Raw genomic sequence first — 72089 nt, 5'->3', positions numbered from 1 at the left:
TTCATGATCCTGGTGAGCTTCAATACCCTTAAACATGCTCAGTTAAGTAAATAAGCGTGTACATTTAAGTAACACATGGTACCCCCCACTCACAGAACATTGGTGGCTTTGTCTTCACCTATATGGCAAAATGCCTCTTTGCTGTGTCTCCTCTACTTCATTCAGTGATATCAAAACTAGAAACAAGAAGAGAACATCTTTTTTTTTTTAAATCAGAATAAAGGTCGTTGATTTTCTTTAACCCTTGTCTTTTCTTCATCTTATGTGTTTTCTTGCTTCAACAATCTTGATATATGTACTTCCATTGCAATTGCTTCTTAACATTACATGGCATGTGGGTCACTTATCATATATATATATATATATATATATATATATATACATATATACATATATATACACATATATATATGTTTTAATCATAGTTTTAATAATTGAAGAAAACATAAATTGGACAGAAACTTCCAAGTAGAAAACTATGAGTACTTGAATTCAATTTCATCTAGAACAATTTCAACTTAGTGTCTGTCAGATCGTAATGAACTCTTGTCTCTAGAAATTATAAGAATATACTCACAGTAGCAGAAAATGATCACATATATTCTGCATTGAGTTTACCTCAGAAGACAGGAAATTATCATTTTCCTATTTCAAGCCACACTTTTTCTAGGCATGTGTGGTAGTTTCACAGGAATCAATAGGGAGTGGTGCAATTAGGAGGTGTAGCCTTGTTGGAGGACGTATGCTGTTGAAAGGATGGACTTCGAGGTGCCCCTTGATTAAGATATGCTCAATGTGGCATATATCCAACTACTTTTGAGACAAGATGTAGACCTCTCATCTCCTCAAGCACCATGTCTGCCTGCATGCAGCCATGTTTCCCACCATGATGATAATGGACTAACCCCCTGAAACTGTAAGCCAGCCCCAGTTAAATATTTTTCCTTATAAGAGTTGCCATGCTCGTGGTGTCTTTTAAGAGCAAAAGAAGAAACCTAAGATGGCATGCTTAATGATAATCTTAATTTTGATGTTAAAACAAAATAAAATTATTATCTGTTTTTGTCTCCTTCTAGCACAGGAAGACTGCATACTTGATTTGAATTATTAGCCATGTAGATATTATGTGTAATTAACTTTTATGTAAAAATATAATTTTCATAGATAATTTCTCTTCATAAATTTCTGTTTTAGAATACACCCTCAAAGTGACACAATTTACCAGGTTTTACTTTATCTTGTTTTACTAATTGTCGGTAACTTTCTTGGTTTTTTTTTTTCTTTTTCTTTTTCTTTTTTTTTTGCAAGGGGCATACAGTAGGTTTATTCTCAGCTTCTTGAAGATTCTTTATAGTGTTCAAAGTAGCTGTACCACTTTGTATTCCTACCAGGCTTGTCTTTTTGTTTTTACCCTCCTTCTATCTTTTTTTTTATTAACTTGAGTATTTCTTATATACATTTCAAGTGTTATTCCCTTTCCCGGTTTCTGGGCAAACATCCCCCTCCCCCCTCCCCTTCCTTATGGGTGTTCCCCTCCCAACCCTCCCCCCATTGCCGCCCTCCCCCTAACAGTCTAGTTCACTGGGGGTTCAGTCTTAGCAGGACCCAGGGCTTCCCCTTCCACTGGTGCTCTTACTAGGATATTCATTGCTACCTATGAGGTCAGAGTCCAGGGTCAGTCCATGTATAGTCTTTAGGTAGTGGCTTAGTCCCTGGAAGCTCTGGTTGCTTGGCATTGTTGTACATATGGGGTCACGAGCCCCTTCAAGCTCTTCCAGTTCTTTCTCTGATTCCTTCAACGGGGGTCTTATTCTCAGTTCAGTGGTTTGCTGCTGGCATTCGCCTCTGTATTTGCTGTATTCTGGCTGTGTCTCTCAGGAGCGATCTACATCCGGCTCCTGTCGGTCTGCACTTCTTTGCTTCATCCATCTTGTCTAATTGGGTGGCTGTATATGTATGGGCCACATGTGGGGCAGGCTCTGAATGGGTGTTCCTTCAGTCTCTGTTTTAATCTTTGCCTCTCTCTTCCCTGCCAAGGGTATTCTTGTTCCCCTTTTAAAGAAGGAGTGAAGCATTCACATTTTGATCATCCGTCTTGAGTTTCATTTGTTCTAGGCATCTAGGGTAATTCAAGCATTTGGGCTAATAGCCACTTATCAATGAGTGCATACCATGTTTGTCTTTCTGTGATTGGGTTAGCTCACTCAGGATGATATTTTCCAGTTCCAACCATTTGCCCACGAATTTCATAAACAACTTTAATTTATTTTTCTCCTTAGTTTCAAAGCATATCATTTTGATATACTCAACAAAGTATGTTTGCTCTGTATTTTTCTCATTTAATAAAAAATATTACTTTTTAGTATTTTTAGGAAAAGTTACTTAAAATTAACATACTGACTGATTACACACACACACACACACACGCACGCACACACACACACACGTGTAACTTATTTACAATCCAGTCATCATCCCCCTCTTTGTCCCCCCTCCCAGAGCTATTCTTCCTCTCTGTCTCTGAGATGATGGATGCTTCCCCACCACTAGGCCTCCCCCTTCCTGGGGTCTCAAGTATCTCAAGGATTAGGCAAATCTTCTCCCAGATTCTGTGCTTTGGTTGGGTGTAAGTATCTGCATCTGACTCTTTCAGCGGCTGGATGAGCTTCTCAGAGGCTAGCCATGCTAGGCTACTCTCTGCAAGCACACCATAGCCCCAGTAATAGTGTCAGACCTTGGTGTCTCCCCATGAAGTGGATCCCCCAAATTAGGCCAGTTACTAGACTTCCTTTTTCTTGGTCTCTTCTCCAATTTGTCCTTGCAGTTCTTTCGACAGGAACACTATTGGGTCAGAAATTTTGACTGTCAGTTGGTAACATCATCCCTCCTCTTGATGACCTGTCTACAGGAGTGGTCCCGTCAAGTTTTTTCCCTACTGGTGGGCATTTTATGTAAGTTACTCCCATTGAGTCTGAGAGTATCTCAGCTCCCAGATGTCTGGTACCTTCTAGAGGGTTTCTCCAGCTCCCACCTTCTGAGGCTGCATATTTCCATTCATTCTGCTGGCCCTCTCGGCTTCTCTCCTACACCCCCCCCAATACCTGATTCTGTTCTCTTCTTACTCCCTGCTTCCCTTTCCTATCCAAATCCTGCCCTCCTTCCCTCCCTCCCTCCCTCCCTCCCTCCCTCCCTCCCTCCCTCCCTTCCTCCCTCTGCCTCTCATGATGATTTTCTTTCCTTTGTTGTTAAGTGGGATTGAAGCACCCTCACTTGGCCTTTCTGCTTATTAAACTTCATAAATTCTGTGGGTTGTATCCAAGTTGTTCAGTACTTTTTGGCTAATATCTACATATTAGTGAGTACATACCATGTGTGTCCCTTTGGATTTGGGTTGCAAATCTTAGGATGATATAGTCTGGTTCCATTCATTTGCCTGCAAAACTCATGATGTCCTCATTCTTAACAGCTGAATAGTATTCCATTGTATAAATGAACCACATTTTCTGTATCCAATCTTCATCTAAGGGACATCTGAATTCTTTCCATCTTCTGGATATTGCAAATGAGACTGCTATAAACATTGTGGAGCACTTGCCTATGGTGGGGCATTTTGGAGTATATGGCTAAGAATGGTATTTCTGGATCTTCAATAGAACTATTTCCAATTTTCTGAGGAACCACCAGTTTTATTTTGAGAGTGGTTGTACCAGCTTGTACTTCTACCAGCAATGGAGGAATGTGCCTCTTTCTCCATATCCTAGCCAGTATATGCTGTCAGCTGAGGTCTTTAGTACAAGGTACACTCTCAACATTGTTTTGATTTGCATTTACCAATAACTAAGGACTTTGAACATTTCTATAAGTGCTTCTCAGCCATTCAAGATTCCTCTGTTGGGAATTCTCTTTTTAGCACTGTACCACATGTTGAAATTGGGCTATTGGTTTTTTTGGAAACTAGCTTCTTGAATTCTTCAGATATTATGTGTGTGTGTGTGTGTGTGTGTGTGTGTATATATATATATATATATATATATATATATATATATATATATGCGCCCTCTATTGGATGCGGGGTTAGTGAAGGTTTTTCCCATTGTATAGGTTGCTGATTTATGTTATTGACTGTGTCTTTTTGCTTACAAAAGCTCTGCCGTCTCAAAAGATCGCATTTATCAATTCTTGATCTTAGAGCCTGAGCCATTTGAGTGCTGTTTAGGAAATTTCTCCCTGTGCCAATAAGTTTGAGCCTCTTCCCCACTTTGACTTCTATTAGATTCAGAGTGTCTGATTTTATACTGAGTTCTTTTATCCTCTTGAACTTGAGCTATGTGCAAGGTGATAAATATGGATCTATTTTTAATTTTGTACACAGATACCTTTAGTTAGACTGGCACCATTTATTAAAGATATTTTCTGTTTTCCATTTTATATTTTTGGATTCATTGTCAAAGATCAAGTGTCCATAAGTGTCTGAGCATATTTCTGGGTCTTCAATTCTATTCCATTGATCAACCTGCCTGACTTTGTACCAATGCCATGCAGTTTTTCTCACTACTGCTCTGTAGTTGAGTTGAGGTCAGAGATGGTGATTCTCCCCAGAAGTTTTTGTTGTTAAAAAATATTTTTGCTATCCTGGGATTTTTGTTTTTCCACATGAAATTGAGAATTGTTCTTTTCATATCTGTTAAGATGTGTATTGGAATCTTAATGGTGATTCCATTGAATCTATAGATTGCTTTTGATCAAATGACCATTTTTACTATGTTAATCCTACCAATCCATGAGCAAAGATCTTTCCATCTAAGGTGTTCCTTAATTTCTTTTTTTAGGGATTTGTAGTTATTTTCATACAGATCTTTCAGTTACTTGCTAAGAGTTACACCAAGATATTTTACACTATTTGTGACTATTGTGGAAGATTTTGTTTCCCTAATTTCTTTGTCAGTTTATCATTTTGTAGAGGAAAACTACTTATTTGTTCGAGTTAATATTATATCCATCCACCTTGCTGAACTTGATTCTCAGCTGTAGAAACTCTATGGTAGATTTTTGGAGTCTCTTATGTATACTATCATATCATCCCCAAACAGTGATACCTTGGCTTCTTTTCCAATTTGTATGCCCTTGATCTTATTTTGCTGTCCTATTGCTGAGGCTAGAACTTTAAGTACTATATTGAATTGATACAGAGAGAGTGGGCACTTTTGCCTTGTTCCTGATTTTAGTGGAATTGATTCAAGTATCTTTCCATTTAGTTAACCTTACCTGCATTCCTGAGATGAAGCCTACTTGATTGTAATGAATGATGGTTTTGATATGTGGGCTAGAATTTAATTGAGGATTTTTGCATTGATATTTATAAACAAAATTAGCCTGAACTTCTCTTTCTTTGTTGGGTCTTTGAGTAATTAGGTATCAGAGCAACTTGCCGCATCATAGAATAAATTAGGTAGTGTTACTTCTGTTTCTGTGGTATGGAGTAGTTGAGGAGTGTTAGTGTTAGCTCTTCTTTGAAGTTCTGGGCTTCTTTTGGTTGGGAAATTTTTAGTGACTTCTAATATTTTAGGAAATATAGGACTGTTTAGATAGTTTACTTACTCCTGATTTAACTTTGGTACATGGTATCTATCTAAAAAGTCATACATTTCATCTAGACTTTCCACTTTTGTTGAGTAAAGGCTTTTGAACTATGATTTGATTATCTTTTTTAATTTCCTTAATTTCTTTTCTTATGTCTCCCTTTTCTGATTTTGTAAATTTTGGCACTGTCTCTATGTCCTTTAGTTAGATTGGCTAAGGGTTTATTAATCCTGTTGGTTTTCTCAAAGAACCAGCTTATAGTTTTGTTGATTCTCTGTATAATTTTCAATGGCTCTAATTGGTTGGTGTCAGGTCTGAATTTGATTATATCCTGCCTTGTAATCCTCTTGGGTGTAGTTGCTTCTTTTTGCTCTATGGCTTTCAAGTATGTTGTTAAGTTTCCAGTGTAGGATCTTTCCAATTTCTTTATGGAAGCACTTAGTGCTAAAAGTTTTCTTCTCAGCTCTGTTTTCATTGTGTCCTATAATTTTGGGTATGCTGTGTCTTCATTTTCATTGAATTCTAGAATGTCTTTATTTTCTTTATTTTTTCCCTGACCACAATACTAAGTAGAGAGTTGTTCAGTTTCCAAGTGTATGTGGGCTTTCTGTTTTTGTTGTTATGGAAGTCTAGCCTTAGTCCTTTGTGATCTGATAGGAGAAATGAATTTTTTTCAATCTTCCAGTATCTGTTGAGGCTTGTTTTGTCATCAATTATACGGTCAGTTTTGGAGACGGCACCATGAGGTATTGAGAAGAAGGTATATTGTTTTGTTTTAGGGTGAAATATTCTGTAGATTTCTGTTAAATACTTTGGATTCATAACTTTTATTAGTTTCAATGTGTCTCTGTTTACTTTCTGTTTCAATGGCCTGTCCATTGGTGAGAGTGGGGTGTTGAAGTTTTCCACTATTATTGTGTGAGAAGTTCAGTGTGCGTTTTGAGCTCTAGTAAAGTTTCTTTAATGAATGTGGGTGCCCTTGCTTTTGGAAAATAGGTATTCAGAATTGAGAGCTCATCTTGGTGGATGCTTCCTTTGATGTATATGAAGTGTCCTTCCCCATCTCATTTGATAACTTTTGTTTAAAAGTCTATTTTATTGGCTGGAAGAGCAGCAACCCCAGCTTCTTTCTTGGAACCAATTTTTCTGGAAAACATTTTTCCAGCCTTTACTCTGAGATAGTGTCTATCTTTTCATGGATGTGCGTTTCTTAAATACACCAAAATGTTGATTTCTGCTTGCATATCCAGTCCATCTACCTTTTTATTGAGGAGTTGAGTCTGCTGATGCTGAGAGATCCTAAAGACAGATGATTGTTAGTTCCTGTGTTTATTCTTGGAACTGGTTTTATTCATGTGTGATTTTCTCCTTTTTGTTTATTGTGAGATGATTTATTTACTCTTTTTTTTCTTTCTTGTAAATACTCTTATTGTATTGGAGTTTCCTTCTAGAATCCTCTGTAGGCCAGGATTACTAGACATATATATTGTTTAAATTTGTTTTTGTCAAGGAATATTTTGGTTTTGTTATGGTTGAGAGTTTTGTTGGGTATAAGTTTTGTTCTCTACATGACCTCTGTACAGTTTCTTATGACTTTTAGGGTCACTGTTAAGAAGTTTGATATTATTATGATAGGTTTCCTTTACATGTTACTTGGCCGTTTTCCTTTAAACTTTTAATATTCTTTTTCTGTTCTCTGCATTTAATGTTTTGAATATTATTTGACAGGAGGAATTTCTTTTCAGGTGCAATAGAGTTAGTGTTCTGTAGACTTTTTTAATACTTTTATAGACATCTGTTTCTTTAAGTTGTAGAAGTTTCCTCCTATGCTTTTGTTGAATATGTTTTCTGGCTGGAAATTTTTACTCTCTTCTTTTCCTATTATTCTTAGGTTTGGTCTTTTCTTCATGTGTTGACTTCCCTCGATGTTTTGAGTTAAGAGTTTATTATGCTTTGTATTTTCTTTGACCTGTGTATTAATATCTTCTATGCTATCTTCTATACCTAAGATTCTCTCTTCTATATTTTGTATTCTGTTGGTGATGCTTGCATTTGTAGCTCCTGACCTCTTTCCTAGGTTTTTCATTTCCAAGGTTACCTCTATTTGTGATTTCATCATTGTTTCTATTTCCATTTTTAGGTATATACCCGCTTTGTTAAATTCCTTCACCTATTATATTATGTTTTGTGGTATTTATGTGAGGGATTTATTTGTTTCCTCTTTAAGGGCTCCTACCTGTTTAACTGTATTTTCCTGCATTTCTTTGAGTTATTTCTATACCCCTTACAAGTCTCTATTATGTTCATGAGATGGGATTTTAGGTCAGCATCAAGCTTTTCAGGTGTTTTAGGTTATCCAGGGTTCACTGTGTTGGGAGAGCTGCTTCTGATGGTGTGAAAGGATATTGGCTTCTGTTCCTTATGATTTTATGCCTGCCTTTTGCCATCTGGTTATCTCTGGGGTTAGCTAGCCTGAGTGTCTCTGTCTGTTATCTTTGCCTTTATTATCTCTGGTTGAAGTAGATCTCCTGGGAGATTGGTGGCCCTGGCTACAGCCAATCTCCTGGGAGACCGGGAGACTGTGGGGTGTTGAGAGGAACAGATATGCAGATCTGTCCCGGTAGAGGTACAGATAGGCGTGGATATACAGTTTGAGAGGGGCAGTGTGGTCCTTCATCTGCTGGGCTCATCAGGGGTCCCAGGTACTGTGATTATTTAGGGAGATGTCTTACCTGCTTCCCTGGCTATAGTAGATCTCATGGGAGGCCCGCAGATTTGTGGTGTTGAGAGAGAGGGGAAGACATATGGATCAGCCCTGGTGCAGGTACTATGTTGGTAGTTTTAATGCATCTTTTAAGCCTATTTGTACTTTTTGAAGATTTTTGTATATTGATATATTTTTAAGATTAAAAAATCTAGTGCCCTATTACTTCCAAAATTTCAATATTTTACCAATTTAATAGTATTTATTCTAATGGACTCTTAGGAATGCTTCCTTGACCATCTGCCAGTAGTCCCATAGCATCTGTGTTCCTCTGTGGACATGTCTATCATAACATGTACCCTTTGTCTACCTGACTATCTCTTTCTAACCTCCACATCCAGATGACATTTCTGCCTGCAAACACGAAATATTTATTCATGCCAAACCACACCCATATCTAAATAAAATTTAATTGGATTTTTTATTTATTTACATTTCAAATGTTATCCCCTTTCCTGTTTTCCCATTCATAAACCCCCATTCCATCCTGCCTCCCCCTTCTTCTATGAAGGTGTTCCCCCACCCATCAACTTACCCCTTCCCACCCCACGCTGACATTCCCCTACACTGGGTTGTTCAGCCTTGGCAAGACAAAGGGATTCTCCTCTCATCAGTGCCCAACAAGGCCATCTTCTGCTAAATAAGCTGCTGGAGCCATGGCTCTGCCCATATGTACTCTTTGATGGTGTTTTAGTCTCTGGGAGCTCTGGATGGTTGGTTTTGTTCTTATGGAGATGCAAGCCCCTTTAGCTCCTTCAATCTTTTCTCTAACTCCTGCAATGGGAACCCCGTTCTTGGTTCATTGAAGTTTTTGTGATTGGGTTACCTCACTTATGATGATATTTTCTACTTCATTCCATTTGCCTATGTATTTCTTGAAGTCATTTTTTTCATAGCTGAGTAGTGCTCCATTGTGGAAATGTACATTTTCTGTATCCATTCCTCTGTTGAGGGACATCTGGGTTCTTTCCAGCTTCTAGCTATTATAAATAAGGCTGCTATGAGCATAGTGGAGCATGTGTCCTTGTTATATGTTGGAGCATCTTTTGGGTATATGATCAGGAGTGGTATATTTGGGTCCTCAGGTAGTACTATGTCCAATTTTCTGATGAACCTCCAAACTGATTTTCAGATTGGTTGTACCAGCCTGAAATCCCTCTAACAATGGAGGAGCATTCCTCTTTCTCCACATCCTCACCAGCATCTATTCTCACCTGAGTTTTTGATCTTAGCTATTCTGACTATTGTGTGGTGGAATCTCATGGTTGTTTTGATTTGCATTTCCCTGATGACTAAGGATGTGGAACATTTCTTTATGTGCTTCTCAGCCATTCAGTATTCCTCAGTTGAGAATTTTTTTTTAGCTCTGTGCCCCATTTTTAATAGGGTTACTTGATCCCTTGGAGTCTACCTTCTTGTGTTCTTTGTTTACATTGGATATTATCCTTCTGTTGGATGCAACATTGGTAAAGATCTCACTATCCCTATTCTAACAGTGCCAAATGCTTTTGTCAAGATCAGGTGAAATGGATGTCCTAGAACAGTATTTGTAATTCTAGAACTATTATTAGATGCCCTGCTGGGTACCTAGAACTATGAGATATATTTCTGTGAGTTAAACAAAAATAAACTATGGAATATGTGTAAGTTTACTGTAGAGATTTATCAAAGATCCTATAGCTAATACAGAACTATTTCATTATATTAACCTATAAAGATAAAAATGAAACCAAAATCTACATGAGCCTCAGCAATCCTGTCATTGTCATGAGACATTACTAAGTTGTTTTGGAAGAGTACAATTTTGATTTCTTTTTTTTTTTGAAAGAAATCTTTGAAAATAACTGGATAAACATAGAGGTCAGTGCTCAAGGTGAAATGTGAAATGTTTATCAATGAACAGAGAAACACTGAATGATTCTACTTGTAAACAATAACCATAGCAAGCAAGCAAACAGAATTTGACTGGTTCAAGTGGAGAACAGAATGTTGATCACATGATGAGAGATATGGACACATTAAGTTGTTCAGTGAGTAGAATTATGTATTAGTATTGAATGGATACCATGTAAAGATGATGATCTATGGTATAAATTGTATAATTAACAATGTGATATTTTTTACTCAAAACTTAAAGAAATAGTTCTCACAGTAAACATTTAGAATACAAAAAATAAGGCAAATAAACAGAAGACATGAATTTACATGGCTTTGGAATATGGTGGAAATATTATTCTGATTGTCATCATGATCTCATGATGGTTTGAATATAGAACAGATTATATCATAGAGACAGTATTTGCCACCCACTGCATATCTACTTTAACAGCTGTGTTAACAGATCAACAAAGAAAACTTTGTTCCATGAAATAATTTTGGCATTTCGCTAATGAACATTTCTTTCTAAGAGGTATCGGAGGTTAAGATACAGGAGAGAATTTTTGAAATTTCCTACATTGCCAAAGTCATGCAAATATGCAGGCAGTTTTCAGAAAAGAGTAAGCAGATGCCTCTAGAGAATATGCCAGAACTGACTTTAGACAAAAGCTGGTCACCAAAGTTTGATCGGAAATCCCCAACTGATGTCAAAGCCACAGACTCTGGACAAGATAATGGAGCTTCCGTGGTAGGATCAGCATTTATTGAGTCTCGTAAAAAGCAACAAAGAGAGAAAAGGCTAGACTTCTGTTTGCATTCATGACATTGTATCATTAAGAGTGATAGGGACTGGCTATCTTACATGGGATGTGTTTCAAGTTGAGTCACTGATTGGTTAGTCATTCCCTGTATCTCTGCTCCATCTTTATTCCTGGGCATATCGTAGGCAGGACAAGTGTTGGTTTGAAGGTTTTATGCATAGATTGATAGTCTGATACTATTACTGGTAGTTCCACCTGGCTACAGGAGGTAACTACTTCAGTCTCTATGTCTCCTACTAGTAGGAGTCTCCTGTAGGATTACCCCCGCAGACTCCACAAAACCCCTTCTGTTTCATGTCTACACTTACTGCCAGAGATATCGATTGCCATTCTCATTCCTAGACCTGTCCTATAATTCCTCTAGTTTCTTTGGGTCTGTGGACTATAGCATGGCTACCCTATATTTTATGACTAATGTTCACTTATAAATGAGTATATAACCTGTGTATCATGAATTTCAGTTGCCTCACTCAGGATGATGTTTTCTAGTTCCATCCATTTGACTACAACTTTCATGACATCCTTGTTTCTAGTAGCTGACTGGTATTCCATTGTGTAGATGTACCACATTTTCTTTATACATTCTTCAGTTGAAGGGCATCTGGGACGTTTACAGTTTCTGGCGATTACAAGTAAAGCTGCTATGAACATATTTGAGGGAGTGTCCTTGTGGTACAGTGGGACATCTTAGTATACCCAAGAATGGTATAGCTGGGTCTTGGTGTAGAAATATTCCCCCAAGTTGAGTTTTAAAATCAACTGCCAAATGGATTTCCAAAGTGGTTATACCAGTTTGCACATCTACCAGAAATTGAGGAATGTTCCCTTTGCTCTACATCCTCACCAGCATAAGTTGTCACTTGAGTTTTTGATCTTAGACATTTTGATGGGTATAAAGTGGAATTATAGAGTTGTTTTGCTTTAATTTCACTGCTGCTTGGCCATTAGAGATTCCTCTGTGGAGAATTCTATTTTGCTCTGGACCTCATTTTTCAATTGGTTTATTTGGTTTGTTGGTATCCAGTTTCTTGAGGTCATTACAAATTGTGAATATTAGTCCTCTGTCAGATGTATGGCTGGTGATCTTTTCCCATTCTGGATGCTAACACAACTGGGTACTGAGAGGCTTCACTGAGTAGCAGATGAAAACATATATAGGGACCCATAGCCAAACATCAAGCAGTGTTCTGGCAGTCTTGTGGAAGAATAAGAGATAAAACTGGGAGAACTGGTCTCACAAGACCTACAGAATCTACTAACCTGGACCCATGAGGCTCACAGAGTCAGAATTACCAATCAAAAAGCATGCAGGGGCTGGATGTAAGCCTCCTAATCATATACAACAGATACGCAGTTTGGTCTTCACATGGATGTCCTTACATTTGAATTTGAGGCTCGTCTGATTTAGTTGCTTGCCCTTGGGTCCCCTTACACTAACTGGACTACATGGTTGGACCTCAGTGGAAGAAGATGTTACAAAGACACTTCCTAAGCTTCTTCCATCTCTATGAAGCTGTTCCTGACATTTCCTGTACGTGTTGCCACACAATGTATGACCCTCTCTGGTTGCATCCTCTTGGCAGGCTTCAGGGCATTAGAAGCAATGATATATCACAGAACAGCAGGCTTCTTCCCTACAGAAAAACTCTCTATTCCACGGCTCAGTTACATCCTTCCTGTCCAGGTATCAGTCAGTGGATACTTGGATGGCTCAAAATGCTTGAATAGAAGCACTTGTGCAGTGTTTCTAGTCATTCATGCATTAACAAATCACACACAAATTTTCATGTATATGCATATTTTTAGATTGGAGGTAATTTTTTTTAGAATTGAGCCACAGGTTGAGTTGAACAATTTTATTTATAAGCTCTATGAACCTGTAATTAACTTCTAAATCCTAATAATCTCTGTACCAAAAAAAAGGACACTCTTTTTTCCTAATTTTTGTCACAATGTTATGTGTTGACTACAATGGCATGTGACCACTAGGTTGCAATCTGTAAGTCCTTTATTATTTCACCAGTCTTGGCAAATCTGTTTCTAGATTAAGTGCATAGCATGATCTTCATTGTAGCCATCTGTAGAAGTAAATCTTCAAATGTCTCTGGAAGCTCCTAGAGGGCACCCAGAATAACTCTGCACCTGCCCAAGTGCTCGATATACACACAGTGCATTATTTTTAATATTCCTTAACTAGCTAAATGGTTGGGCTACTCCTGAACCTCCACGTGGCTAACACACTCCCCTCCAATATTCCTTAATTAATATTTGCTAAATTTATTGTTCATCTCTTCTACCCCAGACCCAATCAGGGGAGTGAGCCCTGGGACCACTTCCCTATATCCTAGATGCCTAAGAGGACTCTTAAGTCTAATCTTTCTGCATCCATATCATGATGATTCTGCTCCTTTCTCTTCCTTTCATCCCTTGTCTCAGAAATTCAAAAGTCCTGCATCCATCTCCCTGACCAACCATTGGTTATTAGAACTTTACTGATTAATCGAAAACCAAATGGGAACAGGTACCTCAGTGTCTGGACATGCAGAATCCTGTGTAATTTTGGAAGCTTAGTTAAGACAAAGCATTAGAACCAATCCCTAGCATAATACTTCTAAGCAGAGTTAAACCCCTTCAAAGCCTTCTTTGTGGATCTGGAACATTCCTATTTTCAGGTGAGATTTATTCATCTTACCGAGGAAACATTTTTGGTTAGTATGATTTGATAGTTTCAATATTTTGGGTATCAAGCCTTTTAAAATTATGTGTATTGACAGACGTTTCTGAATGTGATCTCTAAACTAAATTACCTTAATAAAATGAGTATATCTAAAACATAGTCCCTGGTTCCTACTTGTAAGGAGATCTGTAATGCAGAAATAGAAACGTGAGGAACAGCTCCTCCCCGCAAAGAAGTGACACTGTGACCACACAAATTTCCCGCGATCTCACACGCTGAACACCACTCATCCATTTTCTAGAGGTTGTTTTGCTAACTGTTCTGCATCACGCTTCCCCATTTCAAAGAATGAATTTATTATTAGAAAACCAAGTTTTAGAATCTCGTATTCAGATGCTGCCTTCTTTGAACACTTCTGAGACAGAGTTTCACTGTGTAGTCCTGGCTGACCTGTAATGCAGTGTATGTAGAACAGGCTGGTATGAAGCTTGCAGTGATTTGCAGTCTCTTCATCTTGAGGACTGAGATTAAAGGTGTGTGCTCCACCACATCTGGATTTTTTTGCTTGTTTTGTTTATATTCTTGCTTTTTTCTGCACTAGCTTACAAATGCATTTGTGTGCATTAATCATTCATGCATAAACATGAAATCTGCAACAACTTTCTCACTGAAGGGAAGTAGCACATTGACTAGCCATCCTGAGAAAAATGTTTTATATTCAGGGACTAGAACTCTAATAGAATTTTTCCTTTCACAGTACTCAAGCATTAGCCTTGAAGCCTGTTCACTCCGCAGCTATCACTTCAGATAGCTCTCTTAACAGGCACAGGGAAGTGCTGTGTCCGTTATCCGCTTGCTTCAAATGTGTGATAAGACTAACGACTCATATTTGTATTTTGGGAATGAGATCTGGTTTAATTGACTTATTTTATTAGCTATAACTCTGATCTAGACACAGCAAGTTATTTAGCCGAAACAATATTTGTGCAGGTTGGGCCTAGAGATTGGAAATGGCTTGGGTGGAATGAAGTCAGGTAGGCAGAGGCAACAGAATTAGTGTATCTGATGAACCAAATTAAGTCCAAACCTAGGTGTGGGAATCGATCTGGCTGAATGGAGAGGTCGAATCTAGTGTGGAATGTGCCTATGGGTTGGGAGAAAGGTAGTGAAGATCCTGGGAGAATATTAAAGGTTATCTGTGGTACAACTTCGGGTGGTCAAGACTAGGTTGGTGTACTGGATGTGGGACTCGAGTTAGATATGTAGAGTTGGGGAGCAGATTTGGATAGGGAGTTAAAAAGACTCACCTGAGCAGACCTCGGTGAATGAAATGGGAAGCGTGGAGTGAGGTTGAGTGCAGTTCAGAAAGGACCTATTGCTGACTTTAGGTAGGAAGGGCTCTGATAGAAGACTAGACGTAGGTTGTAGTTCAGGTAGGGCTAGCTAGACTGGGACGAGAAATTGGATATGGATCCTGGTCTAGATCTGGAGGGATGAAGGCAAGGCATACATATGGAGCTTTTTCTTTTAAAGTATTTATTCTTTCCACATGGGTTAATTATTGAATACAAAGTTATGTTCTATGTTCTGTTTATTTTTAGCCTCCTCTACAGGATACGTGGGTTTGGCGCTAATTGTTCATCAATACTCATGCTGTTATGACAAAAACCTTGTTGTAGACTTCACCTTCCACTCTCTTTCAGAAAGTATTGGACACTGGTTTAACTTTAGTGCAGTAAGGCATACCTCAAAAGATTTTACTCAGCAACCATTCATTAGAGCCACAAAGTGTGTGTGTCCAAGTACTTCCCAGGTGCTTGCATTGTGAGGATTACAGTTGGAGAAATCCTTCTTTTGACACCATTAAAACATCTCATAAATAATAGGAAAAAGCATTGGGGATTATTAGTTTCATGTCTACAGTTTATGATATTTTCATAATATTAATCCTACTGATCCATGTGCATGGATGGCCTTTTCATCTTTTTATTACAATTTAGGTTTCTTTCTTCAGTATCTTAAAGTTTATATTATATGTACTGTATCTGTCTCTTGCTTAGTTAGAATTATCCCAAGATATATTGGGGAGTTATAGTGAAAGGTTACATTTCCCTGATTTCTTCAGTTTGTCATTTGTACATATGGTGTTCTCTCTCTCTCTCTCTCTCTCTCTCTCTCTCTCTCTCTCTCTCTCTCTCTCTGTGTGTGTGTGTGTGTGTGTGTGTGTGTGTGTGTGTGGTGTTTGTGTTAATTTTGTATTCTGAAAATGTTTATCAGATATGGAAGTATCTTGTGAAGTCTTTGCGGTCTCCATCTACAAAATATTATCTGAAAATAAAGATATTTTGGCTTCTGTTTCTCCTAATTGTGTGGCCTTAATCTCCTTCAGTTGCTTTATTGATATAATTTTGAATAGTATATTCAATAGGTATGGAAGAAGTTGATAACCTTATCTTGATTTTAGTGTGATTTTTCTTAATTAAGGATGATATTGGCTGTGTCCTTTCTATAGATTTCCTTTAGCACGTTAAGTTTTGTGCATTACATACTAGTTTATCCAGGACTTTTATCATGAAGAGACATGGGATTTTGTCAAAGGTATTTTCTATATTTAATGAGATGGTCACATTTCTTTTGTTGTTTTGGTTGGTGATTTGCTTTGCTTTTAGTCTGTTTCGTTTGTATGGTGCATTATTTTCATTGATTAATGTATGTTGAACCATCCCTGAATCTCTGGTATGGTGTCAACATGATTATAATTGATAATTTTTTATGTGTTCTTGAATTTGGTTTTCATGTATTTTAGTGAGGTTATTTGTATCTAAGTTTATGAAGAATATTGGTGTTTAATATTCCATTTTGTTGACACATTGTGATTTGGGTAGCAGGGTAACAATTGGGCTTCATAAAAAGAATTTAGAAATGTTTCTTCAATATAATTTTTGGGAAATGATTTGAGACACATTATGTTAGTTTTTCTTTGACTTTCTGAAAGAATTCTGCACTGAATTTGCCTAGTTCTGGACTTTTGTTCAGCCATGAGATTTTTTTTTTTTTTATTAACTTGAGTATTTCTTATATACATTTCGAGTGTTATTCCCTTTCCCGGTTTCCGGGCAAACATCCCCCTCCCCCCTCCCCTTCCTTATGGGTGTTCCCCTCCCAACCCTCCCCCCATTGCCGCCCTCCCCCCATAGACTAGTTCACTGGGGGTTCAGTCTTAGCAGGACCCAGGGCTTCCCCTTCCACTGGTGCTCTTACTAGGATATTCATTGCTACCTATGGGGTAAGAGTCCAGGGTCAGTCCATGTATAGTCTTTAGGTAGTCAGCCATGAGATTTTTAATTGCCACTGTTACTTCAGACTAGTTATGGATCTAAGTTCTTTATTTGTTAAGATATGGAAAGAAAAATGGTCCAGATATTTTTGAAAAGCCAATGTTACAGCTTTGTGAACAAAATCCAGTAGTTCTGTAAATAGGTAGAAATGGAGTTATCACATGATATAACAATTATACATATATACTATATACTAAGAATTTTAATATAAAAGGAGCAATGTTTACAAGACCATCAATCTTAATGCCTGAAGCATAAATTTAACCCAAGTATGATCATTTAATGACTGAAAGAACAAATTATCATATTGTCCTGTATCAGAATTTTATTCTGGTTTTAAAACAATAAGTATTGAATTCCTATTCAGTGTAAATGAACTTTACCTCAGGTTCATAGTGAGTTGGATAATTGTCTTCAAATTAATCTAAAATGTATCTGATTGGAAATGATAAACTCTGAAATTATAAAATGATGGTTGACAAGTTTGTAAGTATTCTAAGTGTACCAGTTGTGAGCTTGGAATTTAACCAACAGGGAATAAGCTTTCTCCTTTCTGCATATGTTGGCCAACATTTTTGTTTGTTTTGTCAGTTGTGGTCAAAATTCTTCAAACTGTAGGAGTCTGGCGTCTTATGAAAGATGAGTCATTGTCATCAGAGTCCATTTTTTAACATCCACAGCAGTTTACTCATGTTACCAGGCTTTTAACAGATGACACCTAGTCATGGTGGCTCCAATACTAACTCTTAGTAGAGAATCACTTTCAAGAGTTCAATTAATCAAATTGAGAGTTTCATTAGGAAACTATCTTTGTATCTTTATGATGCAATATTCATCTCTGTTAATGGACTTGGCTTCACTGCCTATGAAGCAACAAATCAGGTACAGCCATCTATCCTCCAAAACTCAATTAAAAATAGCATATATATATATATGTATATATATATGTATGTATATATATATGTATGTATATATATATATTGCATGCAATAAAAATAGCTGAATAAAGAGTACATGAATTTGAATTTGAAAGAGAGCACAGAAAGGTTTTGAGGAGGTTTGTAGGAAGGAAAGGGAAGTGAAACATGTGGTATTTAAAATACCATCTCAAAATTAAGGAAACAAAAAGTCAGATTAATAGTGAAAAGCAGAATATAGAGATCATCCAGTGAGGCAAGTATGAAAAGATGGACAAAGAGTTTTGGTGACATTTGCCCCACATGTCCACTTTCAGGGGAACTTCACTTGAAGATAAGATTTAAATAAAAGGCAAGAGGCATGTATAACTAAACAATCTGCACAAAGTGTCATCCTATCCATCACTACATGTTGTTAATGACAAGTTTCTCTTCTGGCAGATAAATTGTCCCCAGTACTTTTATCTTTTCTTTTACCAGTAGGAGATGCCTAGAGAAGTAAACATTTATTGGAATCTATTCTTTCAGTACTCTGATAGTCAAAGAGATAGTCATAGCTGCCTGTTTATCACACATTCCAAAGGTGTCCTAAATCTTCTGTCTTTATGTCTTTAGCATTCCTGATAGATATTTTAGTTATGTTTCCTAATGATCTTGCCAAAGATGAATTGTGATCTTAACTAAACTCTCAGGTGGAATAGCTTCAATATAATCATATTATCTTTATATTTTATATTACCATTCACAAAAGGAGAAAAAACACAAAGATTATGAAATTGCCAACTGTGAAGTGTCCCAGACTTGTCTATCTGCTTTTGAAAAGAAAACCTAAATATATTTCGATCAAATGGCTAACTAAATCAACTCAATTTTTTTAAACTTTCCAGACCTTGAAAAATGAGTGTATGATAGAGTCTTTACACCTAAAACACTCAATACACTAATAATTATATGTATCAACTGACAACATTGGAAAGTGATATATTTATGTCCAGGGTAGAAAGGAAAAGTCACAGGAATGTTGTAAGATTCATATTTCATTTCTGGTGGCCGACAACTGGTGTTCACAAAGGAATGGTGGCAGCCCAGGTTTATTTTTAAAGACAGAAAAAGTATTCTCTATATTATAGGATAACATATAATGATAATAAAGCATATATCAAAAATGAAGGACATATAAACAATATAACTTCAAACTTATGAACACATGGCAGAAAGAAATATGAGAGCCAAACAGTTCCCCAGAGCTTCCAGGGATGAAACCACCAGCCAAAGAGTACACGGGGGTACCAAGAGCTCCAGCTGGGTATGTAGCAGAGGATTGCCCTATCTGGCATCACTGGGAGGGGGTCCCTTGGTTCTGTGGAGGCTTGATGACCCAGGATAGGGGAAACAAGGCTGCTGAGGCAGGAGTTGGTGGGTAGGTGGGGGAGCACCCTCATAGAGGCAGGGGGAGGAAGGAGAAGATAGAGGGCTAATGGAAGGGAAACTGGAGAATAGGATAATATTTTAAATGTAAATAAATGAAATAAAAAATAAAAAATAATAAAAAGAAATATGACACAAAAAAAGGTACACTAAAAAAGAAGCACCCACTGAGAATTTCTTTGTTGTTTAACTGCAGAGAAAGGTTAAATTGAATTTTGATCAATACATTCTCCTACTTAGGGTTTTTCTCAGGGCATCTTTAACATCTTTGTTCCTGAAGCTGTAGATTAAAGGATTCATCATGGGAACCACAATAGTATAAAAGATGGAAGAAATTTTTCCCTCATCCATAGACCCTGTTGAGGAGGGCTGAAGATACATAAATGTGCTTGATCCGAAAAACAGAGAAACAGCAAATATATGAGAACTGCAGGTACTGAAGGCTTTGTATCTGCTGTCTGTGGACCTCACTTGGAATATGCTGCAAAGAATGAAGCCATAAGAAGTAAGAATGATGGCAGTTGGAACAATAATATCTTTTCCTGCTACAATGAACAGTTCTATTTCATTCACATAAGTGCTGGTACAGGAGAGCTGCAGTAAAGGTAGGAGGTCACAGAAATAGTGATTGATGGTGTTACCGTCACAGAAGGTCAGTCGAAGCATGCAACCAGTGTGGATCGTGGCACCCAAAAGTCCCATCAAATATGAACCAAGCATAAGATAGGAGCACACCTTAGGGGACATAGCGATGGTATATGAGAGTGGATTACAGATAGCCACATAGCGATCATAGGCCATTGATGTTAGTGTATAATATTCAGATATGGCAAAAAAGCAAAAGAAGTAGAGCTGGGTCATGCACCCCATATAAGAGATAACATTCTTCTTTAGTATGAAGTTCATCAGCATTTTGGGTGTAATCACTGAGGAATAACAGAGGTCTATGAGGGACAAGTTAAAGAGAAAAAAGTACATGGGCGTGTGAAGGTGAGAATTCAGTGCAATTAGAATTATCAAGGCCAAATTTCCTAATGTGGTTACCACATATATTATTAGAAAAAGTAAGAAGAGGGGCATTTGGAGTTTAGGCTCTTCTGTTATCCCCAAGAGAATGAATTCCAACACCAAAGAGCCATTTGCCACAGCCATTCTTCACCAGGAAAATCTGGAGAGACAAAAATATTCAAACTTAGAAAAGAAAGCACAACTGATAAAAATCTACTATAGTCTTGATAAATGTACTGGCAATATACTGACCCACTTGAAAATATTGTACCCACCTTTGCTGTTACCATGTCATGAAGTCATATTCTTTCCATACTAAATATAGTAAATAAAGTGCCTGCATCTAACTTCAGCACTTGGGAGGCATAAGCAGATAGACTTCTATGAGTGCAAGATCAGCATGGCCTAGACAGAGTTATAAAATGATACCCCTCCTCTACACACACACACACACACACACACACACACACACACACACACACACACACACACACCAACCACACATAGATACACCTATAACATCATAAGTAGTCTATACAATGGAGATAAGTACTGTCATTTTAACATGACTGCTAGAAAAATCAAGAAGGAAAAGCAAAATGGAATGGAATAAGACAGATTTGTTCATTTCTCTTCTGATCTTTTGTTTACTTATTGGATGTAGAAAGAAGGTTTAGGAAACTAATACTGACCTCAGATTTCACTCTGTGGAGTGGAAATCATGAGCATTGTTTTCATAGAAAGGAGCCAGTACCTAAGACTAGTAAAGGTACTCAGAAACACTCATGATCTAAAGGAATTTTAGGGGTGTCATGAGGAAGCAGTTTACTAAATAAAACATTGCAACTTAAAGTTCTACTGACTCTCTTGGTACTGCCAATTCACCCTTCTCAGACATTCTTTTTTGAATTTCATTTGAATCATTAGATGGCCCTAGAGGGAGAAATGGTCCCAGCATGGGTCCTTAGTCTAGTCTTATCCTGAAGCTCCTGGGCACCAATGAAGGGGAGCACACTCTGCGGGGAACCTGCATACTCTTTCCTCCACGTTAAATTTGAAATATTTGAATTCACGTGAGGAGAAAGAAGGATTTTGGTTGCTGGCACAAGTAGGAAATTTAAACAGGTGACATTTGGCCAAGTGGAAGAATGTTAAATTATGCAACAAAAATAGGTTCTTGATTTCAAATGTTCAGCGATGGTAAAAAAAGTAAACAATGCTATATTTTATATCCAAGTTTGCTTAAAAATTGTTTCTTATTTAGACACATGCATAAAACCACACAAAAATATATCAAGAGCTTACATGAATTAGCTTCATTATTGAGTTATTTCAACAATGTATATTTTAATCAAAACAGCAAGAATTATGTGATAGATACCCTATTTTGCACATTAGAAGTAACTCAACAAAATTATATATATATATATATTAATATATATATATATTACTTACTGTTTTAGTCTTAGAAATTCAGTACCAGGTTCTGAGTCTTTGCTTTGATTCTTTGAGAATGCTGAACAAATTTGTTTTCTTGCATTTTCCTTACGCCTTTCTTAATTATTGCCCATTGTTTGTAGGGTTACTTCTTATTCCAATAAACTACAAGAAAAACAAGCCAATTTTCTTTTATCATATTTGTTTTTTGAAACTCCAGTTCCTCACAGGTTTAATTTCCTAATGTAATCAGAATATGCCCAAAGCTTTCTTTGGCTCTTCGAAGAGACCGAAGATAGCTATTAAAAGGCACTGACACGATTGCTTGTATATGCTAGACCATGAAGTATCCTTAGTGCCTCAGAGATTCAACCATGCCTGAGCCGGCCTTTGGGGATTGTATATCCCCAGGACTTGATCCAAAATTAAACTCACATTTTCTAATTACCTTCTTTAGAAATAGCCATTATTTGTTTCTTAGATTTTTCTATGGTTTCACTTCTTTTAAGTTTGTAAAAATTGTTCATGGAGTATAGTAACACTTCAATTGTCATCTCCCCTGATACATCTCTCAAATCATTTTAATTTGTGTTATTTTGTTTGTTGATCTGGACATGAGTACTAAGATCTCGTGTTTTTACTAGAGTTCAAACATAAAAGTACTTTCCCCAGCCATCCAAAATTAATTTTAAATCTTGTATTTGCTCTGATTTTAACATTTCTTGAAATTAACATTTAAATATCAAAATCTCTTAGTCCTTAAACCTAATATTTTACAATCCATGCCATCATTTTTTATATACTTTATTGAAAATTTTGGAAGTAAAGGGATTGTGGAATTGCAACTTGAATTAATAATGTAATAGATGGAGAGAGGATGTTAACAAATCTTTAACCAGGATCCACTAAAACAAGCATGGTAAATAAAATATATGCTTCATCAAGTATTTGTGGTGAATAATTTTGGAAAAGAAAAGTAAAATACAAAAGGCAATGCCTGGCAAATCCAAAATAGTGAAATCTTACATGTAAGTAAACAGTGCTCATGGATTTAGTCTTTGTCTAGATGAATTCACCATAAATTGAAAATAAAATAAATTGAAAGTATGTCTAAATTAAATGTATAGGCTAGATTGTTGTATAGGCTGGTGTTGTGATAACTAGACCCAGAACAACATGCTGGAAATGTGCCCATTAAGCCTAATCATACTTATCTGGAATAGATAATACACTTGTATTATAGTTTTCATGTGATTAATTTGGACACATATTTGTAATATAGTTTCAGTTTCAGAAGAAATGATAATTGGAATATTGTTAATAACTTGTGATCTTGATTTACTTTTTTTTAAAACATGAATGTTCCCGTGTTACTTAGGGATGATGTGTTCTTCCAATATCTCAACATATTCAGTAAAATCTATTAAAACTTGTACCAGGCCAGGAGAATTAACAGGTCCCTGTAGCACCATCAAACATATATATATATATATATATTTTTTTTTTAATTACTTATGAGTTTATTTAATAGGTATACAATAACTGTCTTCAGACACAACAGAAGAGGGCATAGATTGTTACGAGCCACCATGTGGTTGCTTGGGTTTGAACTCAGGACCTCTGGAAGAGCAGTCAATGCTATTAACAGCTGAGACGTCTCTCCAAGTAGTTTTTATTTCCAGGTACATAAGAAACTTCCAGCAAATCCTAGGCTAGATACTGATAAAGTGTACCTCAAAACACAAATTGAAAGCAATAAATTAAAAATTGAATCACATGGTTATCACTGTATGGTAATAAGAATGGCTATTGTGTTTCTGCAAAAATCTGGAGAATGTATAATTTGAATTTAGTGAACCATATACTCAATTTCTGGCTGTAGAGATGGGTTGGCCCTTTTATATCTATTAAGATTATAGGTCTACTTATAAACATATGCATTCTGAGCATCAAGTCTCACCTTGTAAAAATGCCAAGGACCGGCCTCTGATTGGATAAAGGTTCTTAGAGAAAGCATATTAGGGTGAGGAGAAACAAGGAACTCAAAGTCAAATGGTACCTTCAAGTAGACAGCTGATATTCTGCTCAAGACGGATTTCCATAGTGTTCTCTGTTCTCTCTATGTGTCTCTGTCTCTGTCTCTCTTCCCCCATCTCTCTCTCTCTCTCTCTCTCTCTCTCTCTCTCTCTCTCTCTCTCCCCCCGTGTGTGTGTGTGTGTGTGTGTGTGTGTGTTCTTCTCTAGACAGCTTTTCATACTCTTCTGTATGTTCTGCTCTTTCCCTGGTATTCTAAAGACTCTCTGGATAGCTCAACTATTGCAGATCAATATTTCAGTTTTTATTTTATATATTACTTCAGTTATTACCTCAGAATACCCTTTGATTATCCCATAAATCAGCATCCCATAACTCCAGCCTTAAGTTTTAGAAAGAGACATCAAGCACAGGCATAGACAATAGTATACTGGGATGAGATACCACCCTAAAATTACTATTCTGACCATACTTTGACTAAAATTAGCTCTGTCCCGGGCTGACCTTTAATTCAGAAATCTATGTGCCTTTGAAACCATAAACACCAGCAAAACAACTTATCTGGGTGGGATCGAGCCTTGTGATCATCACTCTCTGAATCTATTTTTCTTCTTTTAGTATCTTTCTGTCAAGCTAGCTCATAGGACAGGTTCCTTTTTTTAAAGATCTGTGAAGCTCCTTATACAATTTATATTGCATCCTTGTATTTTCTATAGTTGAGAATATATATATATATATATATATACATTTCTTTAATTACATTTCATATATATATACACACATACATACATTTCTTTAATTACATTTCAAATATATACATACACACACATATATATATATATTTCTTTAATTACATTTCAAGTGTTATTCCCTTTCCCGGTTTCCTGTCCATAAGCCCCCATCCCCTCCTCCTCCCTTTCTTCTATAAGGGTGTTCCCCTCCACATCTACCCCTCTTACTGCCTCCCCCCACACCCACGACAATGCTGTACACTGGGGTTCCAACCTTGGCAGGAGCAAGGGCTTCTCCTTTCATTGGTGCCCAGCAAGGCCATCCTATGCTACATATGCAGTTGGAGCAATGGGTCAGTCCTTGTATAGTCTTTGCATAGTGGTTTAATTACTGGAAGCTCTGGTTGATTGGCATTGTTGTTCTTATGGGGTTACAAGCCCCTTCAGCTCTTTCAATCCTTTCTCTGATTCCTCCAATGGGGTCTCATTCTCAGTTCAGTGTTTGCTGATAACATTTGCCTCTGAATTTGACATGTTCCGTCTTTATCTCTCAGGAGAGATCTTTATCCGGTTCCTGTCAGCATGTCCTTCATAGATTTCATCAATCTTTTTTTTAGTTTTGGTGGCTGTATATATATTGTCCACATGTGGGATAGGCTCTGAATGGCCATTCCTTCAGCCTTTGCTCTAAACTTTGCCTTCATATTCCCTCCTATGGATATTTTTGTTCCCGTTTTTAAGAAGGAGTGAAGCATCCGAATTTTGGTCATCCTTCTTCAGCTTCATGTGCTCTGTGGATTGCATCTAGGGTAATTTGAGCTTTGGGGATAATATCCACTTATTAGTGAGTGCATACCATGTGTGTTTTTCTGAGATTTGGTTACCTCACTCAGGATGATGTTTTCTAGTTCATTCCATTTGCCTCTGAATTTCATGAAGTCATTGTTTTTAATAACTGAGTAGTACTCCATTGTGTAAATGTACCACATTTTCTGTATCCATTCCTCTGTTGAAGGGCATCTGGGTTCTTTCCAGTTTCAGGCTATTATAAATAAGACTGGTATGAACATAGTGGAGCATGTGTCTTTGTTGTATGTTGGAACATCTTTTGGGTATATGCCCTGGAGAGGTATAGCAATGTCCTCAGGTAGTGCAATGTCCAATTTTCTGAGGAACCTCCAGACTGATTTGTACCATTTGTATCAGAATGGTTGTACCAGTCTGCAATCCCCCAAACAATGGAGGAATGTTCCTCTATCTCCACATTCTCTCCAACACCTGCTGTTGCCTGAAATTTTGATGTTAGCCATTCTGCCTGGTGTGAAGTGGAATCTCAAGGTTGTTTTGATTTGCATTTCCCTGATGAATAAGGAGTTTGAACATTTTTTAGGTGCTTCTCAGTCATTCAATATTCCTCAGTTGAGAATTCTTTGTTTAGCTCTGTACCCCATTTTTAATAGGGTTATTTGGCTCTGTGGAGTCTAACTTTTTGAGTTCTTTGTATATTTTGGATATTAGCCCTCTATCAGACATAGGATTGGTAAAGATATTTTCCTAATCTGCTGGTTGCCATTTTACCCTAATGACGGTGTCCTTTGCCTTACAGATGTTCTGCAGTTTTGTGAAGTCCCATTTGTCGATTCTTGATCTTAGAGCATAAGCCATTGGTGTTTTGTTCAGGAAATTTTCCCCGGTCCCCATGTGTGGAGACACTTCCCCACTGTTTCTTCTATTACTTTGAGTGTATCTGGTTTGATGCAGAGGAAATAATATATTTTTGAACTCATGCTTTCAGCATTCTTTCCCACAAACTTAAGGTCTGTCCTTAAGGTCGACTCCTGGACTCTGCTGTCCCTGATTATCACGGAGTCCTTAACCTTGACAGAGAGGGCATTTCTCAAAGGAAAAACATGAAGATGTGTACAAAATTAAATAAACAAGACTTAGACCCACAGCAACCCTCAACACTTATGGAGGATCGTGTCCTGTTTCCTCTGTTCTAGTAGCAGGAAATCACATCATACTGTGCCCCACATGGCCAAGCCAGACTCAGCAGAAAAATATGAACATGTTGAAAACATAAATGAAAGGCATAGAAAGGAATTTAGACTGTGGGCTTTCTGTGACTTGTAGGCACTTAGGTAATGATCCTTCCAGTCAAACCAAAATAGTAAATCACCTTTTCAAATCTTGATTCTAGGGATTAGGACCTTTTAAAATCTATTATATTTCAGCTACCATAACTTTATGAATCATTTGTACAGTTTTGATTTGTAAAATAATTACTTAATGAACTGTTTTACAATTCTTATTGTTGTCTTATACTTAAATATTAACAGAATAGAAAGAGATCATATAATCAAAGGTAAACTTTTTCATATTAAAATACTTATGATGTACTATTATACATGGTAATCACAAATAAAAAATATTTGTTGGTTAGATTTTCAAACCAAAATAATAGAAAAAATTAAGAGTAAAATATGCAAAGGTATCAGATTATAAATAAGAAACGAACATGTACAAAACAATTGAATGGCAATAAAATGTCAGTAATATTTCTACAAACTATCAATAACATCTGTCTTAAATTTAAAAAGAATGGCGTGTGATCAAAAGTAGCATAATCCTAACAGCCCTCTGTACACAAATCCTATGGGGAAGATAGCTGGACTCTTAGAAGTACAAACAAACCTGAGAGCTCAGAGTAGACAACTATGTCTGCTCACATTCATAGCCCAGGAGGAACCCACCTAGTCTGCTGAACGCCCTCTGGGCACTGGAACCTAGGAGGAGGCAGGGGCAGGACTATTTGGGTTTTTGGCTGTGCCCAGAGCTGAAAGTCAATCACCAGGAGTACTGATACACCTGACAGCAGAGGTAAGACCAATTCTTCTGCTCTGAGCAACCCACCTGGAGCCTTCAAGACACAAACCCAGGATCAGTGTGGTACAGAACTTTTCCAGTTTCTGTCTGCGCCTGGAGCTGAACCTCTCCTCAGCTCTCAGTACCCAAATCTCATGGGGGAGAGAGCTGGACTTTCAGAAGGGCAGACAGTCCTGAGAACTCAGGGGAGTCTGCCACATATGCTCACAATCCTGGCCCTCTGAGCACAGCAATCTAGAAGCAGTTAGAGACAGGACACTTCCAGTTTCTGCCTGCTCTGGAAGCTGACCCAGTCACACAGCTCTCTATACTCAGATCCAGCTGAAAGAAAGGAGGTATACAGGAGTGCTGGCACACAAGCTCACAGGAGGGTAAAGTCACTCTCATAGACTGCTAGACATGCTAATAGTAGAGACAACCTGATGGCAAGAGGCAAGCAAGTGCAACAACCTAAGTAACAGACGCCAGGACTACTTTGCACCATCAGAGACCAGTTCTCTCACCAAAGCAAATACTGGATATCCAAACACACTGGAAGAGCAATTTTTTTTAGTTTAAAATCACAGCTCATGATGGTGATAGAGGACTTAAGAAGGACATAAATAATTCCTTTAAAGAAATACAGGACAACACGGGTAAATAAGTAGAAGCCTTTAAAGGGGAAACACCAAAATTCCTTAAAGAATTACAAGAAAACAGAACCATAAAGGTGAAGGAATGGGAAAAAACTACCCAGGATTTAAATATGGAAATAGGAACAATAAAGAAAGTACAAAGGGAAGCAACCCTAAAGATAGAAAACCTAGTGAAGAGATCAGAAATCATAGATGCAAGCATCACCAACAGAAAACAAGAGATAGAAGAGGGAATCTCAGGGGCAGAAGATACCATAGAAAACAATGACACAATCATCAAAGAAAATGTAAAATGCAAAATATACAAACTCAAAACATCCAGGAAATCCAGGACACAATGGGAAGATCAAACCCAGGATAATAGATATAGAAGAGAATGAAGATTCCCAACTTAAAGGGCCAGTAAATATCTTGAGTTCTTTTTTCTGTATGGTCCTTGTGTGCTTTAGGTATAAGCATAATTGTGGATTTATAGAAGGGCTTGGGTAGTGTACCTTCTGTTTCTATTTTGTGAAATAGTTTGAACAGTATCAGAATTAAGTCTTCTATGAAGATCTGTTAGAATTCTACAATAAACCAATCTGGTCTTGATTATTTTTTGTTTTTTGTTTTTTTGTTTGTTTGTTTTTGTTTTGTTTTGTTTTTGTTGTTGTTGGGATACTGTTAATAAGGGCTTCTGTTTCTTTAGGCCATATAGGACTGTTTACATGGTTTATCTGATCCTGATTTAATTTTGGTACCTGGTATTTGTCTAGTAAACTGTTCATTTAATCCAGGTTTTTCAGTTTTGTTGAGTACAGGTTTTGTAGTAGGACTAATGATATTCTGAATTTCTTCAGTTTCTGTTTTTTTGTTTCCCTTTTAATTTCTCATTTTGTTAATTTAAATGCTCCCTCTGCGCCCTCTGGTTAGTGTGACTAATGGTTTACCTATCTTATTGACTTTCTCAAAGTACCAGATTCTGGTTTTGCTGATTCTTGTATAGTTCTTTTTGTTTCTACTTGGTTGATTTCAGTCTTGAGTTTGATTATTTCCTGCCATCTACTCCTTTTGGGAGTATTTGCTTTTCTTTTTACTAGAACTTTTATGTGTGTGCTGTCAAGCAGCTACTGTATGCTCTTTCCAGTTTTTATTGTTCTTTTTTGTGTGAGTGTGTGTGTGTAAGCAATCAGTACAATGAGTTTTCCTCTTAGCACTGCTTTCGTTGTGTCACATAAATTTGGTTATATTGTGCATTCATTTTCATAAAATATTTAATTTCTTTCTTTATTTCTTTCTTGACCAAGGTAGAGCATTGTTCAGCTTCATATGTATGTGGGCTTTCTGTGGTTTGTTTGTTTGTTTGTTTGTTTTTTGTTGTTGTTGCTGCTGATGCTATTGTTGTTGAAGTCTAGCCTTAGTCTGTGGTGATCGGATAGGATGCATGGGATTACTTCCATTCTCTTGTATCTGTTGAGGCCTGTTTTGTGATTGATTGTATGGTCAATTTTGGAGTAGGTATCATGAGATGTTGAGAAAAAGTTATATCCATTTGTTTCAGGTTGAAATATTTTATAGATATCTGTTAAATTTGCTTGGTTCATAACTTCTGCTAGTTTCTCTGTGTCTCTGTTTAGTTTCTGTTCCATGATCTGTCCATTGCTGTAAGTGGGGAGTGGAAGTCTCCCACTATTATTTTATGAGGTGCAGTGTGTGATTTGAGCTTTAGTAAGGTTTCTTTTATGAATGTAGGTACCCTTACATTTGGAGCATATATTCAAGATTGAGAGTTCATCTTGGTGGATTTTTCCTTTGATGACTATGAAATGTCCTTCCTTATCTTTTTTGATAACTTTTGGTTTATATCTATTTTATTAGATATTAGAATGGCTACTTCAGCTTGTTTCTTGGAACCATTTGGTTGGAAAATTGTTTTCTAGCCTTTACCTCTGAGGTAATATGTATGCAGCAAAATGCTGGGTCCTCCTTACATATCCAGTCTGTGAGTTAATGTCTTTTTATTGGGGAATTGGGTCCAGGGATGGTAAGAGATCTTGTGGAATACTGATTGTTGTTTCCTGTTATTTTGTTGAATGAGGTGGAATTATGTTTGTGTGGCTCTCTTATTTTCAGTTTGCTGCATGAAGATTACTTTCTTGCTTTTTTCTAGGATGCAGTTTCCCTCCTTGTGTTGGAGTTTTCCATCTGGTATCCTAGGGCTGGATTTTTGGAAGAATATTGTGTAAATTTGGCTTTGTCATGGAATATCTTGGTTTCTCTATTGTAATTAAGAGTTTTCCTAGATATAGTAACCTGGGTTGACATTTGTGTTCTCTTAGGGTCTGTATGACATCTGCCCAGGATCTTCCGGCTTTCCTACGTAGTCTCTGGTGGGATGTCTGGTATAATTCTGATAGATCTGCCTTTATATGTTACTTGACCTTTTTCACTTATTGATTTAAATATTATTTCTTTGTTTTGTGCATTTGGTGTTTTGACTATTATGTGACAGGAAGAATTTCTTCTCTGGTCCAATCCATTTGGAGTTCTGAAGGCTTCTTCTATGTTTATGGGCATCTCTTCCTTTAGGTTAGATAAGTTTCTTTTATAATTTTGTTGAATATATTTACTGACCTTTTAAGTTGAGAATCTTCATTTTCTTCTCTACCTATTATCCTTAGGTTTGATCTTTCATTGTGTCCTGGATTTCCTTTATATTTGGTTTAGTAGCATTTTGTGTTACTTTTTTGTTTTGATGGTTGTGTCAATATTTTCTATGTTATCTTCTGCCCCCCAGATTCTCTACTTTATCTCCTGTATTCTGTTGGTGATGCTTCCATGTATGACTCCTGATCTCTTTCCTAAATTTTCTATCTTCAAGGTCGTCTCCTTTTATGATTTCATTATTGTTTCTATTTGCATTTTTATATCCTGGATGATTTTATTTAAATCCTTAACCTGTTTGGTTGTGTTTCCCTGTAATTCTTTAAGGGATGTTTGTGTTTCATCTTTAACAGCTTCCACTTGTTTGCCTGTGTTCTCCTGTATTTTTTTAAGGGAGTTATTTGTGTCCTTCTTAAAATCCTCTATTATCATCATGAGATGAGGACTGGAAGGCTGCAGATGGAGACCAGAATGTTGCAGATGGAGATCAGAAGGTTTGAGTTTTCAAATTTGCCAGGAATATCTCTGCTAAGTTTGTATTTTACAATGTCAAAATCAGGATTTGCAAGATATAGATTTATATCGGGGCATCATTCCTAAAGCTTTTTCATGCAATCAGTTTATATGTCCAAGAAACTGGAGAGAGTTGGGCATGATGGTAAATGATTGTGCTTCCGGTATATTAAAGAAAGATGTGGGGGGAATGTGAGTTCAAATCTAGCTTGCAAAAAATAATGAGTTTGAGGCCAACCTAAGCTACATAGTGAAATTATGTCTCAAATATTGAGACCAGAGGACCCACTGCTTCCTGCTGAATACCAAACCCTTTTGACTGATTCTTTCTCTGGGACAGAGTGCTAGCAAGTCTGACCCCAGGAAGAGGCTATATTCTGAGACATTCCAGAGGATCTGCTACTCTCAGCATTTGGTAAGAACCCCCCACAACCTACCCCCAAGTCCAGCAGCTGCCACTGGAAGCCAGTGAACTTGGGTATCCACCATACCCCCAAATCCCACCTGCTAAATACCACCAAACCCCCACCCTCCTCGCATGGTCCTTTCTGTAGGAACAGACTGCTAGCTAGTCTGCTCTCTGGAAGAGGCTATATCCTGAGATAAACCAGAGTATCTGCTACATTCAGCATTTGAGGGTCTGCTGCATTGAGAATATTTAACATATCCTGAAGCATACCAGAAGAACCACTGTACTCAAAACATTTGATACCATAGCCTGAGGAATCCCAAGAGATCTGCAACACCCAGAGCATGTGACTCCACAACCAGAGACATCCCAGGAGATTCACTGCACCCAGGAAAACACAGCTTGAAGGCATTCCAGGAATTCCTTTGTATATAGGACAACTGGTCAATTGACACCACAGTCTGAAGATGTCCCAAGGACCCTTTGGCATGAAGGGCAACTGACCCAAAAGACTGAAAGCCTCCCTGGAGTGTGGCTGAACACAAAGAAATAGAAAACACAGTCCACTAAACCTCACCCCCATTGAAGCATTCCAGGAACGAAAGAGGCAGACTAGAGACAGAGTCACTCAGACCAGCAAACACTAGAGATAACCAGATGATGAGAGGCAAGTATAAGAACATAAGCAACAGAAGCCAGTATTGGTGGGCACTATCAGAACCCAGTTCTCTCACCACAGCAAGCCCTGGACACACCAACACACCTGAAAATCAGGAAGCTAATCTAAAATCCTATTTCATGAAGATGATAGAGTTCTTTAAGGAGGATATAAATAACTTATTGAAAGAAATACAGGTAAACAGGTAGAATCCCTTAAAGAGGAAAAAAATAAATCCCTTAAAGAAATACAGGAAAACAAAATCAAAGAGGTGAAGGAATTGCTTAAAGCAGCCCAATACCTAAAAGTAGAAGTAGAAACAATAAAGAAAACACAAATGAAGGCAAACCAGGAAATGGAAAACCTAAGAAAGAGGTCAGGAATTACAGATGTAAGTATCCCCAACAAAATACATGGGATAGTGAAGAGAATCTCAGGTATAGGACATCCTGTAGAAGAGATAGACACACAGTCAAAGGAAATTCAAACATAAAAAAACTCATAACCCAAAACATCCAGGAAATCCAGGGCACAATGAAAAGACCAAATCTAAAAATAATTCAAACAGAGGAGAATGAAGATTCCCAACTCAAAGAACTTGAAACCATCTTAAACAAAATCATAGAACAAAACTTTCCCAAGATGTCCAAAGAAAAAGATGTCCAAAAAGGTATAAAAAGCCTACAGAACACCAAACAAATGGGACCAGAAAAGAAAATTCTCTTCTCTCGTCATATAATAATCAAAATACTAAATGCACAGAATAAAGAAAGAATATTAAAATCTGCACGGCAAAAGGGCCAAGTAGCATATAAAGGCAGACTTATCAGAATCACACCAGACTTCTCTACAGAGACTATGAAAGTCAGAAGAGATTGGTCAGAAGTCATGAAGATTCTAAGACAACATATATGTCAGTCCATGCTACTCTACCCAGCAAAGCTCTCAATTAACATAGATGGAGAAACCAAAATATTTCAGGACAAAACCAAATTCCAACATTATCTATCTACCAATCCAGCTCTACAGAGGATCCTAGAAGGAAAACTGCAATAAAAGGAAGATACCTCAACCAAAGATAAGGCATACTAACCACCTCACATCAAATCCAAAAAAAAAAAAAAAAAAAAAACCACAAACACATAAAGTTACCTTGAAAAAACAAATAAAACAGGAAGCAACAGTCATCTGTCTTTAATATCTCTTAATATTAAGGGACTCAACTCACCTATAAAAAAGACATAAGTTAGCATATAGGATATGCAAACAAGATGCAACAATTTTTGCATACAAGAAACACATAATTAACAAAGATAGATACTATCTCAGAGTACAAGAATGGAAAAAAATCTTCCAAGCAAACGGTCCCAAGAAACATGCTGGAGTTGCCAGCCTAATATCCAATAAAATAGGCTTTTAACCAAATCTACTAAGCATGATGAAGAACATCTCTTCATATTCATCAAAGGGAAAATCCACTAAGAGAAAGTCTCAATTCAGAACATCTGTGCCCCAAATAAAAGAGTACCCGCATTCACAAAAGAAACTTTACTAATGCTCAAAACACACACTGAACCCCAGACATTAATAGTGGGAGACGTCAACACCCCACTTTCACCAATGGACAGGTCATTGAAACAGACACTAAAGAGATAGAGAAACTTACAGAAGTTATGAACCAAATTGATATAACAGATATCTACAGAACATTTCACCTTAAAACAAAAAAATACACCTTCTTTTTAGCACCTCATGGGACCTTCTCCAAAATTGACTATATAATTAGGCACAAAACAGGCTTCAACCGATATAACAAAATTGAGATAAACAATCGTGTCCTATCAGACCACCATGGCCTAAAGCTTGTCTTCAATATTAGCAAAAGCAACAGAAATGCCTACATACATGTGGAAACTGAACAACTCTATACTCAATAATAATTTGCTCAGTGATAAAATAAAGAAAGAAACTAAAAACTTTCTGGAATTTAATGAAAGTGTTGGCACATCATACCCAAACTTATGGGACACAAGGAAAGCAGTGCTAAAAGGAAAATTCATAGCAGTAAATGTCCTAGTAAAGAAACTGGAGAGATCTTACACTAGCAACTTAACAGGACACCTGAAAACTTGAGAACAAAATGAATCAAACTCACTGTAGGATTAGACAGCAGGATATAGTCAAACTTATAGCTAAAAACAAGCAAATAGAAACAAAGAGAACAATACAAAGAATCAGCAAAACCAAAAGCTGGTTCTTTGAAAGCATCAACAAGATAGATAAACCCCTAGCCAAACTAATTAAGGGGTCAAAAGGGAGTAAATAAATTAACAAAATCAGAAGTGAAAAGGGAGACATAACAACAGAAACTGAAGAAATTCAAAAATTATGAGATCCAACTACCAAAGACTATACTCACAAAACTGGAAAAAATCTAGATGAAATGGATGGTTTTCCAGAAACAAACCACATAATAAAGTTAAACCAAGAGCAGGTACACATTCTAAACAGGACCCTATCTCATTTTCTTAAGGAAATAGAAGTCATTAAAAACCTCCCTACAAAAAAATGCCCAGGGCCAGATTGATTTAGGTCAGAATTCTACCAGACCTTCAAAGAAGACCTGATACCAATATTGCGCAAACTACTCCATAAAATAGAATAGTACCTAATTCATTTTATGAAGCCACAATTACTCTGATACACACAAGGACCCTACCAAAAGAAAAAAAAAAACTTTAGACCAATCTCACTTATGAATATCAATGCAAAAATACTCAATAAAATTCTTGCAAATGAAATCCAAAAACACATCAAAACCATCATTTACCACAATCAAGTAGGCTTTATCCTAGGAATGCAAGGTTGGTCAATATGTGAAAATCCATTTAGGTAATGCACCATATAAACAAACTTAAAATCGCATGATCATCTCCTTAGATGCAGAAAAAGCATTTGATAAAGTACAACACCCCATCATGTTTAAAGTATTGGAGAGATCAGGAATTCAAGGTCCATACCTAAACATAATAAAAGCAATTTACTGCAAACCAACAGTAAACATCAAGTTACATGGAAAGATACTTGAAGCAATTCCACTTTGGGGACAAGACAAGGATGCCCACTCTCCCCCTATCTATTCAATATAGTTCCTGAAGTGCGAGATAGAACAATAAGACAACAAAAAGAGATCAAGGGGATACAAATTGGCAAAGAAGAATTAAAGGTACCACTATTTCCAGATGGTATGTTAGTCTACATAAGCAACCTGAAAAATTCTACCAGAGAACTTTTCCAGTTGATAAACAACTTCAGCAATGTGGCTAGATATAAAATTAACTCAAATAACTCAGTAGTCTTCCTTTATACAAATGCTAAACAGGCTGAGAAAGAAATTAGGGAAACAACTCCCTTAACAATGGTCACAGATAATATAAAACATCGTGGGGTAACTCTTACAAAATAAGTGAAAGAACTTTATGATAAGAACTGCAAGGCTCTCAAGAAAGAAATCAAAGAATATCTCAGAAAATGGAGAGATCTCCCATCCTCATGGTTTGGCAGAATTAATGTAAGAAAAATGGCCATCCTACCAAAGGCAATTTACAGATTCACTGCAATCACCATCAAAATCCCAACAATTCTTCAAAGATGTGGAAAGAATAATTCTCAAATTTATCTGGGAGGGCAAACAAACCAGAATAAAGAAAACAATTCTTAACAATAAAAGAACACTTGAGGAATCACCATCCCTGACCTCAAGCTCTACTACAGAGCAATAGTGATAAAAATCCTCATGGTATTGGTACAGAGACAGACAGGTTGATCAATGGAATAAAATTTAGGTCCCAGAAATAAAACCGCACATTTACACACCCTTGATCTTTGACAAAGAAGCCAAAAAACATACAGTGGAAAAATGAAAGCATCTTCAATAAATGGTACTGGTCTAACTGGCTGTCTGTATGTAGAAAAATGAAAACAGACCCATATTTGTCACCATGCACAAAGCTTAAGTCCAAGGGGATCAAGGACCTCAACATAAAACCAGATACACTGAAATTTTCTAAACAGAACTCCAATGGTTCATGTCCTAAGGTCAAGAATTTATTAACCACACCTTATGGAACTGGAAACTTTTGTAAGGCAAATCAGCATCTTATAGATTGGGGAAAAAATCTTCACTCATCCCACATCTGACAGAGGGCTAATATGTAATATATATAAAGAATTCAAGAAGTTAACCACCAGAAAACCAAACAACCTAATTAAAACGGGGTATAGAACTAAACTGAGAATTCACAACAGAGGAATCTTGAATGTCTGAGAAACAACTAAAGAAATGTTCAAAGTCCTTTAGTGATCAGAGAAATGCAAATCAAAACAACTCTGAGATTCCACCTGACTCCAGTCAAAATGGCTAAGATCAAAAACCTCAGGTGACAACACATGTGGGCAAGGATGTGGAAAATGAGGAACACTTCTCCATTGCTGGTGGGACTGCAAATTGGTACAACCACTCTGGAAATCAATTTATAGCTTCCTCAGAAAATTGGAAATAGATCTACCTAAAGACCCAAAAATACCACTTTTGGGAATATACCAAAAAGATGCCCCACTATGTCACTGAGGCACATGTTCCACTATGTTCGTAGTATTCGTGATAACAAGAAGCTGGAAACAACCCAGATGTCCCTTGACAGAAGAATGGATACAGAAAACCTTCATTTACACAATGGAATACTACCCAGCTATTACGAAAGAAGGCATCCTGAGTTTTGCAGACAAATGGATGAAACTAGAACATATCATCCTGAGTGAGGTAAAATGTCCAAAAGGACATGCACAGTATGCTCTCACTAATAAGTGGATCTTAAGCACCCCCCCAAAAAGTTCAGAATATCCAAGATACAATCCACAGAACTCAAAAATGTCAAGAAGCTGAAATGCCCAAGTGAGGACACCTAAGTCCCACTTGGGAGGGAGAAGAAAGCAACCACAAGGGTTGAGGGAGGGAGGAACAGGGGAGGTAAAGGGAATGGGGGTGGAGGGAGATGAGAACATGATCGGGTATGGGGTGGGGGAAAGGGACTGAAACCCTGAGGGCTTGCAGAAAAAATGGAAACAGGTGAACTCAGGAAGAAGGGGGTTGGAAGGATGTCCTAGAATGCACCAAAGACCTGGGAAGTAAGAGATCCTCAGGTCTCAAAAAGGGCACCCTAGATGGAATGCCCTACAGTGGCAAAACGGAACTTACTGAACTCACTTCCAACAGAAAGACAGGGCATCAAATAAGGGATAGGGTTGCTATCGCATAGTCAAATCTCTGACCTGTCTGAAAGAAATGCAGGAATGGAAATGAAGAGATGGGAAATGAAGAGATGGGAAACAAAGTTACAGGGACAGATGTGAAGTAGGATCCAGCTCAAGACCTGACACCATTACCGATGCTATGGGGCACTCACAAAAAGGGACCAATCATGATTGCCCTCCAAAAGACCCAACAAGTAGCTGAAAGAGTCAGATGCAGATATATGCCACCAACCAAGAAACAGAAGCTGCTGACCCCTCTGGTTGAATTAGGGAAAATCTCGAGGAAGTTGAGGAAGAGGGTAACCCTGAAGGCGGATCAGCAGTCTCAATTAACTTAGAGCCCTGAGATCTCTCAAACACTGGATCACCAACCAGGCAGCATACACCAGCTGAGATGAGACCTCCAACACATATGCAACAGAGGATTCCCAGGCCTGGGTTCCGACAGAAAAGATGCACCTAACCCTCAAGAGACTGGAGACTTCAGGAAGTTTAGAAGTCTGGTGGGCTGGGTGGGCTGGGTGGGGTGGGAATATGCTTATGGAGACTCAGGCGGGGGCTGGGAGGAGATATGGCATGTGGAATGGTTGGGGGGGTGGGCCAGGAGGGGAATAAAATCTGAAATGTAAAAATAACTAACTAACTAACTAACTAAATAAATAAATAAATAAATAAGTAAATAAATAAATAAATAAAATTGGAACAAGAGTCAGATCTTTCTGTTCAGATACAGAGTATGGGAAGAGGGTACGTGAAAGTGAACTGCTGAGTATGCAAAAGGGAAAAACAGGAAGGAAGGTAAGAAAATACAACCAAAAGATGACTGTGATGAAATCATACTATATTTATGTGTGAAAATATCATATAAAACCTAGTACTCTGTATAGGTAATATTTGCTATTAAAAATAACTGAATGAAAAATTTCGTCCCTAGAAAGTAAACAGAATTTATTATTGAAACTTAATGATGCTCAAGATATTGAAGCTTTATAAAAATCATTAAATAATACTTCATTCAATAAAAGTAATATACTAGAATGATAAGAAATATTAATGTCAACATGTCTAGGTGCAAATTTACGAATGACTTTAGAGACTGTATTCTTGTGTACTCTGGGGACTGTTTAATCTCTGGTGAGGAGTTCACATCTATTATCATGTATTGGGAAATAAACACAAATCATTATTTCTTCTCTTTCTACTTGTTTATCTTAGAGAAGGCATAAGAGAGATGCACTGCTGCATTTATAATGAGGTCTGAAAATATGAAAAGCCTCAAACAAATGCAGTGTGCTGGAGAACATGGTTGCTCTGAGGTCTGGTATATTGCCTTCCTTCATATACTCTTGGTACATTCATAACAGCAAATTTGAACTACCTCTGATACTGATTCCTGTAACATCCTGTTTTCAAGGTATTTGGCAGATTAAGGGAAACAAGAGTCTTTAGCTGCATTGGTTAGCTCTAACACATCAAAAACTAGTTTTTCTTCAGCATTAGCAGAGGTGAGTTTCAAGAAGAATCAGCCAGCACCAAGTGGACTAAGAGGGAAAAAAAATGCAAGTTTCTTTGGTCTCAATCTCCTGTATTTATTTATCCACGTGTATTAGCAATAGGATCAAAATTGCAGCAGGGCTTCCACTCTACTGTCTTTTTTGTTATTTTTATCTTGGTTTATTCTCATTCTGGGATCATTACAAGTATTTCAGCTCCAGGAAACTCATCAAGAATATAGCAGCATCCAGAAAGGAGAGATTATCTCTTTCATAAAATGCTGTTGTGCACTACAATACAGAAAGATTATATAAAAATATTTATAAGTATTTTATAAACACTATAACTAGCACTGATGTGTTGATATATTTCTCTCATACATCTTTGCGAGCATAATTATGACTCTGAATTAATTCTCTACTTTAGGCTACAGGTTGAAGAGAATGTGTTGAAAAGAAGTGTATGTAGTTACACGTGAATCTGAGGTAACAGATATTCCCCAAAGTTATTACCAAAGTTGAAGCAGGATATCTGGAACCCAATAGACTGGTTCAGATTCCCTTCTAGGAATTGGAACAAAAGCAAGGCTCTTCTACCAGAATGTTTTCCTCCTGGTTATTATGATAGAACGGGAGTGTTTAGTAAATAACTTAAGCAGGGATAGCAATCAGGAAGTTAAATATTAGATAACTAGAAACTTTGAAAGATAGCCTGAATAAGTTTGCCAGTAGTCTTTATTTGATCATTCTGTCTCTTCATTTTTCATTAAAGAGAGAAATAGCTCACATAGATAGAAGTGATACTGATCTAAAAATCAGTGTGTTGTTGCAGTAAGTTTCAATGCCACAATACAAAGGAGAATTTAAATTATCTTGGTTCATTTGTCATGAACAAGAGCTTGAAAACAGATCACAAAGATATCTGCTGATGAAATAATTTTGTCTACCCAGATTTTCAATGGTAAGCATGCTGGCTGGAAATGGCTCCTTTGTGACCGAGTTTGTCCTTGCTGGTTTGACGATTGTCCAGAGCTCCAGCTGCCTCTCTTTTTCTTGTTTCTAATAATCTACATAATCACAGTGGTGGGAAACATTGGACTGATTATTCTGATTGGCCTCAATCCTCATCTGCACACTCCAATGTACTACTTCCTCTTCAACCTCTCCTTCATTGATCTCAGCTACTCTTCTGCTTTCAGTCCCAAAATGCTGAACTTTGTCTCTGAGAAGAACTCCATCTCCTATGAGGGTTGCATGACTCAACTGTTTTTCTTTCTCTTTTTTGTCATCACTGAATGCTACATGTTGACCTCAATGGCCTATGATCGGTATGTGGCCATCTGTAATCCTCTCCTGTATAAGGTCACCATGTCTCCTCAAGTCTGTTTTATGCTATCTTTTGCTTCTTATGGGATGGCATTCGCTGGAGCCTCTGCCCACACAGGCTGCATGCTCAGACTAACTTTCTGCAATGCCAAGGTCATCAACTTTTATTTGTGTGATATTCTGCCTCTCCTCCAACTTTCCTGCACCAGTACATATGTCAATGAGGTCATCGTTCTCATAGTTGGGGGTATTAACATCACAGTCCCCAGCTGTACGATCCTCATTTCCTATGTTTTCATCCTTGGCAGCATTCTAAACATCAAATCCAGACAAGGAAGGTCAAAAGCCTTCAATACCTGTAGCTCCCACATTATGGCAATTTCTATGTTTTTTGGGTCAGGGACATTCATGTACTTTAATCATTCTGGATCTATGGACCAAGGAAAAATTTCTTCTGTTTTTTACACTAATGTGGTTCCAATGCTCAACCCTCTAATCTACAGTTTGAGGAACAAGGATGTCAAAGTAGCACTGAAGAAAGTTATGATTAAAGTCCACAGCAGATTCATAACCTGATTAGAAATGAAATAATATAAAGAATTAAAATTTAAGTTTAAAAATTCTTCAACTTTACTGCTGTTTCCATGAAGACATTTTGTTCATACCAATGTGGCTTTAGCATGCATTGCTTTTGTGTTAAAAGCTGCTACCGATATTCTTACAAGTTTCTGTTACAACAATGACATGTTAACACAAAGGCTGTGGCATATCATTACTCTAGATTTTCAATAATTTTCCCACCTTTATTTTAAAGATTTCAGGTATATATTACCTAATGTATGACCATAAAAATAGTATATCATGTTTGGATAACAGCATGGATTTAGTAGTATAACTAACAAAAATAATATATAATTTAAATTCGGATAAAAACTACAATGGCCTATAGCATCGACAAAGCTCCCCATCAAGGGAAGCAACTCTGAGGAGCACAATTGACTGTAAATCTGTAGCCAAGGCTCTTAAACGTGCAGCCTTTGGCTTGCTTTGCCATGCCTCAAATGCATCAGTGTGTACATGTAGGCTTACTCAAGCATGTGATCACATTCATTTTCTGGTATGGATGGTTACTTTTTGAAAGGAGACTTCCTGTTATGTTTCTAAAGCTTTTAAAACTGTTCCCAGTCTGAACTTTTGCCACAAAATTTCCCTTTGTCTCTTTGAGATATAAGATTTTCTTTAATTCGAGGTTTCTATTCACTGATCCTTCCTCACTACCTTTTATCTTTTGCTAACAATTACTGCAATAAATGTCATGAAACTGAAAATTTCCTGGATTCCACTTCTAAACATAACTGAGTGATCATATTTATATGAAAAGCTTCTAAAACTGGGACAATATGACACTGTAACAGATTGTTTTTTTTAAATAAGAGCACACAAATTCATAGGATATAATAGAACACTCAGAATCAGATTTACAGCTATCACGTTGATTCACAACATACTAATTTCATAGAAAAAATAAAAAATTAAAGTGTTTTTATTATGAAATCACAAATATACACAAAGAAAAGCATGCAAAAGAAGTTATTCCTCTAAAAGGAACCAAAATCATGCATAAAATTTAAAGAATTAATCTTTAGAAAATATGTTTGGCCTGCTAAGAGTTATCTTTTGGAAATCACTAAACCTAGAAGAAAAAAATGTAGCAAAGAAAATTCATTAAACTGAGAGCATTGCAGCAATGAAATACTTTCAGGTTTCTCAGATTAGATGAATACTTGTAGGTCATACATGAAATAAAGGCATATCCAGGATATAGAAATAACAACATAATGTATCAGCAACTGAAAACCACTTAATATCATTTAATAAGTGAAGGCAAGGACATGGAGCTGAAACAGAGAAAATGGAGTGATGCTGTGGCCCTCCCTTCTCCTTGGGAGTTATTGACCCTGTGATCTGGTGATAGGCTAAGTGACTTTCCTTACAGCATTTTTAATGTTGTAGATGGGAAGGGCTGACTAATGATAGCAGTGTATCATTGTCATATAGTGGGAAGATCTGGGTGGGACTTCGGTGTTGAATCATTCAGCACTCGCCAGTCCTCACACATGAGCAGCTAGGACTTTACTCACTGAAGCAATCTCTCAGCCCCTGAAGCAATTTTCTGAATTGTAGATCATTTTTCTCAGAACAAGTTCACAAAGGTATGCTTATGTAATTTTACATAATAAATCATAACTGAAAGGAATGATAATATTCCAACACAAGACCATCTTCAACACCAGAATTTATATTTTTATTTTACAAAAATCACCTCCTTAAGTGCATTAGACAAATTTCCCAAAGTTTGTTTAAGGTCAGTCCACGAATAGTTATAAATTCTACCCAAAACCCAAACCAACATCATTTAAGTTATTTTATATAAATATGTGTGTGGGAGAGGTGCTTATGGGTTTTCAATATTTGTGAAGAATTGGACTGAAATTTTGATGAAGGCTTCATTGGATCTATTGGCTGCTTTTGTATGATGAGCTCATGGGAGGTCTTCCCATCATTGGGTATCATCATCTGTATTCAGTATTTTCAAATCCTCACTGACAGGTGTCCTTAGGATATGATAAGGAGATGGTAAGAGTGTAGTTAATGCTGGGTAAATTGCATCTAGCTATGAAAATTCTCACCAAGAAAAGCATAACACATTTCATGCAATTGAAAAATGCTATCTGTGTGGTAGCCTTGACTGAGCCTTGCATATGTGTCACATTAGCAATGACAGGAAATATGATGCTTTCCAGTGGAGGATGTGCAGAAGAAAACAGATGTTTAAATTACATTTTGAAAACCGTATTAGTGTGGAGTAAGAAAGTATAAGAACATGGATGGCATTCAACCCTAGTGCAGATTTACTATATCATTTGAAGAACTATTTTCCATAATTTGATGAAAATATATATGCATGTTCTAAATAAAAATGGGAAAAAAAGAGCCAAGGGTTTCATTGACACTATTCTTAAAGAGTACACACATTACACAGAATGAGAAATTGTGGAAATGGTAAAATTCTGTTGTGCCACAGTCAATTCTGTCTACTTCAGATTTTATTCATGAATATTTGTCCATGTGAGTAAAGTGTTAGTGAATGATGTTTCTTTTGAAACTCTTAGAGTGAATGTGCCTTTGTAAGTTATACAGAGTATACCTGAGTAATTTCATTGTAAGAAAAAAAATAGAGAAAGTAAAGTTCCAATGTCAATTATCTCTAAGTTAAGGGAAAAGACAAGGCAAACAAAATATCTTATAACTTTTTGTCCCTTTTAGTAGGACAAGCACATACCCAATGAGAATGGTCCATTCTGAGAGATTCACCAAACTTGACTTTCCTTACACAGTACAGTTGCAAAGCTCGCCATTATTAGCAGGTTCCAAAGGATGGAGATAAAGCTTTACCTGTACTAGAAAGACTGTGCGCATTGATATTCACTGGGACAGGTCAATATTGACTTTGATAGATGACAGACATTAAGACTCTGGCATAACTCTATTTTATATCTATTTAACTGTCTATATCTATCTATTGATCCATCTTTCTGCTTATCTATTTGCACGGAGTAAAATGCTTGGTGCTATGAGTATACCAAAATAATCCATAGGCTTTTGTGATTTTATATTATTCTCAATAAAAATGAAGATAGCGGTAACTTGATTTGCTCAATTTAATATTTTATTTATACATATTAAAACAAATAAGGGAAATGTTGAAGCTACTGTAGTTTATAATTTTTAAGTAGCTCATATATTTCAAATGAAGCAAAATAATTTATGTTGAAATTATTAATTTTTCTGCAAGGATCATCTAGAAAGATTGCCAACCTAAGTGAGTATCATTCTGGATTTCAAGTGAGGGAAAGAAGTCGTAATTTTTGGGACTTAATTGATACAGAATTTAAAGACAGCAGCGTTCTCTGGAGTGTGGTTATGGTTGGACTAGAAAGAAAAACTTTTGAAGATAGTACTTTTAAAGTAATAATACAATTTTCGGACTCTTTATTTTCTATTTAAAATACTTCATTCATGTATGCTGATGAGGGCACATTTGGGCACTATTTAAATCAAAGGAGCCCAGTATATGCTGTATTCTTTTTCTATTTCTTAACTCCAGTTCAGTCTCAGATGCAAGAACTCAGGAAATAGCCAGCATGCGAGCTTTATTCAAAATCTAAAGAACACGAGAAAGAGGTCCTGGAAGAAGTGTTCATAAAAGACAAGTGACCTGCAAATCTAATTCATCATTGTAATGCATAATACCTCCCTGTCTAAAGGCCAATTTTAAGTGTCACAGTTCTATTGAATTTATAGAGATAAAAAGAAGAAATCCCCTTCATCTTAAAAGAAAAGCTTCTATAATCTGGTTAATATACTCTTATTGCATGGAATAAGATCAATACATTTAAAATATTCCCTGGCTGGGGATTTAGCTCAGTGGTAGAGCACTTACCTTGGAAGCGCAAGGCCCTGGGTTCGGTCCCCAGCTCCGAAAAAAAGAACCAAAAAAATAAAATAAAATAAAATAAAATAAAATATTCCCTGCCTATATGTGTTCCCAAGTTTATACATTTTGTCTGCAATCTTTATAATAAAAATATACTCACTTTGTAAATCTGCACATTTTGAAATATTAAAAGCTTAAATTTGAATGATTTAAATATATTACTTGATGTTTTTATATATGAATATCTTGCAAACTATTAAATACATAACTTCAAGTCAAGATTATTTCTCTTGGGGTTGGGGATTTAGCTCAGTGGTAGAGCGCTTGCCTAGCAAGCACAAGGCCCTGGGTTCGGTCCCCAGCTCCGAAAAAAAGAAAAAAGAAGAAAAAAAGAAAAAAAAAACGATTATTTCTCTTCAAATTTGACATTGTATATTTTTATCATAAATAGCAACACAAGACATAGGAAGACTTGTGTATAAAACCTATGACTCATTGAGCATATTTCCTGCATATCTTCACCCATCTCCTTTGATCTCTGCGTCAAAGGGTTTATAGGCCCTCTTTGTAACCTACATTCGTATTATATATATACATATGTAAGCGCATTATTGATATAGAACTGAACAACTCTGGTGTTTGCCTTAACGTGATCAAGTTACATATTTGTGCATATATTTGTAGGTGTGTGTGTGTCTGTGTGTGTAGGTGCATGTCTGTGTAGATGTTGTGTGTGTGTGTAGGTGTGTGTGTGTGTGTGTATGTGCTTGCAGCAGTAAAAATAATAGAAATGGAGTCCGTTACTTAGTTGGTTACTATGGGAGGTCTTGGGGTAAGAAAAGGGAACTGGGAAGATGATGCAGTTGTGTTAAATTTTATTTCCTTAAAACTGTTTAGACTTTTTACTCATTTATTTTAATCTCTATTATTTTTAATTAAAATATAATTACATAAATTTCCACTTGCCTTTTCTGGTCTCCTACCTTTCCAATGCACATAAGTGCTTGTTCTCTCTAACATTCAGGACTTCTATTTGATTAATTGTGGTTACATATATACTAATATATCATCATAAATAAATTAAAAAACAAACTCTCCACATAATATTACTTCTTTGCATGAGTTCATGGCTGATATTTGATAACCAATTGAAGAATGTTTCTTAGATGAAAAAGAATATTGTAACACTGCTACAATTCTTCACTTGTCTTCAGCTCTCTTGGGTTGAGGCCTTTTGAGATGTTCCCATTCCTCATGTCAACCCTGTTCAGAAATAGTTTTTTTTCAATAACATCTATGATATTTCTGGTAGCAGAGCACTGATGGTGACTAAAACTAATATTTACAGACAGAGAATTCAGTCAGCAGCAAGACTAATGGGCAATTCACTTAACGTGAAGCAAGAGAGGAAGAGCCATAAACTCAGAGTTCCCTTCTGAGCTCAGAATAATTAGGGACATAAGAGACTATCTATCTATCTACACTGGGGTGCAGGTTCTCTAGAGTGAATGGAAAGTTTGAGAATAATTGTGGGTCCCTCAGGAAATAAGGATCAAGATCCAGGGTACAATAGAATTTCCTCAGCGCTGTCTCCAATCTAAATGCTCTACTTTGAGGAAAAACCTAGACAGTCTCCTAACCTGCTTATAAACACACACACACACACACACACACACACACACACACACACACACACACCTCACACTTTGAGGCCCTTTTCTCTTCATCCAGGGAAGACTTGAAGCCTTAATCACAAATGATGCTGTACAATTCAGAAATTGGTTTGCGGAAACTAATTCTTGTACATACCTTCATTGAACTGAAGGATCTGAGACTTAGAATCTGAAGTCTTTGTCCAGACAAACATGGATAAAGGTTTGTACTGAAACTTGTGATTTTTCTCGATCACAGGTATACTAAAAGCTCTCTAACTCTTGTTCTCTCTCTCTCTCTCTCCTCTTTCCCCCTTTTCTTTTTTCTTTTTAATAAATATTTGTTATTTATTTTATATTGCTGAAAATATATTTTTTATTTAATATATTGTTATTATAATTTACTCCCACCAACTGAAGTCGTCCCAAAGTGCCAACTCATCAATACAAAGTACTTCTTAATGTATGAGGGAAATCAATGAGCTTATTTCCTTTTCTGTGTAAAATGAGACTCAAGTGAACTATTCTTCAGGAGAGATCCTACCGTGGGATCAAAACGTTTTAAGATGTGTCCATTGCAGCTGGAGTTGCAACATCTCCAATGAGTTTCTCCTATGTGGTCAGAGCTCAAGTCTTCCAGAGTCATAATTTTCTAATATGGTGGCAGGAGACATTATTTCTATGGTTAACTAATTTTTTGTTTAGTTTTAGATTACGAATATGGTTTTCATTCATACTACAGCAAAGGTGAATCTGCACTAGCAAACATCACTCTAATTTCCAGGTATCTGCTTCCTATTTTCATTGTTGTAGAAAGGTCTCTAGTGATGGAATTCAGGAGGTGGGGGAAGACCGAATCTAGGTTAGTGCATTCTTCACTTTTATTTTGTGATTATTTTCATAAATAACACTAAAATTTGTCCAACGTAATATGAGACTTTAGATAATTCATTTGAACCTGCACCAGCCTATTCTGTATACAGTCATGACTAAAAGACATACTGACAACATATACTTCACAGGGGAGAAAGATCCAGGACTGTGTTTGTATTGTTCTCTAATATAACTCTATTTTCTGTGTCCCCAGATTCTCTTCCAGAAGAATGGACTCAGTAAATATCTCTTTGGTGACTGAATTCATTCTGGTAGGATTAACAGACCAGCCTTATTTACAAATACCATTGTTCATTGTGTTTCTAGCAATGTACCTCATCACTGCATTGGGAAATGTATCTTTAATAATACTAACTGTGCTGAATTCTCACCTTCACACCCCTATGTACTTTTTCCTCTTTAACTTGTCCTTTGTAGACCTCTGCTATTCTTCTGTGTTCACTCCCCAAATGCTGATGAATTTCATAAAAAGGAAAAATACAATTTCTTACATGGAATGTATGGTCCAACTCTATTTCTCTTGTTTTTTTGTTATTTCTGAGTGTTATGTATTGACTTCAATGGCCTATGATCGCTATGTGGCCATCTGTAACCCACTGTTGTATAAACTTGTCATGTCCTCTAAATTATGTCTGAACCTAATGCTTGGTTCGTACTTCATTGCATTTTCTGAGTCGGTAGCTCACACTGCATGCATGCTGAGATTGACCTTCTGTGATGCTAACACCATCAACTACTACTTCTGTGACATTCCCCCTCTGCTTCAGCTTTCTTGCACGACCACACACGTCAATGAGCTTGTCATTTTCGTTGTTGGGAGCATCAATATCATTGTTCCCATTTCAACTATATTTATCTCCTATGGTTTTATTCTCTCCAGCATCTTCCGCATGAGCTCTTCTGAAGGCCGATCCAAAGCTTTCAGCACCTGTAGCTCACACATCATTGCTGCTTTTCTGTTCTTTGGCTCAGGTGCGATCAGGTATTTCAAACCCTCCTCAGCTGGGTCTATGGATGAAGGAAAAATCTCCTCTGTCTTTTACACCAATGTGATTCCCATGATAAATCCTCTACTCTATAGTTTGAGGAACAAAGACATTAAAGTTGCCCTGAGGAAAACCCTGAAGAAGAGGAACTTTTGACTGTACAGTATCGTATGTGTGCTTTGTTTAGTCACAAAGATAGTTTCTATTTATGCGCAGTATTTCAGTGAAAGATTTTAATTACCTATTTTTTTCTTACCAAAATATTTTCTACTTTTTTTGTTTAGTTTTGAACAGGCAGAACCTATTGTTGCAATTATGAAGTCTAGTCTTTTTATTTTTCTTTCATAAAAAGGAATTCTGAATCTACTAAGTTTTGGTTTTAAATGCCTTCTTCATTTTTGTCATTTCTGTAAGTTTTTATTCTATTTAATTTTTAAAATAATGCAGCTGAAACAACTCACCTATTTCTGCCCACTCATTGCAAAGTTCTCTTTATGGTATGATAACAGTATAATTTATGCTGATTTAATTGCTTCTAAGTATGAAAAATTCTGACCAACAAAAATATAATAGATTGCATGCAAGTGATGACAATTTTATATATAAATATATATATATGATATATATATCACACATATATGTATATATATATATGATAGTCATGTGTCACATTAGAAATTAAAGGAAACATAATGCTCTCCAGTGGAGGATGTACAGAAGGCAGACATTTAAATTTCACCTTCAAAAAAAACCTGTTACTACTGCCAAAAAAAAAAAAGAAGAAAAGAAACTTCATGAACAATAGAAAAAGTCAATACTAGTGTATATTTCCTATGTAATTTGAAGAATCATTTCCTATCATTTGACAAGAAATATATGCATGTTCTTAATAAAAATGGAAAAAAACAGGCAAAGATTTTGTTAACATTATTCTTAAATAGTCTGCAAGTTACACAGAACAAGAATTATAGAAATTTTAAAATAAGTGCTGTGACTTCATCCAGCTGTCCTGCAAATTCTATTTATGCATATTTGTCTGTCTGAATAAGGTGCTAGTGAAAACAGTTGCTTTTGAAACTGTTAAAGTGAATGCGCATCTGTAAGTTATGCAGAGGACACCTGAGTATAATTTTTTTAAATAGCTGAAATTTTCCACTGAAACAAATCAATTTACATTGAAATTATTACTTTTACTGCATGGATCGTCTATGAAATTAGCAACTCTAGGAGAGTATCATGCAGGATTTCAAGTGAGAGCAAGAGGTCATATTTTTCAGACTTGGCAGTGTAACTTTAAAGACAGCAGCATTCCCTGAAGTGTAATATTTGGACCAGAATGGAAATTTTTTGAAGATAGTAATTTTAAGGCAGTAATACAATTTTCATATTCTTAAGTTTTTATTTAAAATGCTTCATTTGTGTATGCTCATTTAGGCACGATTAGATTCTATTTAAAATCAGTGGAATCCCGCATATGTGGTATACTTATCCTCTCTCTTAACTTCCATTCAGTTTCAGAAGGATCAACTAAAGCCAAAGAGTTCTGGAAATAGCCACGCCACAAGCTTTATCCAAAATCTAAAGGATAACATGAGAAAGAATTCCTTGATAAAGTTTCATAAAAGACGAGTGATCTACCAATCTATTTCATCATTGTGATGCATAGTGTCTACCATTAGAAATGCCAATTTTAAGTCTCACAGTTTTACAGAATTTGTAAAGACAAAGAAAATGTCCTTTACCTTAGAAAAAAAGCTTCTGTATACTGATTAATGTATTTTGCATGATTAAGCTCCATAAATTTGTATGTGCTTCCAAGTGTATTTATTTTGTCTGCAGTCTTCCTAATAAAAATACGCACATTTTGTAAATCTGTGCTTTCATAATATTGAAAGGCTTATTTTGAATAATTTTAATGTCTACATTTAATAAAAGCTTTTGAAGCTTTTACATAGGAATGTGTCATGTATCCCATTAAATACATAACTTCAAGTTACAATTATTTCTCCTCAAATTTGGCATTGTATATATTTATCATAAATAGTAACACAAGACACAGGAAGATTTGTCCATAAAACCTATGACTCTTTAAGCATAGTTCTCACACATCTTCTCACGTCTCCTTTGATCTCTTCACCACATTATTTATAGGCCCTCTTTGTAAACTACCTTCCAATCAACCATACATGTATAAATGCATAATGGATATAGAACTTAACATACATGGTGTTTTTCTTAACTTGATTATTTACGCATTTGTGAATATGTTTGTGTGTGTGTGTGGTGCAGCAATAAAAATTATAGAAAGGGAGTGCATGATTTGGTGACTATGGGAGGGCTTAGGTTAAGAAAATGGAACTGGGAAGATGATGCAGTTGTGTTCTATATTATTTTCTAAATATTGTTTAGAGTTCTTACTAATTTATTTTAATCTTTTAATTAAAATATAATTACATAATTTTCTACTTGCCTAGCTCTCATTCTATGGTTGAGGTCTTTGGAGATGATCCCCTTGCTTGTGATATCTATGTTCAGAAACAAAATTTTAAAATAGCACCTATGATGTCCCTGGAAGCAGAGCACTGATTTGACTTTCTAAAACAAGCTAAATTATTCAGACACAGAATTTAAGTATTCAGGAGCAAGACCTTGGGCAATTAACTAACTTGAGGAAATAAGAGAGGAGGAAGCATAACCTCAGAGTTCCCTTCCGAGCTCAAGATAATTGGGGAGGCAAAAGTCTATCTAACTACACTAGGGATGTGGGTTCTCTAGGGTGATTGGAAAGTATAATTGTGGATCCCTCCAGAAATAAGAATAAAGATCCAAGGTACTGTAGAATTTCCTCAGCTACTTCTTTAACCCGAATGCTTTCCTCTGAGGAAAAGCCTAGACAATCTCCGAACCTTGCTTACTAGCACACACCTCCCACACTTTAAGGCCCCTTTTCTCTTCCAGGAAAGATTCAAAGCCTTAAGCACAAATAATGCTCTACGGTTCAGAAATTGGTTCAGTAAAATTAAATGTCATGCATTCTTCCTTGAGGTGAAGGATCTGAGTTTTGGAATCTGGAATATTTGTCCAGACAAACATGGATAAGTGGGAAAGTAAGAGACCTCAAATGTTTGGACTGGAAAATGAGAATTTTCTGAATTACAGGTATACCTACAGCCCCCATCTCTCATCTTTCTATTTTATTTTTCTTATTAATGAATATTCATTACTTAGTTTTATATTGTTGAAAATATATTTTTTCTTTTAACATATTGAGATTATAGTTTTCTCTCCCCCAAAATATCTGGTGTCCTCCCAACCTGCCAAGTCATCAAGCCAAAGTATTTCTTAGTGTATGAGAGAATTCAGGGAGATATTTCCTTTTCTGTGCAAAATGAGACTTCCAAGGAGAGCCTAGAGTGTGATCAAAGCTTAAGGGGTGTTGGGTCCAAATGTAGATGCAACATCTCTGATGGGGTTCTCCTATGTTGTCAGAATTCAAGACCCCAAGATTCATAATTCTCTTATATGGTGGCAGGAGACATTCTTTCCATGGTTCATACTTTTTCTTTTAGTTTTAAATTAGGATTACTGTTTTCATTCGTACTACAGGACAGATGAGTCTGCACTAGCAAATTCTATAACTTCCAGGTATCTACACCAATTTTTTTTTATTGTGAGATGTCTCAAGTGATGGAATACAGGAGGTAGGGGAAGACTGAATCTTTGTAAGTGTATTCTTTTCCTTTATATTTTGATATTTTTATAAATAATGATAAAATTTGTACCATTTTTGAAAGACTTTTGATAATTTATTTGAACCTGCACCACCTAACTCTGTATACATAGTCATGACTAGAGGAAACATTGACAATATACATTTCACAGGTGAGAATTATTCAGGACTCTGTGTATATTATCCTATAACATAGTTCAATTTTCTGTGTTCACAGATTCTCTTCCAGAAGAATGGACTCAGTAAATATCTCTTTGGTTACAGAATTCGTTCTCGTAGGTTTAACAGACCAGCCTCATCTACAAATACTCCTGTTTTTTGTGTTTCTAGCAATGTATCTGGTCACTGTTCTGGGAAATTTGTTCTTGATAATTCTAACTGTGCTGAATTCTCACCTTCACACCCCTATGTACTTTTTCCTCTTTAACTTGGCCTTTGTAGACCTCTGCTATTCTTCAGTGTTCACTCCGCAAATGTTGATGAACTTAATAACAAGGAAGAATACAATTTCTTACATGGAATGTATGACCCAACTCTATTTCTTTTGTTTCTTTGTTATTTCTGAGTGTTATGTATTGACTTCAATGGCCTATGATCGCTATGTGGCCATCTGTAACCCACTATTGTATAATCTTGTCATGTCCTCTAAATTATGTTTGAAACTAATGCTTGGTTCGTACTTTATTGCATTTTCTGAGTCTGTAGCTCACACCATTTGCATAATGAGACTGACCTTCTGTAAGGCCAACACAATCAACCACTACTTCTGTGATATTCCTCCTTTGCTCCAGCTTTCCTGCACAACCACATATATCAACAAGCTTGTAATTTTTGTTGCTTCGAGCATCAATATCATTGTTCCCATTTCAACTATATTTATCTCCTATGGTTTTATTCTCTCCAACATCTTCCACATCAGCTCTTCGGAAGGACGTTCCAAAGCTTTCAGCACCTGTAGCTCACACATCATTGCTGCTTTTCTGTTCTTTGGTTCAGGTGCATTTATGTATTTCAAACCATCCTCAGGTGGGTCTATGAATGAAGGAAAAATCTCTTCTGTCTTTTATACCAACGTGATTCCCATGATAAATCCTCTACTCTATAGCTTGAGGAACAAAGACATTAAAGTTGCTCTGAGGAAAACCCTGAGCAAGAAAAACTTTTGAGTGTAAGGTTTAGCCTTTATGACTCTTAAGTTTGACCTCAAAGACCGTTTCTACTTATGGGCAATATTTCAGTTCAAAATTTTACCTAGTGGTTTTTAATCTAGAAAATATTCTACTTTGTTTCAGTTTTGAACAGTCAGAAATCCTTTTTGCAATTATATAGCCTAGTCTCTTTTTTGTAACATAAATAGAAAATTTGATTCTTCTAGTTTTGTTTATAATGTGCAGAGTTTGCTTTATTTTTTGTCACTTCCATAATTCTCTATTCTCTTTTTCATTTAAAATTAATGGGGCTGAAACTACTTATGTATTTCTGACTACTCATTGCAAACTTATCTTTATTCCTTTTATAATTTAGAATAGTCCTTCAAAAAATCAAATGAAATAAGGTTAGGATGCCAATTTCTAGTGGACGTGGGTTTCTATCTTCCTTGCTTGTCCTTATATGTGTAAATTGAAGATCTGATTATTCTTTCTTTTTTATGTTCCATTTTCATTCAACTATCAATATAATAGATATTAATTATTCATTATCAATAGCTTAATAAACAGTGTATAATTTTGCAATTATTGCAGGTCTCAATCATTCTATTAATTCACATACCATTTTGCATGTTCATATTTGTATTGTTTAGGAAACAAAATGTTTGTACTTTGAAACTTTATTATTTTTTTGTTAAGGACACATTTCTAAGGTTGGAGAAGTGGTCATTTTAACTTGCAGTTTTGTTTTTGTTTTCAAAAGGAGGTTGAATTCATCTTCTAAATAAAAATGGAACAATTTGAAAGTCTTAAGGGTCTAGTAATTCAAGAAAAGAAGATCTAGAACAGAAAGAGAGCCAACAAAAGCCATTAGACTAGCAGACAAGAAGATAGTGAATAAGCAAGAGCCCTTCCATTCAAAGAATCACTGAAGGTATTTTGAAAATCATATTTCTGTGAAAATTTTAACTTTCTTCTGCAGAGTATTGCAAATATTCTCCTTACTTTATTAATCTCATTGTGGGTATGAAGGATAATGTGAATAGTGTTTCAAGTAATGAAGATTACTTTATTGGGAAATAAAGTTGGGCTGTATTTGTTTTGTCCAAGTAGCACAAGGACAGCAAATCCAAGGAATGAATATCATATGGGGTTTGAAACTCCAGTTAGAAAGATTTTTCAGACATTGAAGAGGGAAAACAGAAGCCTCTTTCTAAGGTTTCTTTTATGAAAATGGATGTACATGTATGCATGTATCTGAATACACACACACACACACACACACACACACACACAAGAAGTATGTATACCACAAATACACAGAAAAAAGTATGCCACACATTCATAAAGACACATACACACACACACACACACACACACACACACACACACACAGTGAATAAATATTTTGTGTTTAGTCTTATCTCTATAGACTCAGTGTGGGTTTTTGTTTCTATGATTGGTAATTGAAAATTATTACAAGGTATAACAATAAATGATAAATTGATAAAATGTGTCTTTCAATGTGATGTATGAAGTGTGTCATAAATAGTGATAATTCTGCAAATGGCATGCTAAAAGGAAATCAAAGTATTAAGAAACAACACGAAAATTAAGTAACCTGAGGACCAAGGAAAAGAGCTCATGCAATGCTAGCTCTGGGCTAAATATTACATTGATAAATCTTTTGAAATTTCTATTCAATATAGAACTGTAAATTCTACACACAGTCAATTGGCAAGAAAACCTAATAACTGTTACTAAATTAGCATGAGGAATAATGATTTGTCTTTATAGAGGTAACAAACCTGTGTCCAAAATTCTAATGAATCAAACAAAAATTTTATAACAAATAGTAACATTTAATAAACTATAAATACCAGCAGATACTCTCTGCTATACCATAGGCTATACCTGTCAAAAAACAGGTAGGATGCCTTCAGATCTTATCAATGGTGGTGGTTTGAATGTGGTTGGACAATGGGAGGTGGCACAAGAACTGTGGCCTTGTTGGAAGAGGTGTGGTGTCATTGGATGAAGTGTGTAGGGAGGCTTTGGAGGGTTCTTGTGCTCTATCTCTGCCCAGCAGGGAAGAGGCCCTTGTGTTAGCTTCCTGCAGAAGATAATCTCTCCTTTTGGCTACCTTCAGATCAAGATATAGAACACTTGACTCTTTAAGTACCATGTCTGCTTACATGACGCCATGCTTCCCACCGTGATGATAATGGATTAAACATGTGAAACTGTAAGCCAGCCCTAATTAAATGTTATACTTTAGAGGAGTTGCTTTGGTCATGGTGTCTCCTAAAAGTAATAAAACCCTAACTCAGTCACCCACTCTATCTGTTACCCTAGACTCATACTTGGCACTACCAGAGAATACGAATTGCTGCTTTTTCATCTCCTTGTATATATCTCCTGTGAATTCCTTAGATCATCATCCCCCAGACTACCATTCTCTAATCTTCCAATACTGTTAAACATTCTACCTATGAATTTACCATTCAAGTAGGACATTAAAATTGGTGACACTTAGCTAACATACTCTCTGAAAATCCCAAAAGGAAACAAAAACAAAGTAAAATACACATACTAAACCACAAGAAATGCTGAACTTAGCACGTAGACCTGTAATCACCCGAATCCTGTGCCTAGACGCCAGCATAAGAACACAATCAGCATCAGTTGTGGGGAGGATGGAGAGAGAGAGAAAGTACAGCTAAAGACAAATGGAATTGGTGTGAAGGGGTATTTCTGGGATGGGGTAGAAACTGAGGAAAATGGAGTCTTCCAGGAATCTAAAAGGATTATCATGGCTAGGACTTCTGGTGATGGGTGATACAGAGCATAAATTGACCATCCCTGTAACCAGGAAAGATTTCTGGTAGAATTCCGAGACACCAACCCATCCACAAAACTTTCCATTTATAATTTGCCTTGACCACAAGAAATGCCAAGGTAAAAGTGGCACATAAATTGTGAAGGTACCCAATCAATGACTGGTCCAGCTACAGACCCATGACATGAGAGGCATCCAAACCCTAAAATTCCCTGAAGGATCAGGAACCAGAACCTGGAAAGCCTACAGACCTATGATAGAACCAAAATTAAATCGCAAAAAAGTAGTCAATAAAATTATTCCTGAGGATAGTTTACTACATTCATAGATTAGTGACTAGCCAAATTATCATGAGAAGCTTCATCTAACAACTAATGGGAACAGATGCAGAAACCCAGGCCAAAGATTAGGTTGAGCTTGGGGAACCTTGTGACAGAAAGGGGGAAGTATTGAAGAAGCTAGAAGATTCAAGTATACCACAGAAAAACCCACAGAATCAACTAACCTCGACCCATAGGGCCTCATAAAGGCTTTACCAACAACTAGGGATCTTGTGTGGAAATATGCTTGGCCCTTTGCATATATGTTATAGTTGTGTAGCATGATCTTCTTTTGGGACTCCTAATGGGAAGTAGAACCTGTCCTTGACTCTGTTTCCTTCCGGTGGATACTTTTCTCCTACTGATTTGCCATGTCCAGTCTTAATAGAAAAGGAGGTAGCTAGTCTTACAGCAACTTGATACGCCATAGCTGGTTAATATTCATCGAAGTGGGCTTTAATCTAAGAGAAACAAAGGAGTGGATGGGTGTAGGTTGATGTCATTATGCAGGTGAAGGCAGGTACAGGATAGAATGAGACCTGGCACTGAACTAGAAGGAAAGATGGGCAGGAGAAAAGTTTTAGAGAGGAGAGATCAGAGCAAGAGGAGAGGGAGCAACATGGCAGGAGAACGAGAGAACATGGCAGCGGATGTTAAGATTTCTCCGCACATCTACAGGTTGTTATGACTATTCTTCGGGATAAATGTGTACAGGGCTTTGTATGTCTAGATGAACAAAATATATCATATCTAGGTGGGCAGTTTTTATCCTTATCAATTGGTTTTAAGTTAATTGTGGAGATTTATTGTACACCGAGGATTTAACGCATAAATCTGGTTGTTGGGCTCAGGTTGCTGAGTAATGATTTCACTGGGTAGTTGGGAGTGTGAACAAAGTCTGTGACAGGAAACCGTGCTAGGTGATAGAATGCTTGAGGCTAGCATGGCACAGGACCACACTAACAAGACCCGCAGAACATGATGTGAGTCTCAGGCGTGGTAACAACCACGAAGGGGAGTGTGTGCAAGTTGTAACAGAGTAACAGACGTAGTGCATGGATCCTGTGCAGAGTGGGAATCAGGTTGTGTGACTTTTTAATCATACTGCAACAGATGGGTGGGGAGATATGGGGGTGCATAGAGCATGGGGAAAGAAACACTAAACATATCTCAACATCAACAGTAGACATTATCTTGGGATAAAGGGTGCAAAAGATATTTCAAGTAAAGGGACATAGGAGGCAAGTTGGTGTATCCATTTTAATATATATTAAAATAGATGGCAAATTAAAATTAATCAAAAAAGATGTAAAAGGACACTACATATTTATCAAAGAAAAAATCTTCATTAAGATGGTGTTTCAATCTTAACATATATGCCCCAAACACAAGGCCACCGACCATTACAAAAGAAACAGTAGTAGTGTTTAAGTCACAAATTGTCCCTTTACACACTCATAGTGAGAAACTTCAATACCCCACTCTAACCAATTGACACTCCATACAGACAAAAACAAAACAAAGAAAGCTGAAGCTAACAGGTATTTCCAGAACACTCCACCTACCCAAACACAAAAGAACACACCTTTTCAGCACTTCACAGAAGTCTTTGAAAAATTGATGATTTACTCAAACATTAAGCAAGTCTCAATAGACACAAAAATATATGCAGACATTGTCCTAGCCAAACACCATAGATTAAAGCTGTATATCAACAACAGAAACAACACAATGTTTACAAACCCATGGGCACTAAACAATTCTCTACCAAAAGGATACTGGGTAAAGACATAAAGAAAGAAGTGACTTTCTAAAATTCAATGGAAATGAATGACAACACAGGCAAACTTATGGGACACAATCAAAGCAATGCTAAGAGAAAAGTCGACAGTACTAAATTCCTGTATAACTGAGTAAATGTAATCCACCATATAAACAAACTGAAAGAAAAACAGACAACAACAAGTTAGAGGTTAACAATTTAACAGCACACCTGAAAGCTATAGATCAAAGAAGTAAGCACACTCAAGTGGAGTAGTCAGCAAGAAATAATCAAATTGAGGGTTGATATAAATAACATAATACTGAAAAACTAATAAATCAGAGAGTTGTTTATTTGAGAAAAAACCAAATCCTGATTCAAAGTAAGTAAAATGCCTAAGGAGACTATGCAAATTAATAAAACAAGAAACAAGAATGGTGACATAAGCAGTACCAAGAAAATTAGAGAATTTTAAGAACATACTTTACAAGGCTGATTTCTTCCAAGTTGGGAAATCTAAAAGAAGTGGATAATTTCCTCAATAGGAACCATTTACCAACATTAACTCAAGATCAGATAAACTATTTAAATAAACCTATAAATATAAGTGAAATAAAAGCGGTCAATAAAAATCTTCCAACCAAAGAAAGTCTAAGGCCAGATAGTTTTAACAGAAAATTCTACCACACTTTCAATGAAGAGTTACTGTCAATACTCTTCAAATTATTCTATAAAATAAAAACAGAAGAAACATTGTCTAATTCATTTTCATAAGGTTACAATTAGCTGATCAACAAACTATCTAAAGACTGGACAAGGAAAAATACAGACCAATTTTTCTTATCAGCTTACATATAAAATACTCATTAAAACACGTGCAACCAAGTAGGCTTCATTCCAGATTTGCAGGTGCAGTTCAATATGGGAAAAACCTGAGTAAATGTAATCCATCATATAAACAAACTGAAAGAAAAACAAACAGACAAACAAACACGATCATCTCATTAGACATAGAAGTCTTTGACCAAATTCATCACCCTTTAATAAAAAAGTTCTATATAAAGTAGAAATACAAAAGACATACCTAAACTTAATAAAGTCTACAACTAACAGTAAGCCTATAGTCAACATCAAATTAAATAAAGAGAAACTCAAAACAATTCCACTAAAATCAGGAACAAGACAAAGTTCTCCATTCTCTTCATAACTATTCAATACACTATTTGAAGTCTTACCTAGAACAATAAGAAAACTGAATGAGATCAAGGAGATACAAATTAGAAAAGACTGTGTAAAACTATCATTTTTTTCTTGTTTTATTTCTATTGCTTTTTTTTTTTTGATTTGATGGTACACAATGTTAAATTTCTGTGAGTTCAAGTTGCGTCTACATAGCAAGTTCTAAGAGAGGTCCTATCTCAAAGAATCCAATTAATTAATTAATTTAACTAAAGAAAAAAATGCCAGAATTTTAGACAGGTGAATACAGTATAGTAGAACACCTGTATAAAAAATTATTTTATTTATTTACATTCCTTCCACTGCTCCCACTTCTTGATCCCCCTCCTACAGTTCCTCATTTTACTTTTCTTCCCCCTTTCCTCCAAGAGCGTGTCCTTTCCCCACCATGCCTAGCCCTTCCCTAGGGTCTCAAGTCTGTACAGAATTAGGCGAATCTTCTCCAAATGAGTCCAGAAAAGGCAGTTCTTAGCTATGTATGTGCCAACGTCTCTGTTGTATCAGTAAGGCTTCCTACAATAGCAGATCCACGGCCTCTGTTGTATCAGAAAGGCTTCCTACAATAGCAGATCCAAGATCATGCAGAAACACACAGCTAGATATTATTCAGAGAGAGAGGGAGAGAGAGAGAGAGAGAGAGAGAGAGAGAGAGAGACAGAGAGAGAGACAGAGACAGAGACACAGAGACAGAGAGACAGAGACAGAGAGACAGAGACAGAGAGACACACAGAGACACACAGAGACACACAGAGACACACACAGAGAGACAGAGAGAGAGACAGAGAGACAGAAACAGAGAGAAAACAAGAAATTAAATTGGAGGTTTCCTTTAGGTGCTTCCCTTCAGAGATGGGTGACTCCACAGAATAGGTAGAAGAAAAACTGTAGGAGTCAGAAGGGATAGAGCATATCATGAAATCATAAGTACCTGAATCATCAACTCAGTTAAGTAGGGCTCATATGGGCTCACAGAGACTAAAGCAGCAATTCTTGAGTCTGCAATGGTCTGTATCAGGTTCTCTGCTTATAGGTTACAGTTTGGTGTTTTTGTGAGACACTTAATAGTGAGAACATGACTGTCCCTTACTCTCGCCCTATCTTGGGATTTTTCTTCGATTGTGTTGCCTTGTCCAGCCTTGATATGGGAGCTTTTGCCTTGTCTTTTTTATCCTGTTTTTTTCTCATTTGGCTCTTTTCTGATGAGGAAACAAAGAGGGAGTGAATCTCACTCAGTGAGAGGCAGGTGGGGAGAGCTGAAAGTAGTGGAGGAAGGGGAAACAGTGCTCAGATGCAATGAACGAGAGAAGGTATTTTCAGTAAAAGTAAAATTAAGTAAATAATATGATGGGCCAATATATTCCAATTGTTACCAAAATAGAGATTTTAATTTGTAGATAATTTCAAAAAAATCTATAAAAGTCAGCATATGTATCAATTGCATGTCCATATAATAACAGTGAATAATAAGAAAGGGAAATTAAGAAAATATACATAAATATCATACATCACATAAAAGAGTATAAAATATTGCATAACACAAACTACCAAATTTTGTTGAAACTGAGACATAAATATAAGGAAATACATCTTCATTCATAAGTTAATAAACAATAGTTAAGACAACAATGCCCCAATTATTTTAAACATGCTTATCTGAGTTAAAGAAAAACATATAAGATTTTCATGGTAGTTTTATGTTGTTGTTTTTGATATTGTTTGATTTTAGTAATGTTGGATTTATAAAATGAATTTTGATGTCTTTGATTCTCTTTACCTTGTGGGAAGAATTTGAAAAATCAATTATGCTTTTTATGCTTGAATACAGCACTCAATGGTTCTTTGCTTTTTAGTTTGCTTTGTTTTGTTTTGTTTCAGGTGGCTGCCAGGAATTCAGAATATAACAGACCCAGTCAGTGGGCTAAATACTTATAGAGAAACCAACTGCTATGAAGTATCCACATAAGTTATATCATGATATATCACATACATACATCAGTTATATCACATACTTCTTTCCACACTGGGAGATGCTGTGAGATAGTATGTCTGGGAGTTTTCATATTTAATGTCTTTGAGACAGTTGGTGTAGGAGCAGTGGTGATCACCAGTCTATATCCATTGATCTATTCTTACTAGAAAGAACTGAAAGCCAAGTCACTGCATTTTACTTCCTAGCAACACTTCACTATATCCCAGAATCCTAGATAGTAGTCAAAGATCTGGTCAAGCCACAGAAAATTTATGGCATTGGAAATACCATGCACATCTTTTTTCTACAGGGAGAAACTGGGGGGTGGGGTGAGATTTTTTTCAATTTTTACTTCTGTATTGAGCCGAGACTATTAGTATTGCCAGGTTCAGCCTCCATAGTTTACAGTTGAATTTAGTATTTAGAATATATACTGTGTTTTCCTGAAAAAAATCAGTGAGACAGGGCAGAAAAAAATAATCTTATAGATGACCTGTGAACAAGACGTGGCATAGATTGTACGTATTTGTGTTGCACTCCTTTCCCGGGTTGTTTATCCTAATTTTGTGTTCCTATGTCAGTAATAGTGCATGGTAAGAGTGTAGCTTATTTTTCGCTACCAGATGCAGTGTGGTTGGTTTCATGGAAGACCAGGATGCAAGAACCCCAGGACTAATTTTCAGACTTCTCACGGATGATAAATATATAATTGTGGCTCAGTTGCTCTGTTAATGAACAATTCTGTACTTGATGTTCCATCACCTCGCTGAATTAAAAAGGATTTTATATTTCATTCTCCCTGGAGAATGTTCAATCCCTCAAATGAAGGAAACATCGAGTCCCTAAGGAAATGATGACATATTATGATCCAAGCTGTAGCTGTAAACCACTTATCTCCCTATTGCCCACAGAAACTATTCCCTAGAGAAGTGTAATGCATTAGCTACTCTGCTTATAAGGGAGTGCATGATAACACTAATAGCACATCGAAACTCTGACTTATCAAAGGTAAATATGAAGATAATTTTCCTCTGCTACTTGAGATGACCATAACTTATAATAAGTTATGAGTTTTAGTTTATATATACCAACTGAATATACTAGACATGTATCTAGGATGAACTTCTTCTTCCAGGACCATATAAGTAGGTAAACAATGAGGAAACACTACTGTTTTACTTAACAATTAAGTTCTAAATTCAATTCATAGTACTCTCTTGTTTTGGGGCCGAAGACCAAAGCACTAATACATGTCATCATTATTTTTATACGGTGCAGTACTGAAGCTCAATGAAATGATGTAATAATCTGCTCAAAGTGAGACATGGAGGCTGTTCAAAGACTTTTAGGACTTAGAATAGATAGAAGCTTTAAGGAGATCCTTCTTTTTGGACGGAACTTCACTATTATCTATTCATGAATATTTTCTACCACATGGGAGTAACTAAAACATTAAAAAAATTATTCCTTATATTTTAGATCACTATGTTGATCTCATTTCCTCAAAACATACCTGGATAAGAGGCCAACATACAGTGTCAAGGTATATACCTCCAATCTTATCAATGAAGGGAGATTTAAGAGTAGGAAAACCAATTATGCAAACAGTGGTTTATCTTGACTCTGCTCTCGCCTTTCTTGTCTTTGGATACTCTATATTTTTACAGAGAAGTATTGACAGTCCTCTGTAGAAGGAATATGATATTGTATTCAGTTTACTAATGTTGCTAATTGAGGGCAAAGATAGTACAAGAGCAGAGGACAGATAAATAAAAGGGAAAAAAGGGTCTTCTGGACATGGCAGGGCATTTGCACACACAAATTTATACTAACTGTACACAATTCACAAGATCTCTGCAAGTCCAATCCAGACCAAATCCTAGCACAGAAGGAAGAGTGAGTGAGTCAAGAAGCTTCACCCTTAGATAAGAGCTATTGGCAATTTTAAGCTGCTGCTAGGAGAGTCAGACTTCTTTAAGAGTGTAGCTCCTGAAAGAAAAAAAAAGAGTGTAGCTCCTGGTAAGACAACCATCGTCCAGCAGAAGGACGCATTTCCAATAATATATGACCAACACAAAACAGTAGGATTAAGAATAAAATAGATACGAAGTAGCATAGGCAGAAAAAGATAGGGTAAATATCATCACAATGGGTATGAAATAACAGTATATCTGTGTGTGTGTGTGTGTGTGTGTGTGTGTGTGTGACAAAGGGGGGATGGATGGAGGGAGGGAGGGAGAGAGAAAAGAAAAAGAATTTAGATGAGAGAAACATTACAATTAAAAGAAAAATTTATGTTGGTTATGTTGGTGATGCTGTATGTGTTTGAAAGACTGTTGTGGGAAAGGTTTATAACATGATTTCTCTTGGCCTGTGCTCACAGATTCCTCTAAAGAATGGGTTCTGAAAATGGCTCTTCAGTGACTGAGTTCATTCTGGTGGGATTAACCAAGCAGCCTGATCTCCAGTGCCCCCTCTTTATCCTATTTCTAGTGATGTATGTTGTCACTGTGTTGGGTAATCTGGGTTTGATTACATTAATTGCACTGAATTCTCACCTTCATACCCCAATGTACTTTTTCCTTTTTAACTTGTCATTTGTTGACCTCTGGTACTCTTCAGTGTTCACACCCAAAATGCTGATGAGTTTCATATCAGAGAAGAACATTATTACCTACAAAGGATGCATGACACAGCTTTTCTTTTTCAGTTTTTTCTGCATTTCTGAGTGTTATGTGCTGACTGTAATGGCCTATGATCGCTATGTGGCCATCTGTAATCCACTATTGTACAATATTGTCATGTCTCCGAAATTATGTTTGAACCTCGTGCTTGCCTCATACATAATGGCATTTTCTGGTGCCATGGCTCACACAGGGTGCATGCTGAGACTGACTTTCTGTGATGCAAACACTATCAATCACTACTTCTGTGACATCCCCCCTTTGCTTCAACTCTCCTGCACCAGCACCTATGTCAATGAGCTGGAGGTCTTTGTTGTTATAGGCATCAACATCCTTGTGCCCAGCATCACCATCTTCATCTCCTATGGTTTCATCCTCTCAAGTATTTTTCATATCAGCTCCAAGGAGGGCAGGTCCAAGGCCTTCAGCACGTGCAGTTCCCACATAATCGCAGTTTCTCTGTTCTTTGGATCAGGTGCATTTATGTACCTCAAACCATCTTCTGCTGAATCTATGAATGAGGGAAAAATCTCCTCTGTCTTTTACACCAACACAGTTCCTCTGCTGAATCCCTTAATCTACAGCTTGAGGAACAAAGATGTTAAAATTGCCTTGATAAAGACCCTGAGTAAGAGAAAGTGTTGATCTGAAAGAGTGTCCTTTCTCATGTAGTTACTGCACTTAGAATATCAGTTTTCTTAGTTCCATTTGTGTTGCTCTTATCACTTTTTGTTTGTTTATTTGTTTGTTAGACTGTTGGGTGAAAGAAATTTGAACCTCACTTCCATAATTTATTTCTGTTTTTTATAGATAATGACTTTTATCCCTTACTATTGCCATAAATAATTTCTCTTCTTCTTTCACATGTTTATTAAGAACACTAGTGGAGAAATTTAGGTATTCAAAAGTATGGTAATTTTCACCATTTCTTCCCGTGAAGAAAGGTTACTATTTGATAATCATTTCACTTAATGTGTCACATAAATAGAGGGACTCACCTGCACTGGCTTTCAGAAACATGCTTTTACAAGATGTTTCTATTCTGGTTATTTCTCCCTTAATTGGAATACAGGTTTTTTTTTTTTTTGGTTTTTTTTAACAAAGCCAAACTGGAAGTTTCCACAGAAAATTTAAGTTTCTCACTCATATATTCAAATATTACAAATGAGTTAACTTTTAGCAAAGAGCTCTGTTATTTGTTGAGTCCTTTTTTTCCAGGAGTTTTAGGCATGATTTTGAGCTAGAAACATTAAAATGGCAGACTAACATAAGATATTTAAGCTTTTAAACAATATGTAGGGAATAACCTAAGTTATGATAATACCATTTATGCTTAACTATTATTATTACTATTTTAAAAAAGAGCAAAAACTGACTATCCTTAAGATACTAAATTTAAGGTTTTCAAAGTACAATATAAGCTTTTTTAAAGATAATATATATATCTTGCTATTGTTTAATTTTTCTATATGTCATTACATTTTCTAACATTTTGAAATTTAGGATTAAAAAATCTTTGTTCTATTATAATACTCTTTTGACATTACTAAATCCTTGACATACACTTTAGAAAGTTCATCCATTTATCTATCTGAAATCAATATTTACATGCTTCATATTTCCTTATCAATGAACTTTTACATATATTAGATATAAAATATGGGTTTAAGTATTGGAAAATATTGTTTGGTGTTTATCTCTTGATCAGCACTTTCCTTTTTAAAATGTGATTATGTGTAGGTACTCAAATGAATGAAGATGCACCATGGCCATACAGGAGTCTGCAGGGATCAGAAGAGGGCAAAAGATCCACAGGGCTAGAGTAATGGAAGGTTATGACCTTCTGAGTCTTCTGCAAGAGCAACAAGTGCTTTCAACAATTGAACCATACCTCTCGAGCTAATAAAATTATATCTTTGTTGAATGGAAAGTATATCTAGTAAATAATATCTCTGCTCTTTTGTAGCCTTTAGCATTGTGTAGTCTCTGAACTACACATTTCCCTCTTTCTAACTGCATTATATCATCCTTCTTTATCCTTTTACCTACGAGTCCTAAGTGTCAGGAAACACCTTTGAATTGCCTAAGACTTGAAGAAAATTTTCTTTATAGGTTTCAATTGCATTGACTAAGTTTTCCTGTTGTAATGTGTATACAGTTAAAAATGAATTGTGTTTATATATGTGTGTTAATCTGAATAAAGTTCAACTAAAAGCTAAGTCTGTCTTTTTAAGTGAATTGGCCTTTGAATATTTATAGAGAGAAATCTTGTGAATGTGTATTAGGAAAATAGGTTGGGCAAACATTGCCTTCCCCACCCTATCCCCACACACATAAGAGAATGGATAGAAATAGTGGAGTAACTAGTATTAGGAATCAACTGTCGCAAACGAGGTACAGATAATAAAGGCTGCACTTACTTTTCTTGCTTGAAGTAGTTGGAATCCAACAATTCCTAGGTCTAAAAAGTGAAAAACTTGTCTTAGCCTTCCATGGTATTTGTGGAAAGAAAATAGATATTGACTTTGAAAGTGTATTGGTAGCTTCTCCATACCTCTAGATACTGACATGTTTATTTGTAATATATTTATCATCTATCCATGCGTGTGTAACATCATCATCATCTTTCTTTAAAATCTTTCCTTACATTTTTTTAAAAAGTGTCTTTTAAAAATATTTTTCTTGGATATTTTATGTATTTACATTTCAGATGTTATCCCCTTTCTCCTCTCTCTCATACCCCATACCACCTCCCCCTGGTTCCATGAGAGTGCTCCCAGTTCTACCCATCGACTCTCATCTCAACCCCCTGGTATTGCCCTACATTGGAAAAAGCTGCCTTCACAGGACCAAGGGTTTTCCTCCTATTGATGCTGGATAATAACATCCTCTGCTACATATATGGCTGGAGTCATGGGTCCTTCCATGTGTACTCATTGGTTGGTGGTTTAGTTGCTGGGAGCTCTGGTGGGGTCTTTTTGGTTGATATTGATATCGTTGTTCTTCCTATGGTGTTGCAAACCCCCTCAGCTCCTTCAGTCTTTCCTCAAACTCCTCCATTGGGGTTCCCTTGTTCAGTGCAATTGTTAGCTGCAAGCAACCTCATCTGTATCAGTAGTGCTCTGGCAGATCCTCTCAGGAGACAACCATATCACGCTTCTGTCAGCAAGCACTTGTTAGCATCAGCAAGTGACTGGATTTTGGAGGCGGCATATGGGATGGATCTCCAGGAGGGGCAGCCTCTGGATGACATTTTCTTCAGTCCCTTCTCCACTTTTTGTCCCTGTATTTACTCCCATGAGCATTTCGTTCTCCCTCCTAAGAAGGAATGAAACATCTACATTTTGGTCTTCCTTATTGAGCTTCATATGATCTGTGAATATTTTCTTAGGTATTCCAAGCTTTTGGGCTAATATCCACTTTTCAGTGAGTATATACCATGTGTGTTCTTTTGTGACTGGGTTACCTCACTCAGTATGATATTTTCTAGTTCTATCCATTTGCCTAAGCATTTCCCATAGTTATTGTTTTTAATAGCTGCGTAGTACTCCATTGTGCAAATGTACCACATTTTCTTTATCCATTCCTCTGTTGGAGAACATATGGGTTCTTTCCAGGTTCTGGGTATTATAAATAATGCTGCTATGAACATATTTATTTGTTATATGTTGGAGCATCTTTTGGGTACCACCTCACACCAGTCAGAAGAGCTAAGATCAAAAACTCAGGTGATAACCGATGCTGGCAAGGATGTGAAGAAATAGGAACACTCCTCCATTGTTGGTGGGATTGCAAACTGGTACAACCATTCTGGAAATCACTCTGGTGGTTCCTCAGAAAATTGGACAAAGTACTACCTGAGAATGCAGCTATACCACACCTGGGAATATACCCAAAAGATGCTGCAAAATAATTTTAAAATACAAATTTGAAAAGACAAAACAAGACAAAAGAAAAAATCAAATAATACACTGAAATTAATCTGAGTGAAACTCTATATATTGCAATGAACTTCCTATACAGTTAGCTTCAATGGGCAATTTTAAGCTGTGAATCTTTACATTAAATTTTGTCCTTTTACTTTGAATATGGATATATTTTGATGAAATGTATCCATCAACAACCACTAAACATCTGTAACAGAACTAGTACTACAAAGCAATTAACTTTATATATATTGTCTTTCTTTATTCTTTTAATTTATTCTCCTTTATTCAATACATCTCAACAGTACTCTCCTACCCCTCTACTCTTCCCAGTCCCTACCTCCCATGTTTCCCAGACCCACAACTCCTTTGTTCCTTTTCAGAAAAGAGCCAACACTCTAGTAGGAGGGAAAGAGTTCCGAGGGCCAGAAAAAGAGTTAGAGACACTCCCTTTCCCACTGTAAGGAGTTCCCCAAATCCTCAAGCTAAACAGCCATAGTATATATGCAAAGAACCTATCATGTAGGCTCTGTGATTGCTGCTTTTTCTCTGTGAGCCCCTATGAACCTTGCTTATTTATTTATGTGGACCCTATTCTAGTGGTGTCCTCAACCCTTCCTGCTTCTATAATTCTTCTCCCTCCTCTTCTCCTCCATGTAATGTTCTGTTGTCGGTCTCTGAATCTGGTCCCACCAGCTGCCTGAGGAAGCATTTCTGATGAGACTTGGGTTAGGCACCAATCTCTTAGGATGGCAGAATATCTTTACGAATCATTTCATTGACTTTTCTATTTTATTACTTTATTATTTTATTTATTTACCTGTTGTGGCATGGATATTTTTAATAAATCCTGGTGCATGGTTCCTTCCAGCCTTAGACCATTTATGTACCTGGATTAAAGACCCACACATAGCATTATATTTTAATATGCCTTAAGCAGCACAATAGTTGGAAAAGTGGCTAACTGCCATATTTTTAGAATTCACTCTCCTACCTATAACTCTGAGTTACTACTTACTACTTTTTTTTTCAACCTTGTCTGCTCTTCACCCAATTAAGCAGCTCTCCTTCATAGTCTTCTCTCTTTTCCTGCATGCCCTCCTAAGGCATGGACACTTTCTTCTCTCCTCAGGGTCCCAAAAATAGCAAACCTAAATGCTACCTTGCTGTCTTCTTCCCAGCTGTTGGCGACTGGCATCTTTACTTACCAATGAGAATTAACTGCAAGTAGGTTCCCAGAAGCTATCTCTTGTAAACAGTTTTCAGGAACCCAAATTAGCATTAGAATATAAGTAAGTATTATTTATTTATTTATTTATTCATTCAATCATTCATTTGTTAGCAGTTGTGTTTTATTCTACTACAGGTCTCTGCATCATTCAGCTTCTGATTCTTACCAATCTAGGCAGTGTATGGCATGGGATCTTTTTTGTAGCTTTGACCTCATTAGACCAATCATTGATCATTCTCACAAGTAGGATGGGTTGTAGTTTGGTCCAAGTGATTGGGTTTGTGTCACAGTTCCAGAACTGGAAGACTTGCCTAGTTATAGAAGATTGTTGGTTCAGGCTCCAGATCCTCCCACTCTAGGAGTTCCTGGATAGCCTCATCCTCATGAGTTACAAGAAGTTTCCACTGTACTAGGTTTTCACATTACTACCTAAATGCCCCAATATTTCAGTAGTCTTTCCCTGTATTCTCTCCCCCTATTCCTCCGCCACCTGTTTCTATGCTCTCCCAGCCCAGCCTACCCACAAAAATCTATTTTAATTTTCCCTTCCCAGGAAGATCCATGCATCCTTCACTACAGTTCTCCTTTTTCCTTAGTATTTCTGGGATTATGGGCTGTGGCATGATTATCTTTTACTTAAATGCTTATATCCACTTATAAGTCAGTACTTAGCATGTTTGTTCTTGCTTACTCGTTGCCTCACTCGGGGTGATTTTATTCTAGTTCCATCCGTTTGACTGGAAATTTCATGTCATTTTTTGTTGTTGTTCTAACAGTTGAGTAATATTCCCTTGTGTAAATACAGAACATTTTCTTTATCCGTTCTTTAGGTGATAACATCTAGGTTGTTTGTAGCTTCTGGCTATTATGAATAAAGTTGCTATGAAAATAATTGAACATGTATATTTTGGGAGGATGCAGTATCTTTTGAGTATATGCCCAAGATTTGCATAGCGGAGTCTTGAGATAGATCTATTTCCAATTTTCTGAAGAACCATTATATTGATTTTTATAGTGGCTATAGGAGTTGGCATTCTCCCCAGCGATGGAGGGATATTTCCTTTGCTCCACATCTTTGTGAGCATGAGCTGTCACTTGTCTTTTTTATCTTGTGCATTCCATCTGTTTTATACTTTCATTTCCTTGATGATAGTCTTTCAATCTATTTACATTGAACTGAAAACTTGGGACAAAATTTTTTATCATTTAGAGGGTATTTACCCATACTTTTTTTTTACCTCTTAGATCAGAAATTTATTTTGTTACCCTAAATCATAATTGATAGAACAATTTGGGTTTCCTTTACCCTTGCTTTAAAGCCTTTCTGTTGAATTTTCCCTTTTTTCCCCATCTTTATTAATTGAATATTTCTTATTTACATTTTAATTGTTTTCTGCTTTCTGGTTTCTTGGCCAACATCCCCCTAACCCCTGCCCCTTCCCTTCTCTATGGGTGTTCCCCTCCCCATCCTACCCCCATTACCGCCCTCCCCCAACAATCATATTCATTGGGGGTTCAGTCTTGTCAAAACCAAGGGCTTCCCCTTCCACTGGTGCTCTTACTAGGCTATTCATTGCTACATATGCAGTTGGAGTCCAGGGCCAGTACATGTATATAGTCTTTGGGTAGTGGTTTAGTCCCTGGAAGCTCTGGTTGGTTGGCATTGTTGTTCATATGGGGTCTCAAGCCCCTTCAAGCTCTTTTAGTCCTTTTTAAGATTCCTTCAAGGGGGATCCTGTTCTCAGTTCAGTGGTTTAATGATGACATTCGCCTATACTTAAGCACCTGAGGGTCTAATATACTTCAGGTGTCCAGCAGGCAAACTATTAAGTACCTGGAGGAATCTTGGAGTCTTCATCCCTACTTGTAAAATGAAATCAAGATTGCAGGAGACAGAAGAAGTTTGACTAATCCTGTTTCAGTTCTTCAGTCCAATATCTGGAGAGGGCAACTCCTAGATTCTTTGAAATTTGTAATGGTGTCCCAATAAGAGCAACTAAAACTTCTTTAACAAATAAAATGAATTTGGAATACTAAGTACCTCCTGGGAGTCATTAGGTTTAAACACTGGAGCTCTAAATGGACATCTCCGAGGGGATATACATGGGTGGATTCATGGCTCCCAAAATATATGTAGCAGAGGATTGCCTTATCTGGCATCGATGAGAGGGGAGGTGCTTGGTCCTGTGGAGGCATGTCGTCCCATCACAGAGGGATGCTGGAAGGGTGAGGCAGGAGTTGGTTAGTGGGTGGGGAGCACCCTCTTATAGGCAAAGCGGAGAGGGGGTGGAATGGGAGATTTTTTGGAGGGGAAAAACAGAGAAAGGAGACAACATTTGAAATATAAATTTAAAAAAATTAACTAATAAAAAACCTGAAACTCTGATATGAAATTTGACACACACTATAAGAAAGTACTGTTTTTCAGATTTCACCAGGTATTACCATTGTATATGATAATTTGTGGCCCAAGAACATTTACATTAAGAGCATGTTAGTGTGTATGTATTACATTCCTCTGCAGTTTTTATCTTACTTAATCAAGTAGTCCTTCTCTTGTTAATGTCTTGCATTCCCTTGAACAGATCACTTCTAGTTTCAAATCATATGCAAACTTAGTTTCATAAACATATGTAAAAATCTAGGAATCATAAATGAAAGAAAATATAATGAATGAACATTAATATAAATATTTGTAGTAAATTAATGCAATGGGTGCTTT

General features: G+C 36.6%; 4 protein-coding genes and 1 pseudogene across 5 annotated transcripts; 4 read left to right on the top strand and 1 right to left on the bottom strand.

Moving 5' to 3' along the window:
- Positions 1 to 19622: 19622 nt before the first annotated feature.
- On the bottom strand, positions 19623 to 20555 carry Or8b59 (olfactory receptor family 8 subfamily B member 59). Its single transcript, NM_001001086.1, has one exon. The coding sequence runs from the start codon at positions 20553 to 20555 to the stop codon at positions 19623 to 19625; it is 933 nt and encodes a 310-aa protein (NP_001001086.1).
- On the top strand, positions 40122 to 41065 carry Or8b3b-ps1 (olfactory receptor family 8 subfamily B member 3B, pseudogene 1; annotated as a pseudogene).
- Positions 47743 to 48675, top strand: Or8b52 (olfactory receptor family 8 subfamily B member 52). Its single transcript, NM_001001085.1, has one exon. It carries the CDS (start codon positions 47743 to 47745, stop codon positions 48673 to 48675), a length of 933 nt encoding a protein of 310 aa, NP_001001085.1.
- Positions 48676 to 52482: 3807 nt separating this feature from the next.
- Positions 52483 to 53415, top strand: Or8b51 (olfactory receptor family 8 subfamily B member 51). Its single transcript, NM_001000805.1, has one exon. It carries the CDS (start codon positions 52483 to 52485, stop codon positions 53413 to 53415), a length of 933 nt encoding a protein of 310 aa, NP_001000805.1.
- A 9809-nt stretch (positions 53416 to 63224) lies between these two features.
- On the top strand, positions 63225 to 64855 carry Or8b1d (olfactory receptor family 8 subfamily B member 1D). 2 transcript variants are annotated; one of them, XM_087560883.1, is made up of 2 exons: positions 63225 to 63232; positions 63922 to 64855. In XM_087560883.1, the coding sequence occupies exons 1-2, from the start codon at positions 63225 to 63227 to the stop codon at positions 64853 to 64855; spliced, it is 942 nt and encodes a 313-aa protein (XP_087417009.1). The 2 variants fall into 2 exon arrangements, with proteins under 2 accessions (XP_087417009.1, NP_001000454.1); NM_001000454.1 differs by lacking the exon at positions 63225 to 63232 and having other exon boundaries at positions 63923 to 64855.
- Positions 64856 to 72089: the final 7234 nt, after the last annotated feature.

This window comes from Rattus norvegicus, chromosome 8 (assembly GCF_021556685.1).
Source record: "Rattus norvegicus strain SHRSP/BbbUtx chromosome 8, alternate assembly SHRSP_T2T, whole genome shotgun sequence".
NCBI classification, from domain to species: domain Eukaryota; kingdom Metazoa; phylum Chordata; class Mammalia; order Rodentia; family Muridae; genus Rattus; species Rattus norvegicus.
Note: the sequence above shows the minus strand (reverse complement) of the source record. Positions and strands in the feature narration are given on the sequence as shown.

Excerpts from the sequence above, each read along its gene's own strand:
- Or8b59 (NM_001001086.1), bottom strand. The coding sequence starts at position 20,555 with ATGGCTGTGGCAAATGGCTCTTTGGTGTTGGAATTCATTCTCTTGGGG.
- Or8b52 (NM_001001085.1), top strand. The coding sequence starts at position 47,743 with ATGGACTCAGTAAATATCTCTTTGGTGACTGAATTCATTCTGGTAGGA.
- Or8b51 (NM_001000805.1), top strand. The coding sequence starts at position 52,483 with ATGGACTCAGTAAATATCTCTTTGGTTACAGAATTCGTTCTCGTAGGT.